The following is a 71299-nucleotide window of genomic DNA, read 5'->3' as shown; positions in this document are numbered from 1 at the left end:
GCTGTTGAAAGAATGAATGAATAGGTGCAGGGAGTTGTGCGGCAGGATATAAGAATTCAGTATACAAAATAGAAGCTCATGATGTGCAAAAACCTTTATTTGATTTTTATATTTTGTAAACCAAATAAAGGAGATTAGAATATTCTAAACCAGGGTCTGAGGAAATTAACCCTGAAAATACAAAGACATCGATTTTGGGAGTTGTTTGGTACTTGAATGCTTCTCCACACCTTTTCAAGGGGTCTTACGTTTTTTCCTTCCTAGTTCATGGGCCAAGTCTTACGGAGGAACCAGAGACAATTAGCGCTGTGGTGCAACTCAGTTCTGTACCGAAGGTGCAACACTGTCACAGGAACTGAAAGAGAGCAATGATGGCCAAACAGCACAGTTGGCACACTGATGCCCTTATTTTACAGAAAGCTTAATGGAAGTTGTAAGGGAAACACTTTTGTTGACAAAAGAGCAAAATGTGTTCTATTAATGCTGCCTCCAAAATGATGTTAGCAGGTGTTCAAGAAGGCAGCAAAGCCATTCTTCTGGCGTAAAAGGCTGCTGCTAGCTGAATGTCCAGGCTCAGAGTCACTCCTGGTGGCAGTCTGCAAGGGATGGCTGTGAGTTCTCAGCCCAGGTTGCTGTGGATCCTGTAGGCTGGCTGGAGCATCAAGTCTGATCTGCTGCGTTGAAGGTCCCTGCTCAGTTGAGGCGAGTGGGGCAGCACACAGACACTTGCACCTCTGCAGGCCAGCAGTCCCTCGGGCTGTGTTTCTAGCACCTCCCACCAGCACGTCTTCATTTTTAGATGAATGAAGAGCCAGGTTGTAAATACTTGTCAGCAGGTAGAGCTGCAAAGGCCATTCTTGCTGTATGAGCTTCTGTTGGTTGTGTCCGCATCCTGAATCAGGATTTTTTTATGTTATGCCACGAGGGAAGCAGGTACAGCATGTTTCTTCTGTGTGATTCAGTTAAGTGGCTGGCACTGGGCGTGAGTATCCAGCTAGCCCTGCGAGGGGCAGTCCCCCTACAAAACTCCCACATACGCTCACAGTTTGACACGCTTACCTGCTACGGGGGTTTTTCCCAGTCTGTTCTTGGAGGGGAATTTGTGGGTTAACTTTACAGTCTGTCAATGCTCAAATGAGTTGCCCGCAGTGTACAACAGACCTGTTTTACCCTGTGATCCCCACCGAAAAAAGCAAGCTCGAGCTTAAAACACTTCCAGAATACTCACTGAAATGAGTCTGTGAAAGCTAAGGGTTGGTTCCAGCCTGCGAGGTGTATTGATGGTGCGGTAAAGACATGTCAAGCCCGTGTGTACATAAAAATTCCCGGGGTCTCCTCCCCCAGCCAAGTTGATGCCTGTAATGAAAGTGACTTCCTGCTGTCTCCCACGCCGCACACATCACCTGCGAGCTCTGTGCCACTCGTTTCTTCTAAACTTGAAAGGTATTTTTGTAGTCCTGGGGTTTAGTAATTTTGTAATGTTTGTGGGCGTTAGAGCTTCCGTGTCTGTCTAACGCTGCAGCCTCACAGAGGTTTGTGGAACGCTGCTCCATGGGTGATCTTGCGAGCTGCTGCCTTTTATTTTTTTTTTTTTCCCCTCTCAATAGCAGTTGTATGATGTAAACACCAGAGCTGTGGTTGATAAACTTCATACGAGGAGATTTGTGTTAGTGTGGTTTATGTTGACTGCTGGCTTGTTAAATACCGACTGGGTAATTTCAGATGTTACACCCTGCGTAAATCTGCCTTTATGTGCAGCTCTGTTTTCCTCAGGGTGTGTGAACTCAAAATATGTGCTGCCTCCTATTGCTGATGTTGTGCCTGTATTCGTTACGTGGCCCTCAGTAACACTGGGGGTTTATCTTCTGTGCTGGCAGGCTACTGCATGGACTAGTCCTGTGTGTGTATTGTCTCTGCCTTGGTCATCTCTCCTCTTAGCACCCAAGTGTTGGGTGCTCTTCTCCCCAAAGAAGCAAGCACACTTGATGGGAACCTATCTTTCTTAGACATTTATTACCTTCACACTAATTAATGCAAGGGGAAACCTTCAGGAGGGCAAAGCAGGCTGTAGCTTTCCTGCCCAGTAATGAATTGAGGCACAGGGGGGAGAGGAAGCTGAGGACTTGCCTTCGGCTGAAACCTGGAATTTTGTCTTGCGATTATTTTCCTCCAACCCTTTTTCTGCCCAGTGATGAAGAAGTCTGGGCATTGTAAGGTGGGTTCATTGCCCATAGGACTGTCAGTAAGGAAGTGATTAGTACCAGTGGATGCAGCTTTCCTGGTTGCTCCCCTGGGAAATGGCTCCACATCTCAAAATTACTGAGGGATTATGGAGCAATTGTCCACTACTAGGAGTTCTTGTTGCTTGTTGGGCTGGTCTGAACCCAGAGGCAGGGGTCAGTGTGGAATGGGTCCACATGTGTTTCGTTCGTAGTTCCCTGAAGAAGTCTGTCTTGCACAGGTTTTTACTTTCCACTTACAAAAATATTCCACAGAGCAGAAATACACATGAAAAGGGGAGTACACTTGATTTCTCTGGGAATTGTGGGGAATAGCTTTGTGTTTGGACCCATGGAAATCTATCGTTGGGCACATGCTTGATGCTCCGAGACCTGCATGGTGTGACGGGATGCATTCCTCTTCCTTGCTCTGAGAAGTCCAAAGCCATACTGTGCTCTGCAGTTTGAGAGCGTGTTTATCTGCAGACTGAAAGACGCAGCTGCGATGGCCCCACACAGACGGCAGTCACGGCCCATGCTGTACATCAGCCAGTGCTTGTCCCACTGCTGGGCTCTCCCCTTGGGTTGTGGCTGGTCACTCCTCACATTTTCTGAGCAAGATCCGAGGTTCCCATCAAGTGTGCTTGCTTCTTTGGGGAGAAGAGCACCCAACACTTGCCTCCCTGTGGGACAGGGAGAGCGGTTCCTTCTTCGGGGCAGCTGGGGCCCTGCCCGTCTCGGGAAACAACAGCTGAGCAAACTGTGTCTTGTTTTCATGTGTCCAGCTATGCCAGCAGCACTGCCAACGAGATGCTGCCCCTGCAACCCCTGCCTGTGCAATACCCTTTCCTGGAGTCACTACGATTGCTTGGCTTGTAGACAGCCTTTACAGCACATGATTTTGGGTGTCCTGCCCCAGCGAGTACATACCATGGGGCAGTTTTTAGGTCAGGCTTGTGTACAAGCAGGCCTAGAGGAAAATTGCCGCCTGAGATGAATGATGAGGAATTTGAGGTATTTGTAGTTTCCTCGAGTGTTCTGTGCATACCTCCCGTTCAGGGACTACATGAGGTTCACAGAGCAATATACTGAATCCTCACGTTTGGCCACCCAAACGGAGGAGCTGGCTGGCCAGTCTTGAGGTGTCTCTCTTAGATGGACCACATGTACGCGCCAGTTGTAGACCAAGAGCTTTGTGTGTTCTGCTTCTTAGCCCCTGGGGTGCCAAGCACCGTGCGCATCCTCTCCTGCTAATCTGTCTGGCATTCTTGGAGTTGGAAAGTAGCAGTGTACCTGCCTTGCACTTGAAACAAGTCCTTGAGGGCTGTGGGAGATGTGGCTGGAGGGGGAGGAAGATGTAGGTGGGGGAATGCAGAAGTGTTCTGGCAAGAAGATGCTTTGGTGTATATTGCGGTAGAAAGAGTGAGGACTGGGGGCGTCTTATGGTAGAACGTGGGTGGCTACAGCCTGGTGTTGATAAGCAGGGGTCTTTGATAGCCTGTGTACCTGCTTGAGGTTGGTTCAGTGAGTTTGCATCGCACTAAAACACAAACTTCTGTCTCACCCTTGCTTGCCCTAGCTCCGAGAGATATGCGAGTTGTGCAGTAAACTAATTTCTGTCAAGTGTGGGTTGATTAACTTGAACCTCAGGCTACCAGACCTCCAGGTCGGAACCCTACCCCAACATGGGATTTTTAACCATAATCTGTCCACCAGGATGAAAGTCTGAGATGATGCTGGGGCTTTTAAAAATTGACAGCTGCAGCGGGGAATCCTTTTTTTACAGACTGGTGCGGTGATAGACAGAGTGCATCTCAAACAACCCCAGTAGCGTAAACCCTGACAGAAAGGAGTGACGTTGCATTTTGCTGCTCACAAATGGCAAAATGACCCAGAGAAAAGGGAATTGTAATTACTGTTACTTGTGAGGTCAAGATAGGGCAAAGAGTGTTACAGCCTGGAGAACCCTGTTCCAATTTCCCGAGGCAAAAGGGAAGGTGAAAGTGGGGTGGTCCGAGAGTATTACTCTGTGCAGTGCTTGCTTGTCACGCTGGGTGAGATCCAAGTAGAGCATTCTGAATTTAGCAATGGGAGGGGGTGGTAAACGAAGTATTAGAGACAGTGCAAGTCCAGAGTTATTCTTCCTTTGGCATATCCACTCCAGGTTCTGTTGGAAAAATCCCTCTGCATTGTGAGATAATCAGTGAGTTTGGAAAGACAAGGTCTTGAGCAGCTTGAACTTGGCATTGTAGCGCTAATTGCTTCGATAGGTACTTCATATCTGATGGGATGTGGCATCAGGTAGAAATCCTCAGCAGAAGGAAGGAATTTGGCCTTTGTTGCAAGCAGAGTTGTGGTAGTTTGCTGCTTTTGTGGCCATTGGGAAAGGCTGAGGTAGCAGATATTCTAGAGACTTGCTGGTTTTATTGTTAATGAGCAGAAGACGAGGCAAGCTTGTTTTGCTTTATTCAGACTTGTAAACCTTGCCTCCTCCCTCTTTTACTTCCCTCCCTCTTAAGGCACATGGGTGGTTTTGTGGTCTCTGTATCCGGTTGCTGTGTGATACAGCCTGTGCGCTGAGGAAGCGGGACAGATAAAACATAGCTCGTATTTCTGGGAATCCTTACCTCACGGCTGATGGGGAAGTGTTGTGCTCCCAGGCACTGGCAGATAAGATGGTGGGCTTCTTGTCATCCTGAAGCATAGGGCTGGCTCGTGAGAAGCTGCCAGCAGGACCTCATGATTTGGGAGACCCAAATCTCCAGCAGCATGTTGCTCAGTTTCTAAGTTTGTACGCTGTCTGACAGCTGCAAAGGTGTATTTTAAGTTGTGAATGAGCAGGTTTTGTACTGGTTTCATGGGCTGAGGATGTGACACTTAGAATTGCTCAGGGCATGCAGGGCTGAATTTAGAACCAGTGAAGAGTCAGACTGGCAGGAGACTGAAGTCTTGGTTTCCACAGCAGCTACGAGCCATCCATGGCTATGTGAGCACCCTCCAGGCTGTACTACAGGCATGCTTCTCTGCTGACCTGCTGGGGAAAGCTCTGGTAAGTAAGAGGGAGTTTAGGTGAGCTGGTTTCTCTGCTGGGGTGGTTGAAGAGAGTTAGAGCCACTTAATCTGTCTCTTGCGAGGAGCTCACGCTAACAGTTCCAAGCTCTTCCTGCACATGGGGACACCATACTCTGCTGCCCATCATCTGTGGAGGAAACTGGAGTTTTATACTGCTGTAGTATTTTGCTTGTGGGCAAACGGATGGAACGTGAGGGTTTCTCTGGTGTTACGTGTCTTTAATGAAGAAAACATACGACAGGCTTCTGGTTCTGCCTTTTGTTTTAGCTGTACGTGCCTGTGCTTATCCTGTGTTTGAACACGACAGTTTGTACCTGACAGCATTCAGAGTCGTCTTCTCTCCTTTGCATTCGTTGGATGTACTGAGAATAAATTGTAGAGCCCTGCCAAGCAAAAGGATGCAAATGGAATTAACAAACCTATTTTGATTGCCTCAGCCTTAGACTTCATTTTTCCTGTACTTGTAGAGGTGGGATATACAGTGGAGTATTATTTGTTTGTGTGTATAAAAAAATGTGTGCATACTTGGAACCAGCAACACCTTTTTCTCCCTCTTGCAGACTGGAACTGAGCTTTGGAAAAACAAAGTGGAGCTTGGAGCATGTGGCCTGAGGATTGCCTTCCAAAGCCAGGGGTAGGGACTCATTGTTTCTGTTGGCTGCTTGGTCATAGATGAGCTATCGGGACAAGTACCTTCATTCCCAAGCAAAGATAATTCTGTAATTTCTTTGTCAAATGCAGATGTAGATGTTAATCCCAGTCCAGAAGAGATTAAAAAAGCGTAGCATTGAGGTAGAAGCAAATGCTATAGCAAGAACACCTCTGTGGCTTAAAGCCACTGGACTGGAAATTTGACTAAGGTGCATGTTTTCCTGAGCTATGAGGCTATGCTGACCTTCCTATCTTTGGGTTCTTTTGCACATTAACTACAGAACCCAGCATGGATCTGAGCAGATATTATGTAGTCAACAGCAACAGATGTTCTTCCCTTTCCTTGCAGGTGGTAGCTGAGAAGTGAGCAGGATGCCCCCAGGCATTTACTGCCCTATGGAATTCTGGTCCAAGGGGGAAAACCAAAACATCCAAGTGGACTTTCTGCTGCCTACAGGCATATACTTAAACCTCTCTGTGTCCTGCAATGCCAGCTTGGGCACCATCAAGCAGGTAACAGCTCCACAGTCTGATCTGCAATCTCCTGGAATGAGGAGTCTCTTCTTGGGGAGCACCTGGGGAAGCGTGTTGGGTCTTAACTCAGTGCAAGTTGGGTTTCTTCTGCATTGCTCTGAGGCAGTTCCTTGTGACTTGAGAGCCCTTCCTTTGTGACAGCCCCTGTGATCCACTAAACCCATGTCTAACCGCCGAGACTGCCAGCAACAGGGTGCTGGTGGTGGTGCTGGTGGTGTCAGGCTTAATTCTCTGGGTACTTGTCCCACCTTGGGATGAGAATTAGAGTGAGGGCAGATTTGATCTGGCCACCCAGTCCCCATGCTGGATTTTTCATTGTGAAAGCTCTCACGTATGCATATGCAAGTAAGAGAAGTCACCCCCAAACAGTCAAATACAAATGCCGGACTGACTCAAAGTATTCAGGATGCCAGCTCAACCTTCTCTTGCCTCACAGAAATTGAATACTGAAAATTGGGAGCAGTAATGATAGAGAGGATTTTTCTTAGTGCTTCATTTGAGGAATAAAATGCCGTGGTGAAACCACGTGTAAATGAAATGTAGCTGCTTCCTTGTTTCCCTGGGCAGGAAGCGGGTTAGGGGAGAGTGAAGGAAAACAGTGGAAAACGTTTTCTCTGCAGCAGTAACCTGGCCTAGATGAGTCACAGATCACAAGGGACAGAAGCACAGTGCCAGATTATTCCAAGTTTTCTCATGCTGCAATTTTCAGGTAAAAAAAACCCAAACCAACTGAAAAACCTGAAGTAGAGCTGATTGGTTCCAGCTGTTACGTTACAGATCTGTGTTTTACAGCCAGTAGCCACGCTGGGTCAGACCAGAGGCCCATCTACTCCTGAGTTTTGTCTCCTATAGCAGGTGCTTAGGATGAGGGTGAAGGAATGGGTATGAACCATCATGGGGAAGTGCCATCCATTGGGAGTGAAGGATCTTTGGGAACCGCATAGTGTTGAGAAGCCTTGAGAAAAATTCTTGGCACTTGTCGCTGTTTTTATGTTACTGGGGGCAAGTTACTTAACTCAATTTTGTCCACAGTGGGAGTAATACCTCTGTTTCACCAGGCTAGCAGGCAGCAGGTACTTACTGTGAGGTGTTCAGGGAGGATTACTTAAGTACTCAGGTTGGGGGATTTACTTTGCCTGAAACAAATGGCAAGCACAAAAAAAGGGAGTCATTTAAAGGCACTTGCAAATAAATCTACGCAGCAGTTCAGCACGAGTTGGAGCCGCCAGACGTGGCTGAAAAGCAGCCTGTGATTGCAGGTCCAGGAATGCTCATGAGAAGGTTTGGCTGCGCATTGCCTTCGCTGAATGGTGGATCTCGGGAGAGTGGGCTTGTGGGGTGACAGTAAGAGGAAGAGGAGGTTCTGGCAGTTCGCTTCACCCTGCTGTCGGTCTGGCCCAGGTGGTGTGGAAGCATGCTCAGTATGAGCCGCTGTACCATATGCTCAGCGATCCCGAGGCCTATGTCTTCACGTGCATCAACCAGACAGCAGAACAGCAGGAGCTGGAGGACGAGCAACGGCGGCTTTGTGACATCCAGCCCTTCCTACCAGTGCTGCGGCTCGTGGCTCGAGAAGGAGACAGGGTCAAGAAGGTTATTAACTCCCAGATCAGCCTGCTCATTGGAAAAGGTCAGTTCCCCCATCGATGGTCTCGCCAGGAGTGTGGCGGGGGTGTTGGCTGTAGGTGAAACGTACTTCTGTCCCAGAGAGCCTTGCTATGTGTGAATTGGTGATGGAGCCCTGCTTATGCAGGTGATGAAGTCAGCAAGTTTGGTCTCTGGTGGATCTGGTAAGGGAACAGTGTGTGTGTGCAGAGCCAAGAAGGGTCACCCTTCCTGCTGCCAGAGGGCTATAGTCGTTGAGTCAGTGCAATTGTACGTCGTAAATAAGCAATTGCTGGTGGCTTGGCTGACTCTTCTCCTTTTGGCCAAATATTAAGCATGTCTTTAGGAAGACTGTTTCACAGTCACTTGATTATCAAGGGCTCGTTTCCCCCATTGAGTGCAGATGCTAATTTTGCCTTCCTCACTCTCTGCTTAGGTTTGCATGAGTTCGACTCTGTACAGGATCCAGAGGTGAACGATTTCCGCACCAAAATGTGCCAGTTCTGCGAGGAGAGAGCAGCAAAGCGGCAGCAGCTCAGCTGGGCGGCTTGGATGGAGTACAACTTTCCCTTGCAGCTGGAGCCCATGGCCAAAGGCCTTGGGACTGGCCTTCTCCATACACCCACCAAGAACATTTTTGTCAACGTCAAGTTTCAGTCTGGCGGGGTAAAGCACAGACTTTTCTGTGACAGTGTTTAACTGGTTTGTGCTTTCCCTTTGGGCGTTTGGAGACAGAATAATATGTGCATGGACAGTGTTCCCATGTGTTCAGTGTTCATCTTCATTCTCCGGATTCCTTTGCCTGTGGAGATGGTTGGGAGGGAGACTCTGAGCCTCCAACCAAGGGAGCTGTTCACCTTCCTGAACATGCCTTGGGTGTACTGGTTAGCTGCATGTACATGTGGTGGAAAGCTTTTTGGTTTTGGGTAGTAGAGAAGCACAGAATCCAACAGATGGCTTTCCTTTTGAAGCCCAAGGGTCCACCCAGCTCTTGCCCAGCATACACTGCTTGCAGGCATTGGTCTGTGTTGCCCATGGTCCCCTGTTCCTGCCTGCTACCCTTGGTTAGTGTTATTTTTTGCATGTTGTGCCTGGGCGTGAAGCAGGAGCCACCACCATGGGAGAAGGGACTTTCAGAGCAGTGTGTCTGAGCGTGGTGACCCTAGCCACCCTCTGCCTTGCTGGTGGAATGGCAGTGGGAAGGTTTTTAATGACTAGCAGCTACATGAACTGGTGATTCTGCTTAAACTGGACTTGAAGTTCCTGATTTCCAGCCTTGTGCTTGTGCTGCTGAAACATGCTCGTGCCCAGTTTGGCAAATATCCCTACTTATTTCCTAACGTGGGGGTGGTGGTGGTAATTTTGCCTTCCTATCCTTCTCTTTATTGTCAGCAACAGGAATGTTGTTAACCTATCTGCTGAGCTACTGCTGCTCCTTGTGCTGATTTCAGCCCTTTCCTCGTATTTGACAGTGTCTGCTATGTTGTTGGGATTGCAGGAGAGCTTCACTTTCCAGATCTCCCCAAAGGAGTTCCCCATCACATTAATGAGCTATGCTATCAAGAAGCAAGCTACTGTCTTCCGCCATGAGACAGTGGAGAACCCAGAGGACTACACCCTGCAGGTGAATGGGAAATATGAATATCTCTATGGGAACTACCCCCTGTACCAGTTCCAGGTGAGCCAGTGTCTTGCTTTATCAATGAGCCAGTTCCCATAAGGCCTCTTCTTGCTGGGAGGGTGGATTGAGACGTGTTATCTTCTATCAAGGAGGCAATGCTGTTTACAGGAGTGCAACACATCAGTGGCAGGACTGGGGTGCTACTTAGGGCAAGGGATACTTCTAGTAACCTAACAGATCCTTATGTTTTTGGGGGCTAGTGATCTAAGCCCGTCCCTGGGTACCAAGTGTGGTGTAAATCCATTTATAGACTGTGGTTCTGGCGATGTCTGTTTGCTTGTGTGGTGGGCTGGGGGTTCTTTTACTGAAAGTTGGGCAAGTAATCTTGTATCCTGTGTTCCCCTGGCAGGTCAAACTGCTGTTGGCAGTGCTGAATCCTTCTCAGTGTCTTCCTTTAATGCAGCCATTTGAGTCAGTTGGTGAAATGCCAGCTATAAAAGGCACTTCATATTCTCAGTTCTGGCAATGTGAGTCCAGTGAGTTGCAGGTTAATAAAGCAAGAGGAAATAAATTGAAGCTGAATTTTGATTGTTGCTGTGTCCTTTCCTTACTCCTTCCAGCTGTTTCTGCTTCAGCCAGGTCTGATTTGCTTGACCGCTCTTGCCTGCCTGGCTCGGTTTCGTCCACGTTGACTCTGCCCTCTCTTTGCAGTACATTCGCAGCTGCCTGCACCGAGGCCTAACGCCCCACCTGACCATGGTACACTCCTCCACGATCATTGCTATGAGAGATGAGCAAACCAACTGTATTGCCAGCCCGCCAAAGATGACTGCCAAGCCTCCCCCGCTCCCTAAGAAAAAGGTAAAAGGGGACAGTGACCCAGCGGGGTCACCCTCAACTCATCCGTTGATGGAGATGCTGATCTTGTCTGGGAACAGCGGCTGATTCTCCATGCCTCTCTCAGGACAGGTTCCTAGATAGAGCTGGGAATTTCCAGTCAGCTTCCAGCTCCCTCCACAACTTCCCTGGTTGTCACAGGCTTCGTGCTCCCACCTCAACGCAATGCTCTGATCTGTTGGAGCAAACAGCGTGTGATGGGAGGTGAGGTCTGGTGCTGGCTTGAGAAGTCTTTGCTGCATCTATTTCTCATCAGGACCCTTTTCTCTTTCTAGCCAAACTATGGTTCTCTCTGGTCCTTAGAGCAGTCTTTCTACATTGAGCTGGTGCAAGGCAGCAAGGTCAATGCAGATGAGAGAATGAAGGTAGGTACTGACTCACTTTGGGGTTTTGGTTTTGTGTTTTGGCTTTCCCAGTTGCATCTGTCTTGTTTGTGTGGTGAGGAAAGCAGGGGCCAACAGCTTGATCTCACGTGATCCTCCAGTACGCTTCATTCAGCCTTTGGGCAGTTTCTAAACTGCAGCACAACAGGAAGGGGAAGGGAACTTGCTAGCCAGCAGCCCAGCAACGCATGCTTAGAAACACGCCCCAGCAAAAGTTTCGGAGCAGCAAACAGCTGCTGCCCTGTGGTAACAGTGCTTGACGGCGGTGTGGAGGGGCAGGGAAGTCTGCGAAAAGCAGAGGAGGGGAAATTCGGCTCTGGGAAGAGAGAATGATGGGAGAGGTGGTGATGAGTGAAGCTAAGACAGAAAGCATGATGCATCAGAGCCCTGGGATTGGCAAGGTATTTGCCATGATGGGGGAGCAGGGGAATGGCTGCCTTTTGGGAAAGGAAGGAAACAGGGCAAGAATATGTCACATGCACGGGTGTTCTGCAGGGCAAGGCTGTATAAAGAAACAACAATGAAATAGTGACTTCTTCTGCCTAGTCTCCTGTCATTTGCAGGGAGCTTCTCCTGGGGAGGACTCCTGTGACTCAGACTAGCCAGCAGTACTGTAACAAGAGGTACAGTCGGGGATGAGGTTGGCCTGTCGGCTGCTCAGCGATCCGGCAGACCGCAAGAGCAGTGGGGATTTGCAGGCAGATGTGCATGTGGACACAGGTCGCCGTTGGCACTGCACTGCAGGCCTGCTCTGGGGCTCAGCTCTTCTCCTGTGGTGTCCATTTGTCTCCTCTTTGGCATAAGCACTTGCCCAGCTCTCGCTGTCTGCCCTGCTTTTTCAGTGTTACAGGCTCCTGAGGTTTTGCAGCATCTCGGGAGCAAGGTCTGGTGAAGAGTTGTTTTGCCTGGCTTTACAGGATGAAACCTTTAATACTCTTACCAAAACATTTTGCAATAATTAAGCAGCTCTTGCAAGTATGCATGGGGTAAAAAGATAACTTACTGAAGTTGAGTAAAGAAGATTAAGGAACTTAATGTCTCAATGAATTGGGAAAGAGGCAGGAGTAGGGCATCCTGCTCAGGGGGGTGAATGCCCTGTCCCATTCCTCTTCTAATCGTGTGTATTCAGCAAACAAGTCAAGTCCCTGCGGACTCACGGTGTTCTCTTCTTTCTCCTTCCCTCAGCTGGTGGTGCAAGCAGGTCTCTTTCATGGCAACGAGATGCTGTGCAAGACAGTGTCAAGCTCCGAAGTGAATGTGTGCTCAGAGCCAGTGTGGAAGCAGAGGCTGGATTTTGACATTAACATCTGTGATCTCCCCCGTATGGCGCGGCTCTGCTTTGCCCTCTACGCTGTCATCGAGAAGGCAAAGAAGGCACGTTCCACCAAGAAGAAGTCCAAGAAAGCTGTAAGTAGAGCCAGTGGGGGGCTGAGCCACAGGCTTGCGAGTGCTGGAGGGTGCTGAACCCAATGCCCTTTGCTTTCAGAAGAAGCCTTTATTAATAAAAGAGCTTACAGAATGATGGCCAGTAACTGCTTCAACAGGAAACAGGAGTGGCTGCCTGTAGGAAAGCTTGTTTAAATGTAATTTCTTGTCCAGAAAGACCATTAAGAAACATACCCAGCATCCGAATGCACATAAAAGAGGAATCATTTGTGTTAGAGTCTGTTTTGCTGTTCCGCAACTTCCTTGGTTTGTAGTTGAGGTTAAACCACCTTCTGTGTTGCATCTTCTTTCTAGTAAGGCTCATGAAAATCCCCCATGGAGCAAATTAACAGCTAAAAAGGAGGAAGAAAATGAAGGATGTGAACACTGGTTACAGAAAAGCTTTAGGTGAGGTAAAATGAAAGTGCAGAATCTTCAGGGTTACCTTTCAGATGCTGTAAACTGAGGATAAAAAGTGTTAAATCACTTTGGAAGCTCTTGTTTTGAGCTTCTCAATCAGAGATGTAGTGATATTTCTCACTTTCCTCACCTCTGTTCCGAAACTTATAGTCCATTAATAATTCAGTAACTAAAAGTAGATCTAAATGCAGCCTGTAAATGAATTGCTGGTTTCCCAGTGTGGTAACTTAAGCATGATGCCTCTTGCTCTTTGCATGTAAAGAGTTTTCTTTATGAGCAACAAATGCATTTGTTCTTCTGCAAATTTTTTTTTCTGCAGCCACAAAAACACTGTTACTTTGCTTTAAAGAGAGGATTAGTCATGGCATCTTTACTAGAATGCAGAGAAATGAGGGACTGTTGAATGGGATCACGCATTATTTTAGTCTCAGTTCTGCTAGATCCTTTCCACGGCTGGGAGGTTCGCTGAGCTTTGTTGACATCAGTAGGGTTCTCAGGGTTACGGTGCGTTAATGTCTGGGGGGCAACAGGCAACCCACGAGTCCTGCTTGTGTGGACAAATTCCTGGCTTGGAGACTTCAGACTGGAAACATTTTGAGGCCAGGACCAGGATCAACCTTTTTATTGTTGTGTTTTTGCTCAAGAATAACAGAATTCCAACTCCTGTTGGAGGCTTTTGTTGAACAGAATATCTGATTCATCCTCAGGCTGCATTTTTGTGGTCACACTGGAATAATTTTCAGTTTTGCAGCAGTCAGAAGGAGATCTTGCTGTCCTCATTGACAAAACAAAACGAGCCCGATTAGCTGAGCTGTTAAGAGGATCTTGCTCATGTGTGTTCTGGTACTGGGGAAAGGTGGATGCACTCTGGTGAGCTCTTAATGTAAAATCACAATATTTGCTGAAGCTGAGCTCTGCAGAAATGGATTTTTCCACATGGTCAGCTGCAGCTCTGAGTGAGGTGCCCAGATCTCATTTAAAATGATTGGTAAGAGGAGGTGACAGTCAGAGCGCACCCTGGGTTTTGGTTTTCATTGATAATCTTTTTGCTGGCTTTGCTTACAGTACTCAGAGGTTAATGACACGCATGTTGTTTGTCTGTGCAGACTGTCCAGAGCAGATAGGTGGGACTAAATCATTCACTTCCACAAAAACAGACATGCTTGCAGACTGACTGGGATGAGTCAGAGGGTTAATGTCACCCAGAAGGTTGGCTTTCAGTGTTTCTGTAAGTCAGGCAGGAGATATTTCTGTCCTTACAGTGCTGAATCGTTGCTTTGCTGGACCTTATCCACCAAAAAACTTGCCTTGCGTTTTGGCAGGCTCTGTGCTGTGGTTTGATGTCATTTACTCTGTCGGAAAAGGTTATTGCTAGTGGTGGTGTTTTGTTTGGCTTTTCCATACGATCTAGACGCTGATGTCTCAAATGGGATTTTACTGAAGACACTTAAGTCTAATCAAATCAGCTCAAAGGTTTGAGAGAGGCCACTTGGAAGCGATTAATTTTTTCGCATTAGAGGAAAATGCTGACTTTGCTATTTCCACCAAGTCCTTTGGTGTACCTTTGGGTAAGCCTGATATGTTCTCTAGAATGGCTCAGTGGAACAAGATGTCTCGCTGTGGTTCCCTTCAAATATTACAAATATATTTGTGGGGGCGTCTCGCTAGAATTTTGCCTCACAACCCCTTTGCAAGTCAGTTTCTGCGCTAGCGTGTGCTTGAGCCTTGGTGTCTTCTGAGCAGCTGAGTGAAATGCTGGTGTTGCTGAAGCTGTTGCATGAAGTAAACTGTTCCATTGGGGAAATCTTAGGTCACTTGTGGAGTACGTCTGTCCGCTCTGGTGGCGCGGAACTGGGTTGGAGCTGGGAGATGAGTTCTCTTTCTTGGCCACGTCCCAGTTACTTTACTTGCTGGAGTCTCCCACCTCCGAAATGAGACTGGCTGATGTGACTGGGTTGGACTCGTGGGTTTTATTTTGGGGTGCGTGGTGGGGGATTGGCAGCATAAATTTTGGTTTCTGTAGATGGTGTTTGCTATTGTACAAAGGACCCGAGCCTTTTCCTCCCCTTACCAGATTATCTCACATTCTTTGCCTGGTTTTCTGAAGTCATGCTAACTCTGTGTTCCCGGTTTCAAAATAAAGGTTCTCCTCCCTCCCCTCAAACTGGTAAATACAGGAAGTCTGTATGTCATGGCTCCTTCAAGTAGCACCGAGTGTAGGGTTGCCAGGCCTTACTGGAAACCTGGAGATTCTTCAGCTATGCAAAATGTCGAGTGATGAGGTTTTAGACGTATTTGTGGGGAGTGTTTGGTGCCGTTCAGCACTACATAAAAGACCCCAGGTTTTGGCAAGTATCTGAATGTGATGCCATCTTGTACTCTTGAGTTCAGGAGAACTTAAAAGGTAAGCAGACAGGCATGGCTACCTGGGGTGGTATATTCTTTACAGCAACTCTTTGGTGAGGGGGTGCCGACGTACTCCTGAACGGGAAGTTACCTGCGTACCCGTAGCATTCTGCATAGCGATTTGCAGACTTAGAGAAGATCAAGATTATGTAACTGCCTGGTGCTGGCTATTGCGAGGGCTTTGCTTTGCGTGGGGATAGCTCACGTTCTTGCGAGTTCTTCTCTTCCCTTCATCGAGATTTTGCAGTTACAGCACCCGAATGAGCCTCTTTCTTCGCCTTGCAGGACTGCCCCATCGCCTGGGTGAACGTCATGCTCTTTGACTATAAGGACCAGCTGAAAACTGGGGAGTGCTGCTTGCACATGTGGTCCTCCTTTCCAGGTACGTCAGGAGACAGAGCTACGGGTGTTGTTTTTGTCTCTTCAGCCTCCCCCACAAAGACAGGCGATGCCCTGCATTCTGCATCGCTGTCCTGTAGTTGTAGGAGGGGCCGTAATAGTTCAGACCAGCAGGCCCAGTGTGATTATATTCGATGGCATCTAGAGCCCTGCCAAGATGAAGGCCTTGTTTTGCTTGGCGTTGCACGTATGACATAAGAGCTTGCTGTTGTCACGTATACTGCGCTTGTGAGAGGTCAGGACAATGACTCGAGCTGCTCAGGGCCAGGCAATGTCCAGTGACAGCGCTGGAACCAGTCTGCGCTCTGCTTTCTGGACCGAAGCTTCAGAAGATTTGGGTTCATGGGTTTGTGTGCTTTGCTTTTCAGATGAGAAAGGGGAGCTTCTGAACCCCATGGGCACGGTACAATGCAACCCCAACACAGAAAGTGCGGCAGCCTTGGTCATCTGCTTCCCCAGCGTTGTGTCACATCCTGTGTATTACCCGTCATTTGAGCAGGTAGGGGACATGGACACCTTTTGGGGGGGGGGCACAGAAATTCCCTAGCTCTGCTGGTGCAGGAGCATACGGTGTCAGTGTCTCTTGGGCAGCTGTCAACAGGGACTGGGTACAAGTAAAATGGATGAATAGATATTGGTAATGGAAAATTTGAGTTTTTCTCTTAACTAATGGACCTTTGAGTGAATACTTTTTTCCAAGCTGTGAATTACTGAGGTAAAACTGCTCTCACAGATGAGCATTTTTTAAAAAAAAAATTAACTGAGCCACCTTTAAACTGCAGGCAGCATTAGGCTTATAGGAAGGAAGAGGAATAAAAGGGGAAATGAGTGAAAGTAGACAGCTCGCTGCCTTTCAGCACAGAGTGATAACGTGCTGTGTGGTATGGGGGTTTTCCATCTGTCACTGCAACTGCCCAGACACTTAAAGTAGAAGAAGAAATGTGCCCGTTACAGGAAGGAAAGATCTGCTCTGCCGGGAACATGTGCGCACGCCCCCCCGTGATGTGTGTTCTGGCTCAGAAGCGTCAAGGGGTTGTGCCCCTGTGCCGGGCGGCTTGGGCAGCGCTGGCTGCTCGGCAAACCCCGCCAGTTCCAAGAACCTGGGACGGCTCACGTTAGCCTGGAACTCGGTGACCCTCCTCACGACCTATATGGGTGTGCAGGTGTGCCCTTCTGGGGGAAAGGACCCATCCCTTCCGTCTTGTGCTACCAGGGAAGGGGCTCTGTGGGCAGTTGCGTTACACCTCTGAGCAGAGGCGTCGTGCTGAGAGGGTGTGATTCCCTTCTCCAGAGGTGGCAAGTGACTGGTCTCTAATGCAGCATAAATGCCTGAAGTGATGGCGAGCTAGAGGAAATGAGGAGCCTTTCTCAGACTCTTTGTTTGTGTCCCAGCTGCTGGAGTTGGGGAGGAACGGAGAACAACCCCGCGCTGCACCAGAAGATCCTGAGGAGGTGAGTCTTGTGGGATCAGTTTTTCAGCTCTGTGCAGGTTATGTGCAAGCCTGGTTTCACAGATCAAGTTATGTGTTACCGCCTTACCCCCAACCAGCTTTTTTCACCAAACTGGGTCGTGCCCCAGTCCTACAGAGTCTCTCTGGGTTGAGACTGAGCCCTGTGTATGCTCTTTCCTGTGATTCCCATGAGCAGAAGCTGCAGCTGAAGGAGATACTGGAGCGGAGGAGCCACACTGAACTGTATGAGCATGAGAAAGACCTGGTGTGGAAGATGAGATACGATATCCGTGACCAGTACCCGCAAGCTTTGGCAAAGCTGCTCATCATCACCAAATGGAACAAGCACGAAGACGTCGCCCAGGTGAGGGTGCTGGGGTTGGCAGCCAGGGCTTCCTTTCAGCGTCTGCATTCCTGCGTTGTGTCTGGGAGGTCAGCTTAGCAGGGGACGTTTCACAGTGCCCCTGTGCAGGCGGCTCTGGCATCGCTGAGGCTGAGGAAGATTTTCTGTTCTCAGCCAGTCAGTGAGAATGTATGCTGAGTCGTACCCAGCTGAGTTGAGGTTTGGCTCTTCTGAGCTCCGTGTGCTGTCCCAGACTCGTTACTGACCAACAAGGTCTTGCTTATTCCCTCTAGAAACTGGAGGCAAGGAAAAAAAATCTGTTTAATTCACGGCAGAAATAGGATCTGGATTGGATATTCTTAACCGATAATGAGAGACCAGCACAAGTTACCTCAGGGGGTCAGTGAAGCTCTTCCACTGAGAACATCAGACATCAGGGATGGTGTCTGTGCTGCTTGTCCCTCCTTACTTCAAGAGCTTTGACAGGCCCTTCTAAAGGTCCCTTTCTGGTCAACATTATTCTGCTGCAGAAAAGTGCTTTTTCCCAAAGAGCTTATTCTGCTGATTGTGTACAGCAGCAGTAACCCTGCCGTGCACTCGGACGGCTCCTCCTGTCAGCCGTGCTAGAAAACTTGTACTGATGGGTTTGACCTGGTGGCTGCAGACGTGCTCTTAGGCATCTATAAATAGTGACGCCTCACACAGGAGCCGCTCTTCCATCAGTAGAATTTTAGATTTATATCCATTGTCATAAAAACCTTGTTCCTTTCGTTGCTATTTTTTTCTTTGCCCTTACAGATGATTTCCCTGCTTCAGACCTGGCCAGAGCTGCCTGTCCTGAATGCCTTGGAGCTGCTGGATTTTAGCTTTCCTGACCGTTATGTTGGTTCCTTTGCTATCAACTCATTAAAGAAGCTGACGTAAGTGTTATCCACAAGGGATAGGCAGAGCCCCTTTCTATTTATGCTTAGGGCTGCCGAAGGGGACTGTGAACAAGACTGACAGTCTTGTCTTTACAGATTTTGCAAGTACACTTGTTGCAGTAAAAATAAGGTTGCCTTTTATTTTTCCTTTCTGTCCACAGAGATCATGAATTGTTCCAATACCTGCTACAGCTTGTCCAGGTGCTTAAGTATGAATCCTACTTAGACTGTGAATTAACCAAGTTCCTGCTGGACAGGGCGTTATCCAACCGCAAGATCGGCCACTTCCTCTTCTGGCATCTGAGGTAAAGAGCAAATGTTTTAGGCTTTTTCTCAGTAATCAAGTGAAACCACCATTTACTGGTTTCCTCATTGCTCTGTGAAGTGAGACAGCAAGCATGTCTGTATGTATAGATGCCAGGGTATTTATTTAAAGGCTGCTGGCTGTCCTCTAGCTAGTGTCTTTGGTCAACACAGTGGTGGGATTTCCTTGCTGTGATTACCAAAACCCAGGAACTGCTGCTTTTTCCTTTGGGGGACTGACTAAGGATTATTCCAGGAGGACACATCTTTTTTGTTTGTTATTTTTTTTTTCTATGGTGGTGGCGTTTGGATTAGGTTCTGTTTTCAGTATTTATTTGTGTGTGTATATATACACACACACACACATGCCTGAGAGTTGAAATTTCCTTTGGACATCCATGGGCACTGCCAGCTCTGAGCCGTAGGCTCTGAACTGTCCTCGCTCCTTCAGTAATGCTCTCAAAGGATTGGTTAGCAATGCAGTCACCCAGAAAGATGTCTCATCATTTCAAGCAATGATTTTTCTCCATCACCTTCTGGGGTGGGTGCATTTTTTTTTTTCCCTCCCCAGTATATAGAAAGAGTCTAAACAGCAGCTAATGGTCTGCACCTTCCTCCCTCCACCCCCTTGTGCTGGCATGAATGGGAGAATTAGTCACTCACTGCAGTGAGTCAGAATTTATTTAACCTCCCTTTTCCCCTAGGTCAGAAATGCACGTTCCTGCCGTTGCCTTGAGGTTTGGCCTGATCCTGGAAGCATACTGCAGAGGCAGCACCCACCATATGAAAGTTTTGATGAAACAGGTAAAAATTGCTTTTAACCATGAGGCTGACTTTCCTCTTGCTTGGAGCTGCGTCTCAGCTGTTAGCTTTTCCAACTTAATGTTAGCAGTAATACAAAAAAAGCTTTTCAACTGCTATATTGGTCTTGGCACATGCTACTAAGAGCCTGGAGTTCCCCATCACATGTGACTTTGCTCATCTCTTACTCACCCGCACATGTCCCAGACTACACTGTGTGTCTAGAATGGTTTGAAATGTTGAAAGACAATGGCTGTTACTAGAGGAGTTGAATGAGTTACCGTTTAGTAGGAGCTGGTGACAATTGGCTTGTCTCCTTCAGAGCAGTGCACGCTTTCCTTCAGTGGCTGCGTGGAGGAAATCCTGCTCTAGCACTTCTACCAAGGATCACTGTACCTGATTCACAAGTGAGGGACTCGTCTATACGTGAAGTCATATACAAGATGTGCCCACAAACGAGTGCTGCTTCTGTTTCCGAGACCGAGTGGCACTTTTGCATCACCAGAACTCCCCAAAAGCATTGAAAGGCTGGGGCTGTAGGTCTCATCCTCACTTTTCTAGCCAGTGCATGTCGCTTCTTCCTTTGGTGCTTGATAAGGTGCTTTATTGCTGGTGCAGCCGTTACCTTGCGCTGCATTTGCGCCCAGCAGACTATCCATAATTGATTATGGATCTCCCTCAAGCAGCTACTACTAAATTTATTTTGTTGCAATGTGTGAAATTGCCGCAAGCTGAAGAGAAGGTAAGAGATATAACCAAGGTTTACATTTCACAGTAGATTTTAATAATTTTTAAACTTTCTCCAGGGCTTCCCTATTTGTTAACCCTGTTCCATCCCTCCCTTTTTTCAGGGAGAAGCGCTCAACAAGATGAAAGCTCTGAATGACTTTGTTAAAGTGAGTTCTCAGAAGGCCACCAAGCCTCAAACCAAGGAGATGATGCATGTGTGCATGAAGCAGGAAACTTACCTTGAAGCACTTTCCCACCTCCAGTCCCCCCTGAACCCCAACGTTATCCTCGCTGAAGTTTGGTAAGGAAGGTAGCTGCACCTCTCAATTTGAGCTGTGGGCTTGGTTCAGCAGTAGAGCCAGGCTTCTGGTTACCCCAAGGTCATCTTTTCTCACGGCAATCACCAGTCCCCATTAGCATGTGTAGATGCTGTTCAATTTGCAGCGGAGGGGGCCGCTTCTTTTTAATAGATGGAAACTCTGACAGTAGTATTTTTGTTTCCTCCAGTGTGGATCAGTGCACCTTTATGGACTCCAAAATGAAACCTCTATGGATTGTGTTTAATAATGAAGAGACAGGTGGAGGTGGAGTGGGTATTATTTTTAAAAATGGAGATGGTAAGTCTTTAAAGGAGATGTTTTCACATGTGTAATAGTCTCAAATATTTATCGTGGTGAACGGGCGTAAATACGGACCTTTAAGATGTTGTGTAGATGAGGACCATCAACGTGTTTGAGGTTTTTTGACAGTAATCTGGAGATAAAACAACCTCTCCTCTCCATTTCACTTGCTGCCCTTTTAAGATTTTCGCACCGTAGTAGCTGGACACCCTCGCACTGTTAAAAAGAAACCTGGTGTGAGGTCTGGAAGAGTTACAGCGGTCCAAGCTTTGTAGGGCTGGAGCAGCTGCTGCTCCCTGTCGTGTCCAGACGTTTTCTGAAGTGCTACGTTGACTGCTGTGGGAAGGGCTTTGGCAAAGTGAAGCAGCATCTACCTTCGTTAGTATAATCACGGCAGATTTCGGTATCTAGTCGGGTGGCTTTACGCTATTACTGCACTAGTAAACAGGGCTCTGTGCTCGTGTTCTTTGCTAGCTGGACCGAGCAAGTGACAAACATGGCAAAGGCCCCTCCAGCAGCCCGCTTCAGGGCCAGAACAAGCGCCACAGTAGCAAGAGCACAAGAGGAGGGGAGAATGGGAGGGACTTATGACCCTTTTTTCCTCTGTAATGCTGCACAGATCTTCGTCAGGACATGCTGACTCTGCAGATGATCCAGTTGATGGACATCCTGTGGAAGCAGGAGGGCCTAGACCTGAGGTGAGTAATGTGCACACGTAGCTGTCCTGCAATGATAAATCCTGTGGGGTGAGGCCGTTTTGCCTGCAAGCTTATTTTGTGCCCAGCTGGTACTCTCTGGTATGACTGTGAGCAGCTAGTCAGGTTTTGAGGTACTGAGGAGCAGAAATGCAGAGTAGATATGGCAGATGAAGGAAAGCTTAAAAGTCAACGCCACCCTATTCTGGGCAAGATTTCAGTGGAAGGGTTTCTTTCATCTCTGCAGGATGACCCCTTATGGCTGCCTCTCCACAGGAGACAAGACTGGCCTGATAGAAGTAGTCATGCATTCAGACACCATTGCCAACATCCAGCTGAACAAGAGCAACATGGTGGCCACCGCGGCCTTCAACAAGGATGCGCTGCTGAACTGGCTAAAATCCAAGAATCCAGGGTAAGTTGGCTTACCTTTTCTCAGGGCTGCTAAACTGCTTCCTTCCAGCTCGAGACATTTCTTCTGCTTTGCTCCTTTTTTTCCCTTCAGTATTTCCAAGCTGTCCCACAAAATCTGTGGCTGCTTCACTGCCTGGCACAGCAGAAGGCGTCACGTGGATCTGTATGACTCTTGAGCAGCCGTGGAGGCATCTGGGTTACTGTTTGCAAGACTTTGTGATCTTTGATAGCTTAAGGTAGCACTGTCCACAGGCTGGATCCAAACCTTGATCACCCCATTGGTCCCTTGACTTTCTCCAGAGATAGTCAGCATGGCAGCAGCTGGAAAAGGGGCAGAAGGAGTAATGCCAAAACTGGGAGGTGAAAAAAGAAGGCAGCACAAAAGCTACGTGGCATGGGGTTTTACTAGATACAGAAACAGCCAGCAGCTGTATATCAGTGCTACTCTGATGGAGCAGGAATCACTCTAGGAGACCACTTCATCTTTTGGATCTGTGGAGATGTAAAAATGAGTTAATTTAGTTGAGACTAAACCATTTTCCTTGAGATTGTGGACACAACCTTATCCAGACCTCTTCAGTTACAGGCAGTTGTTATTGCAGCTCGTTTTTGTAAAGCCTGGATGGGAGTACTGCCTCTGGAGAGCCCTACGGAAATTCAGCCGCGATTCCCTTACCTTCTCCTGCAGGTTTGCATGGGGGAAGCTGTAAAACAACTTTCCTAGGGGTGAAGTACTGGTGTTCGAAGTAAAATTCTCTTTCCATCTTTTTCTTGCCCTCTTCAGTGACGCGTTAGAACAAGCCATAGAGGAGTTCACTCTCTCCTGTGCTGGGTACTGCGTGGCAACCTATGTGCTGGGGATAGGTGACCGACACAGTGATAACATCATGATCCGGGAAACTGGACAGGTATGGGGATTCACTGCTGCTGTTGGAGTACTGGAAGAGGGGCATGAATGCTACTTAGCAATGGACAGATACATCCCAGTGCAATCCTACTGCTGAGGAATGTACCTCACCTTCCAGCCAAGAGGCAGACTGGACAAATATTCTCTAGCTTCGATGATTAAGAGGGTAAATACAGTTTTATAACTTGAATTACAGTTCTGTAAGCATCACTGCCATCAGCTGCCACTGTTAATACCTGCTTAGAATTTACAGTGGAGCAATTAATACCTCTCAGACCTAAAATTGCCTGCAGATACAAACTCAAGCACTGTACTTATCAGTCTGAAGACTGACTTGGCTTCAGCTGAGTCACAGATCGCTTGTAGTTGCTAGGTAAGATCCTCAATTACTTACCCAGGCTGATGGATTTATAGTCTTCCTCTTAGAAAAAATGTTTTTGTTTTTGTTTTTAAAAAAATTAATGGAAGTCATCAGCATGGTTTTCGTTTCACACTGATACCCGTACCGATTCCTTTACTTCTCTATTCCACAAGAATCTACCAGAATTTGTATCTTCTTGTACCCTGTTTGAAAAACAAATGGCAAAACTAGGACAAAGAAAATGCCTTTGTTAACAGGACATGTATTAAACTACATCAGTAGTGTTTTGGTAAAGGGGGGAGTAGTCTAAGCTATCTTTCTTTATCTGTGAATTTTACAAAGCCTAAAACAAACCCTGTGCTAGACAGTGCAAGGTAAGTCTGCAGGTCCAGTGAAGCCAGCCTAGTTCGTCGATATTTTGAAGTAAGAAATTGGCTGCTGCTGTTTTGAGACTCCTGTCCCTCAGGTGCGGGCAGCTGCCTGCCTGCACGCTTTCCGTGTGGCATCCCCCCCCCTCTACATCTTATTCCCATAAATCAAGCCATCATGGTCAAAGAAACCGGGCAGTGCCTTTGTCGTGGGGTCCCAGCAAGGACAGCGACAGGGTGGCGCTTGCTGAGAAGACCCTCACGCAGCCCTTGCCTAGGGCCGCCTCTGCTGCCGGTAAAAAGCTGCTGGGCAGCGAGTCACAAACCTCCTTCTGCGGAGCAGAGGCCGCTCCGTGACTCGTCCGCTTGGGAGAGGTGATGCCCTGCGCTACCTCCAGCCTTGGGCCTGCTGGCGAGGGTCAGCAGCGGCTCTGCAGAACCGCCCCGGGGCGCGGGGGTCTGCCCGGGATCCTCCTGCCCATCGCTGCTCTGGGGGGCGACGCCGGCACCGTGCGTGGTAGTTAAAAAATAAAAAATAGAGGGGTGGGGGTGTCGAGCCTTACCTGGGCAAGCAGCATTTTGTAGCGACTGCAAACCAGGACGTCTTCTTTCTGCGCTGGTAGGGCCCGTTTTAGTTCTCTTCCTGCTCCTACTAGTGACACACTAAGGCTTTACAAAACCCAGAAATTTCTGCAGCTGTACCAAGTATTGAAGAGGTAAGTTACCTTTTCTGTCCTATCCAACATCTAATTACACGAGAGAAGATCCTGGCAAGTAAATATCGCCTCGTTTCCCAAAGGAGTGACATGGGAGAGGTCATTTTTCTCCCTCCCAAAATCCTATGGTCAGTATCTTTTGAATACTGTGAGTAACTGTGAAAAGAACTCAACACTGATCCGCTAAAATAAATACTAATCTGAAAACAATTTTTTTTTCTTCCCTATTTTCAGCTGTTCCATATTGACTTTGGTCACTTTTTGGGGAACTTCAAGACTAAATTTGGTTTTAATAGAGAACGTGTTCCTTTCATTTTAACCTATGACTTTGTGCATGTCATCCAGCAAGGAAAAACTAACAACAATGAGAAGTTTGAAAGGTAAGTGTTAGCAGTTAAACTTGACTTTTAAGCTCTGAATTTTCAGAATTTATTTCCACCAATGATATGTAGCCTATAGCTGTCTATACGGACAAGAGAATACCTACCTGTTAGAGAAGGTGAAAGAGCTTGGTCGTCATCGATGAGACAGCAGGGTTCAGACTAATATGTAGTCTTGCTTTAGGAAATGGTACAGCTTGCAGTCTTCATTCCTTTGCCTCACCTTCCTTTCTGAACAGATTCAGGGGTTACTGTGAAAAAGCCTACATGATTCTGAGGCGCCACGGTCTTCTCTTCCTGCACTTGTTTGCACTGATGAAAGCTGCTGGCCTGCCAGAACTCAGCTGCTCGAAAGACATTCAGTATCTAAAGGTAAGAGAAGCAGAGCCTAGATGCAATTAAAACAATACCTGATCTTGTAGCTCAACTCCTGGTCAGCGCAGAAGGGGATATTCTTAGATGCAAATGAGCTCCAAAAATCACGAGTAGACACATCCAGCGTTCAGGTGTGGGACATCAGAAATGCCAGATACTGGCGCTCAGGAAATAACATCAGATTCTTCAGCACACAGGCAGTAGGTACCTTCTAGAACCAGCTTGCAGGGAAGGAGACAGAGCTCTTTGGTTGGGTACGATCTCCTGTTCCCAGCTTGCTGCTTAAATTATACCAACCTAGTCCTGGCCAGCTGAAAACAGGACCTTTGTACAAAACCCCTACTGTTTCCCTACGCCCAGCATAAGAGTAGGATGCATGTATTTACCAGAATGAAAAAACCTCGTGCAACTACATTACTCTATTAAAAACCATTGAATGGCTACTTGTTTCCTACTCCATGCTCCTTTCGATGGAATAATTTCTTTCTGAGTAAACATCTTACTAGTTGAGCAGTTAATTGTTCAGTTCTCCTTTCAATGAGGCTACCCTGATGTCTGCCTCTTACCTTCAGGATTCCCTGGCTCTAGGGAAGACAGATGAGGAGGCACTGAAGCACTTCAGACTAAAGTTTAATGAAGCCCTGCGAGAGAGCTGGAAAACCAAAGTGAACTGGCTGGCACACAACGTATCCAAAGATAACAGACAGTAACGCAACGTCAGCCTGCACGCTTGCTCCGAGAGAATGTAATACCTGCACTGAGTCCAGCAACTGGGGACAGGTTTTAAAGACTGATGAATGTTGCCATGTTGAGGATCCCCCACCTGCGTTCCCAGAGATCAGCTGTTTCTGCATGACTGAAAAATTGCTGGACTGTCATCAGCCGCATAATCGTGTCTGCTGTAGATCTTTGGGGGCCAAGGGAGGGACATGAGGCAAAAAAGTTACAGCATACAGTGAAAGGTAGGTAGATGTACTGTACCCTTAAGAACTTGTTAAGCTTCAAATACATCTTCTAATGGAAGAGTTCAGGCAGTTGTAACATCCTTCCAGTGTGTTAATGTGTATATTTCTATTTTCTTGAAAATTTAGCTGAACACTGAGAACCTCCTATCCCTGTAGCTCTTGTACTGTAGCCCATCGTCTAGGTCCCCACCATAACGCTCAGAGGCATTAACTTCACTGCTCCTCTGCCCTGTTTCAGTGTGTGCCAAGGTAGGTCAGCTTAAATCACCACTGAAGCGGACTTGGGCAAACTGGTTTACTCCGCGTTGTGACAGGGTAAAAATGTCCATGCTGTAACGTTACCGTCTCTCTGGTACAGAGGCCAAAGCGTTCTGAAACGGAACTGGAACCCATCTGTTGCTGTCACCAAACTGGTGCCATGAGAACAGGCTTGGATTGGCCACTGCGTTGGGTATTTTTGTTTGTTTTCCTAAGTCAGACTTCAGTTGAGCCTCAAGCAGTTTCCAGGTTTCTGCGTTTATTCTGCTTTTAAAGCCTGAAAACAGGAAGATGGCATTTTCAAAATTGGCATAGAAAGTTGGTTGCTACATGTACCTCCTGCTGGGGTACATTAGAGCTGGTTTGCCACCTGGTTTCCCAGCACTACGTGTGTGCAGGGCACTGGCCTACACCTACGTAATCACTGGGATACAACACTGTCGCTCCACTGTCAGCTGGGACAGATGGTGCCATTCTGTGCCTAAGTTATTTGGCCAGTCTGCCTTCCTGTGCGAGGGTAGAGGAGTGCCAGATGAGTGGGTTTGACACTGAAACACTTACAGCAAGTTGCATCTCAGCTCTCATCTTCTCACAGATTTATTCCCTGTTCCTTTCTGCGCTCTTCCTCCTTTCAACCACGGTACGCGGCTCCTCGGCCGTTACTAGAGCTGGTGCGCAAAGAGCGCGTGTCTGTACGGAGGCTCAGCCAGGGAGCGAGGTCTGTACCTAAATCAGGACTCCCCCTGTTCTCACTGCTGCCTGTCTCCTTCCCAAGCAGAATCTGTCCCATCCCCCACAAGGTGCTGTGACCGACCATGGATTTCTACTCGTGTGTCAGAGTTGTGTCTCCAGCTGGTGTCCTCACCTGGTGAGCAGCTCTGAGCGCTGGTGGTGCACAGGGACAGATGAACAGGAGCCGCTGCTCCCACCCAGTGCCTCGCTCCAGCCCGCGGGCTGCAGCCCCCAGGTCACGCTGGAGGACAGGTGGAGGAGCCTGGTTAGTACCTGCTTCCTTCCGCAGTTCCCTGGGTGCCGCCTGCCGTTTCCCCACGCTCTCCACACCACCGGGTTCCTATGGAGGTGCTATTGTTCCTGCCTTTAAGGAAAAGCATAGTCTAATTTTTAAGACGCCCCTGAAGCTGAAGCCTATATTTGATTTGTGCCCTTCAACAAGGGTGAGCAATTTTCTTTTACTCACAGAACCGTTTTTTAAACTCTCTTATATAGGTAAAAAAAAAACCAACAGGCCTTTCAGATCCTGTTTCCCAGGTGACAAGAGAGATACACGTATTGTCAAATGCTGGCCTGCTCTCTCATGTAAATGTAGCTTTCACGTCTGGTTTGACATTCCCACAAAACCAGCAACTTCAGGACAGAGACTGCACTGGCCCATTAATTCTTAATAGATCTTCCCTGTCATGGGATAAATTTGATTTGATGGTGTTTTTGCATCCAGCACATAGGTACAATCATTCCTGACTTTCGGCTCTTTTTAACACTTTAAAAGTCGGGTACTCCTGTACTTAAAATCAGAAGCATGCTGCCCTCTACCAGCTGTTTAAGTCCAGCTTTTTTTTTTTTTTTTTTTTTTAAAGAGGACAAGTTCAAATATATTTGTTCTGTGAAGTTAATGCTGCCTTAAAAAAGTAACTTCTACCCTAAGCAGAAATGACTAGAACTAGGTAATACTAGGTTTGGAATGGAGTATGAAACACCTTTCATAACCCCCCCTCATTCCCTTTCCAGACAGGTACGAGCAGATTACGATTTAGTGTTACACTGTTGCTAATTTAAATTCTGATTTAAAGTACTTGCTGTTTCTTTTCATAAAAGACGTTATGCTGTGATGTCTACTCTATACTGCTTTGTATACATTAACATAAACCAGGTCGCCTCTCATAGAGTACCTGTTCCTAGAAGAAGCAGTTACATAGAAGACAACTCATTTTAACTTTATACAACCCCTGGACATCCCCTTTTTCTACACCTCTCAAATGATACTGCACGTGCCTGAGAAGTGGCCAGAACATTTCAAGACAGAATGGCACGTACCCTTCCAAGTGATCCAAATTACTAACACATCCCTCTGTAACAGTTCTTCAGCATATTGTTTCATAATTAGCACTGAAGTACGTTTGCAGCAAGTGATTGGTTTTGCTGTACATGCTGTGTTACAGACCCTACTTACTTACTTACTAGCTAGGGAAAGCTGGCGTCGTGTCTTCCTCTCACTACGCCTTTGAGCAGAACGCCAGGAAAACAAGTGGCTAAAGGTACAAACTGACCTGCAGGAAACCCCCCACCATCTCGAGTGGAGCCAGTGCTCTAGAACTGCTGCTGCTTCTAGAGATCAGGCTAAAAAAAATTCCTGTAGTTTTTGAGTATTGTCCTCTGTGAGAGATGAGCTTTCTGCAATACACTAGACATTACTTTCACTGACGGGTTCTCCCGAGTGTAGAATATTACTCCTGGTTTTCTTGACCTGAACAGCAGATAGATAGTGGTCTGAGGTTTCAAATAAAATCTTAAACCAGTGAATCCATATTTGCAATGAGAAGTATAGTGTTGTGAAACTGAACTGGTCAACAAATTATGAGAGTAAACTATCAAAAAATATTTTTTTAGCTGTTTTTAAGTATTATAAGGATGCTTTTCCTTTCCTGTGCCAGATTATATAGCCTCGAGCTTCATGAGCTCGGAGAGTGCTGGCTGTCACAATTTACATTAGCAGTAGGAAAATGCTTTTCTCTTACACCCCATTATAAAAAAAAAAAAACAAACAAAACTCCATTGCCATAAGGACTTGGCCAAACGCAAAAGTTTCCGTAGGGCAGCAGATGACCGTGCGTCAGCTGCTCTACCCCAACCGACGGCGAGCCTGTGCTTTCACAGCACGATGCTGCTGTCCACCATCTGACCACCGCGCTCCTCACCTTATTCCACCCCCCCCCACCCCCCCACCCCCCCCGAAAAACAGGACACACGATGCTACTGCTGAGTTAACAGGCAGGACTAACGCACACACTGAATGTCTGAGAGCACCTTGTTTGTGCATCAAACCTTTGTGTCACCTGCCCTCGAGGATGATGCTTTTACAAGGTTCCACCATTGTCCTCTACCGCTTCGATGGCATCCTTTGTAATTCTTTGAGGTTTGTTTTTTAAGAGCCAGATTTGTGGAGACCAAGCATTCTGCACCCAAGCTGAATGGAATATATAGAAAATTTGCCACAATCGTGCAAAAAGTAATGAGGGGGATAAAATAAAATACTAATAAAGGCGGGGAACATCCTGAAATACTAAGTAGGAAATGCTAAAAGGAAAACAGAAGCCCAACACTTGAGCTCTAACAGTTGTTTTGATATTAGAAGAAAATACTGCAGGATTTAGAGCACTCTGCATGCCTGTCAGAGAGAGAACAGTACTGCTCCCTCAGCCGGGAGAGGCAGACATCTATGACCTCTCCGTGTTCCCTCCCTGGGGGCAGCATGCCCAGACTGTTCCCTTGCAGAGTTCCCCGTGGCCACACAACTTTGCTCCATTTTAGGGAGCAGATAAATATTGCTATTTATTTCCTGCCTTATTAAATTTACAGAATAAAAAGTATGCAAAAACACCAGGCCACATGCAAGCTGGGATGCACTGAAATCCCAACACCCTATCAGCAGTTTGGACGTTCTTGTGGAAGGCAAGAAACACACAATTCTGTGAATGTAAAAGCAATTCTCTTCCGTTGCCACAAACTGGTAATCCAGGATCCTGCCTGTCAGCCTTACCTAGTAAGCCTCCTCAGTCACTCTTAGGTACTTGCTTTGCAGACTCGCAGCAGTTCACACCTTCGGCTGCTGTTTTGGTGGTGCTGCCAGAAAACTCAGGCCCTAATGTAGTTTCACAGAAGTAGGAAGCAGCAGTGGCTCATGTCATCTCTCCTTCAATTTTACAAGTGCAATAGAACAAACCTGTATCAGTGTAAACTGCAAGAACCGAGCAATTCCAAAGGCGTTTCTCAATCCAGCACAGTTTTAGAGAGGTTACTGAGGCTAGAAAATTGACTCACCTACCAGAAGTAGAAATATCAGTGAGACATCAAGTGGACCTTCTTCCTCGTACACCTCTGGAATAGCATCCCGAGTGAACCTCTGATGGCTACACTGGGTCAGCAAAGAGCCTCCGACTCCAAATTAACAAAGCAGCAGCTCACCTGATAAGTTTTCAGCAAGTTGAATTGTACTGAAGACTGAAACTTAAATCACTTTCCAAAATATTACATTTCACTATAAATAAGCAGCTTCTGATTTTATAAATATGCTTAAAGTGATACCCTTTGTATTTCTATTTATTTAGAGATGTTTCTGTGATTATTTTTTTTAATTCTGTACAAACCGATTGTGCTTATTCTGTTGCCTTTGAAAAAAGAAGTATTTTTTTAAGCCAAACCATGGTTCTGCAAGAAGAGAATGTTTACATGTTTACTTTTCAGTTGCTTTAAGCACATGTTTTTAAAGTCAAAAAATAATTAAAAAAAAAAAGATGATCAATTGTACGCAAATGCTGCCAAAGTCCTTCTATGCTTCAGAGATCAACAAAACAAAGCTCTTCTACTGCCCCCAGCAGAGGTACAGTAACACCCCGTTAATATAATTTGATGCAACTTTGTTCCCTTCAGTGAGAAATGAACGCAAACAACCTTTAGAACCAGAAATTTATTGTAGCTTATAGACTTCCCAAACTGACCTGTTACCAATATACACATCTGAAAAGTTATACCCACAGTGGCTACAAACCGCATCGGGACATTTACAACCTTTCAGTTTTACCATTAAGTCATGATCAGTTTTGGTCTAAAATACAGCAGCTACAGCAACAGTATATGGAAGGATAAGTCTTCTACACATTAACACAGGACAACTGTCAGACATAAGTTAAAAGTTTCCCAGTTTACTTAAAACTAGCAGTTATATTACCACGTAAGTAGTCAAAACCATTTCCCCATTTTAGAAATCTAAAATTTTACATTAAAAAAAAACAACCCCAAAAAACAGTAAGCTAGTTGCGTGGGTTCTCTTCCCTGCTTCCAGGTCCATCTACTATTGTAAAAGGCACTCTGCAGTCAAGCGTTACCCCAGATAAAACCCACCATTAGGTCCCATTACACACATCACCAGGTGAGAATAGGTCTGCTCTGAAAATCAAAACTCCAGGAACATTTGGATCAAGCCTTTGCTTTTACCTCTTTGAATTAAGACCTCTGTGCCCCACCCTTTGGCTTGCCTGTTGCTCCTCCAGCACGCTGGCCCAGGGCACCACTTCCCTGCTGTGTACTGCCAGCGCTACCCGGCCTGCTCTGAGACGGGTGGGCCGTGCACCTAGAACAAAGGCAGACTACATCCAAGAGCAAACACTGGAACTTGGCTTACCGTGCCGAGGAGGGAACGGAGTCCTAGTCTCCTGTTACAAGCAAAACAAGTTACTCTTTTTAATCCGCCTCCAAACATAAAAAAAAAAAATCAAGTAAGCAGATATTCATGATTCAAGGCTCTGCAGAAGACCAAATAAAGTTAAATAAACAAGACCTGCCTTACGAAAAAACTAGCACTCTCCACCCTGGGGTCATAACTTACTTTTCGTACCTTTCAGCTATTTCTAAAGAAAAGTCCTTTGCAATTCCAAGTTGAGACTTTTGATCGGAAACAACCAAAAATCATCTGGACTTGGAACAGTATTAACATGATTCCCAAGGTTTTCTGGTTGGATAATTTACGCTATAGTTTTTCACCAGCAGGAAAACACAATTACTAAGTGTAAACAAAGGCTTAATACACCAACAGTCCAAGTTACTGTACAAGGGGCTACAGGGAATGCGCAGGAGTGTGTGTAATAGAAATGGTATCGGCTACGCCCCAAACCCTCCCCACTACCAAATTAGAAAAACTGAACAGCCAAAAAAAAAACAACCACCCCAAAAAATCCCCCCCAAATACCTATCTACGTAGACTGGTAGCCAAGGTGCACAGGTACACAGGTCTCGGGCTCTCCAGCTTCAGTTACCAATGTAACAATCACTCAACTAAATGAATAATCCACCCTTGCCAGCAGTACAAACAGACCATCATTGTACTACAGGCAGCCTCACTGTAATTAACAGGAGCTGTGGCAACACCCCACAGGAACAGCACACTGATTTGCCCATCATGCAAGTAGTGTTTTTTCCCAATAACTTAAAAGCCCTTATGCCAAGTCTTAATTGGAAGGAAAAAAACAAAACAAAACAAAACAAACCACCAAACAACTGTATTGCACAGGGCAGCTGAACCTCTGCAGAGGTTTCTAAAGCCTTCACGACTTCTCACAAGCTTGTCTGTTCCCTCTGCAAAAATAAAGGAGATTAAAGAAAAGAAAAAATTAAAGAAAAAACAGAGCGGGGCATGAGCGAACATGGCAGTCAAGGCCAATGACACTGTATTACTGAAACACCTACACTAGATAACGGTGCCCGTGCTCCTGCTGCAGTAGTATGAGACTTGTAATATTTCATGCTGCATGATTTTTTTACTTTAGCATGTTTTAAACCCAAATCCCTGTTTTCACTACCACAAATGACGTAATTACATAATTCCAATATATTTACAAAATATTAAAAAGTCTGTTAATCTTCTACATATTAACCTCATTCTGCCACTTTACACATGCACTAATTTGGGGAAAAAATTATAAGAAATCAACAGGCTGAAATGAGCAGCTTTACCCTTTGTCAACAAGCAATCTTTGCATCTTTTAGAAAGAGAAAAAGGAACAAAGCCAAGTTTGTTTCACTGAGCAAAAAAAGACAGTTCAGAAATTCATGTGCAATGGCTACAGATCTGTCGAGTCACTTAGCTGAGATGACATGAAGAAAAAAGTGCAAGGTGATTCCTCACAGAGCGTAACAAAAGTCCAGTCACTGAGGCATGGCTGAAGGAAAAGAGGTGCTAACTACCATTCTAGAAACAGCATCGGGAACTAGCTGACATAACACAAACACTGGGATGTGTGTGGGTTGAATCTACTGGCCAGAATGAATTTTTTTTTTTCTTTAAAACACCATGAATCCTTGGTAACAATGGAGTGTATTACAGTGGAGTCTTCTAGAGCAGGAACACAGAGACAAAGGGAACAGCTAGAATCAATAACTGAGGGTGGAGTCATCCCATTCCAGCTGTTGCTGTCTGTTAACATTCTGTTGGTCCTCCTCCTGCTCTCCTTCTTCCTCCTCACTGCTTTCAGACTCTGCGCTAGTGATGTCATCTTCTTCTCCATCTTCACTTTCTTCTTCCTCTTCCTCCTCTTCCTCTTCACTGCTGTGTTGATCCTCGTAAGTCTGTTAAAAGACAGAAATCAGCTGTTGATACCATACTGGCCAAAATTCTTTTTGTTCTTTTGAATTCAGGCGTGAGGCACTACATTGAGAAAGAGCTATTACAGATTCCTTACGGGTTTTACAAGTTCAGCAGTAATTGGGCAACCAGAAAAGAAAAAGGAAGTAGTGCTCTTTAAAATAGCTTTGTCACATTGCTATCAATCCCGTCAGTCTAAACAAACTAATTCTGAAGTGGGATCCAGTATTTCAAATTCTGCTGGGAAAGGATCTTCCAGTAGGGTCACACAAAGAGCATTAAGGTTGCACATTTATCTTGTTCCTGATTTTCTAAAAATTCAGGTGTCAACCCCAGGAGAAGGAAACATCGTAAACACAGCTGTTGCGACAATAAATTCTTGCAACTTTGGAAAAAAAGCAGACTGTGGTTAAGGTGGCGTGCAGCGTGATAAACACGAGTGTTGGGCACTGAGCTGTAAAACCCAATGACGTATCACGAAGCTGTAACCCATGCAAGACCCCAAACATAACTGCTCTTAGCATCTGGCACACTAGTTAAAAACGCACAGTTAATGCCTCTACTCTGTGTTCAGCGGTTGGTTTTGCTCTACTACTCTGTCCGTGTACAATCATACCTGTTACAGCTGGAAAAGGGCATTTTTTTCTAAGTGCTGAGACACCAGCTTTACCTCCATGGGGTTCACAGTGATGGTCAAAGCAGAGTCATCCCAGTCCATCTCATTTTCCTTCCCAGTGTCCTGGTCACGCATCGTTCTCTGATGTGCAGCTCGGATTCGGAACACTCCCAGAATAATCATAAAAACCAGGAAACTCACACAAACTACAATCACAACAGTGGCTGTACTTGGAACAACTGCAACAAGAAAATAAAAGGAATTTCTTAGATGATACTGATAAGTAACTCTCACACAGTGCTAGCAACTAGTCCTCTGCTCCCACCACCTGCAAGAGGAATGTGGCATCACACAAGTATTACATGTAGCTACATAGAGGCAGTTTGTCTAAGGCCACTGGAAAAGTCAGTTGGAGAGTAAGAACTAAAACTTAGTTCCTTAAGTATAGTTACATCAACCTGAAGGACTGAGAACACACAGAAAGCAGATTCCACCACACACAGACTCCTCTCCACAACGCCAATTTTTCTTCCTCCCACATCCTACACCCATGCCAAATTAAGATAATTAAAGCAGAAAGGACAGATACCACAACTCATCAAGGGAATAATGCTGCAGTTCTTTCCTCATGCTATTCAGAAGAAATACTGCCCCAGTTCCTCATAGTCCTTTATCTAGGTCTGACAGTCCCCTCAAGACTAGTACACCTCCCATTTTCCAATGTACACACACCAACAGAAAGTTCTCCTGCTGGCAAGAAAAGATCCTCCCTGCTTGGGCAACAGCAGAACAGGACCAAGTAGCTGCATCAGTCCAACACAAGGCTTTACACTCTGGGAAAAAAACCTCTCTGCAGCAAGAAGCCGCTGTGACATTTTAACACCAGAAAAGAAACCAGCTGAACTTCAGTGACTGAGAATTCTTACCTGAAAATGGATGAGGGTTAGCTAAATTGTGACCAGAGAGATCAACAAACGTATGATGCACTGGATGAACAAACTGTGGTTGCGCAGCTATGTGATTAGCATGTTCAACTGGGTTAGCTGTGTGGATAACATTCACCTAGGGACAAAAAGAAAGTGTTACACTCCAGAAATGCAAACTGTGAAGAGAAAGAAAGAAAGAAAAAGAAAAAAACCCACCCCAATCTATTTCCCAGAGCAGGCATGCAATTCTCCTTCAAAAGGGGACAATCAGCCCAATCAGTAGCTCCTCATATGTTACAATGCCTTGTCACAAAACCCAAATTTGTTTTAGTCAGTCTGGGCAATTTGTGTACAGACACCAGTATTTCAGAATAAAACAGATAAAGCCAGTTTACTATCAAATTTGGCAGCCAGCCATTTTAATCCTGAAATAACAGTATATACAAAGAGACAGAACACATTAATTACATTTTCTTCATTACTATCTTTTCTTATTCTGCTGTGTATCTTCAGCTAACAGCAAAGAAAAATATCCACGTTACAGTCAAAGGGCTATGACAAAAACCTATTCTTTAAAGTTTAACCCACACTTAGCATAGCTGGCTTTTCTGTACAACTGCAAGCTCGACATTTGCACAGCGTATTTCACCTTTCCTTGCCAAACAAGCAGAGCTAAATATACCCCTCCTGTGGTGGAACACTGTGATACAGGGTACCGGACCAGCTGCACAACAGGAAGAGAGCGTGTTTACTACAGAACAAGGAAAGCATGTGCAGTTCAACAGTTTGGTAAGATCCCAACTCAAGCTCACAGAATTTCCTCAGGAAACAAACCCACATTACTTAACACAGTAATTTCTATTCTGCGACACAGGGGGCTCCCCAGCCCACTATAACCACCCAGCTAGGGGTGAACACAGTTAACTTTACTGTCATCCCTTTGGTCAGCTTTAAAATGTAGAAATTCAAGCTCACAGCTGAAAGATGCGGAGATATGTGACAGTTCCTCTCAATCTAAGTAACTTCACATTCCGGCACCTGAAATTTTAGTGCCTTTTATGTTTCCTTCTGCTGTACTTCCATTATTTGATATAAGCGTACTAAGTCGTCATTAACCTGTACTCTACTGCAGAGGAAATGCAATTTTAGCCTGTCTGTGCTCTTACATCAGCCCTTAGTAACAGCAATTTAATGCCACACAAGCAAAACAGTAAAGGGCCCAGCAAGTTCATTTACAGAATCCTAGAAGTTACACATGAAAACTGCTCCAGTCTCTGGTAGCACTACTCTTACTCTATTTGCTAGCTTTTTCCTGAATTAATATGCTTTCTTCCCAATTCAACCTTTTCACCTTCATGCTTCCATTAGCCGTACTACTTCTACCATACACAGTTTCACCTCTGCTTAGGCAGCCTTATTTACAGCTGAAATGTAGGGTTAAGAACACTTTAACACAGGCTGAAATGCAACAACTTCCATCCTCCTAGCCATCCATGCTCTAAAACTTCTCAGAATGATCAGATCAGCTTACATACCTCCACTTTAAACTCATTGCTGACATAGCGTCCATTAAGCTCAGAACAGACTAATTTGAACTTTCTGTCAAAGAGAGAAACAGTGTGCCAGTTTCTGTAGCGTATCAAATGCAAAACTTCTTCATAACTAGCCATAGTGTCAACCCCTGGGGAGAGAAATAAACCAATCAAACAATTACTTAGCAAAAGACTAGTACAACATCATCTACTCGACAAATATTACTCCCTTTCTTCAGCCAAGTTTTCCTGGCTGACAGATTTTCAGTTAGTAGGAAAAAGGTAACACCAGAGACACACACATATGTGGCTCCACTGAAATTCTGGGGATTGATTTTGTGATAAAACCCTAGACCCAGCTAGTCTTTAAAAGGATTTTTAGAGGCCTTTCTTTCAAATACAGTAACATATTGTGAATATAAAACAGAAAGGAATGATTCATGCTCCTGTGCGCTGCGTTATCTGTGCAAGGAACAAGCCCTTTCTGGGGCAAAGTGTACTTCATTTCCCCAGTCCAGAGGCATCCTGCAACTTGAGACGTAAGAGAAGAACAGAAAGGAGGTTCTAGAATAACGTATTTTCTACAACCATAGCTTTCCACAAAATAGTTATAGCACCTCAGAGCTTGAAATTCTAGTTAAAAATGAAGTATGTGGCGTACGGTGTTACAAACCGCCCCTCTAGCACACCGCTCCCGTTGCCGCTGCCTTTAGACCCTTCCTACAAAGAGACCACCAGCAGGAACCCCTACCTGTGATTATCATGCCCAGGTTGGAACTACTCATCTCAATGCCCTTCTGCTGCAATCGTGTCATGTCGATCTCCAGGCTTTCTTGTTCCTGATTTAGTTCCTCTCCTAGCACTGTCACCTCACACGTGTCCAGGTTATGCATGATCTCTTCAGATACCAAAGACTCTTGTACTAAAAAGCAGAGAAAAAGCGAAGAGGTAAGCAGGAACAAAGGGGAAGCAGACAAGAGCCCAGGAACTATAAAATATCACATGCAAACTCAACTCTTCTTCCAGAACAAACATTAAGATTTAGATCTGAAGTAAAGAAACCAAGCATTCATGAAATAACGAGATATATATATAGAAAAAAACCCAACACAACAACAAAAAACCCCATCAAAAAATGAAGTACAAAGAAGGGATATTTACATGAAGGGAATGGCCTGGGCTTACTACCATTTCCAGGTACTTTTTTGTTAGCCCAGAGCAGAGTATCTACACCTTCTCACAAGAGACAGAGGCCTTCCTTTCCCCTACTAGATTCTGTATTAAACGAGAAATCCGCCCCTCTTTGCAAGAGGAAGATCCTTCAACATGAACACTGAGCGAGGTGAGGGTAGGCAACTGTCCCAAGCAGAAGAGGACGTTACCTGTAGGGTCTTCATCTCCATCTCCCTCTGGCTCCACCTCCCGTGTAATGGTGCTTATTATGCGAAGCTCAGGAAAGAGGGAAACACCCTCAGAACTCTCAAACTCTGAAGCAGAGCGGGCAAAATGGTTGATGCCACTAAGGCTGATTTTTGGTTCCTCTGGTTGCAAAACCATTACATATCCCTCCACAGAAGGAATGGCAACGCAGGGCTCTTCATTGAAACATCTGTGAGATACAGAAGCAGTTTTGCAGAGTCAAGGAGGCTATCTGAGAGGGAGGCACAATTACACAGAGTAATTGCTTTATAAATTTTTTAAAAACTCTGTCTCAGACCCAAGAGTCTTAGATTAATTCATCAACTGCGCTGGAAAGTAAGAATTCCTGACCAAGGGAACAATCTTACAATTAATTGCTACTTACATTTAACATTTGGCCCCATTTTCTACGCTATGACTAACAGCCACAGAGAACACCTTTAATGAAGGCTGTGATACTGCAGACATACTCACAGCACACCCTTGCAACAAGCTCCTCCCTATCTTACACACCCCTTACTACATTCTCAGGAAGAAAACAGTGTGCTGGTGTAGAAAACATCTGTGGCACTCAAATGTGCGATGGTTACATACAGCAAGACCCCTTTGTTTATCACAACTGAGATACACCAACATCACTCCAGGCCTCACTGCACAGCGATGCATTATTTCAGCACTAGGACGTACTTGACAACAGTGGTGATTTTAAGCCTCCGAATCCCAGGTGTCGGGAACTGGCGGGAATTCAGATAGGAAATGTGTTGCATGGCCTTATCAACTCTGTCAATATCATCCCCTTCTAAGGTCAGTGTTGACTGACTTGGGTTCATGTGGATCTGAAACAACAGAAAAAAAAAAACAAAACAACTGTAAGAGAATACCCAAACAGTAACATGGTCTGGTAATTGAAACTGGAAGTTCAGCACTGCTCAGCCTGGTAAATGCTAGGATAATTACATCTCTATTCAAAGCAGTAAGGCCATTATTTACTGGCCTTGTAGTGCACAGTCTAACTTCCCTACTCACTTCCTTATTCCAGTGGAATATATTTAGTGTTTTGTTCTTCAGGAAAAAATCTAAGCCCTTACTGTAGTTCTGCTGTGAAGATTCTAGTAATATGGAAGAGAGACAGCTAACATAAAGGAGAAATTTAGCGCTGTTCACACAACTTTGCTACTAAAAAAAAAGGCATGCAAGTTAGTCTCATTCTACTAAGCTGCTTGTTAAGAATCTCTATGTTTTATCAGACAAGCTGGTATAGCTGGTAAAACAGAGAGGCTTACAAATACTGAACTTCTCTTCAGAACTTAGAGAACACAGTAACTTTCAGTCTTAAACTCCACTAAGACCATGTCTATACAAGAAAGATTTCCTACTTTTCACATAATTTTAATGCAAAATGTCACAATAGATCAGCTTGTTTTATTTGAGACACCCCTCCTAACTCTGCCAGCAAGACCTGTAACTATTATCAGCAAAGCAATACGCGTGCTCCCCTTTATTCAGACGCAACTTTACCTTCACGCCTTTGCCAACACCGTCAGCCATTTGCAAATCCAGTCCCTCTTTGCAAGTATACAGGCAATCTATCACTTTCTTGTTTTCCAGTTTACCAGAACGAATCATCAAACCTGCCAGATTGCCTCGGAAAAACTGAGCCATGTGGAGTTCTCCACCTTCATAAAGGGAGGAAGGAAAAACCTTTATTTGTTTTGATTCTTTTCACTTACTGTTTTTCTTTTGTAAAACAAGAAATAGGCCTTCTGGTACCACAAAGTATTATGGACATGCAGGTTAGTTTTTATCCATTCTGGGTGTTAACCTTGTGATTATGTTCAAGCATAAAGAAAGAATTAAACAGTTCACCATGCATATGGCCTTCAAAACAGGTGTGGCCATCTTGAACTGTGAAACTAAGGCTGGTATTTCCGTAACAAACATTTCAAAAGAAATCGCCCATACAGTGAGGTGGTGTTCTTCAGAAAGGAAAGACAGAACCAATGAGATAACCTCAACAGGAAGATGCGAGTTTCATAGTTCAACAACTCCTACTAGTCGGTTCTCTACAAAACGGGCAATGCCCATCAGGATAGAAGACAACAGCATCCTTCCTCTAGATGTTCGTTACCTACAGCTAAATCCATCGTTACCGCTCTCTTTACACTCAAAGGATAGAAAGAATCTTCACAAAGTGATTCAGTTTGTTCTGAAAAAGGTGTCTAAGAGTTAACTCCCCTCTACAGGTGCTGCCTTCTCTGTACGACTCAAACGAGCAGTTTAAACTCAGGTAACTCATTTTTAGGTAGCTGAGTTAAACTTGATGAACTGCAGCCCAATAAGCCTCTTACTGCTTAGGTTTTTTGAAGATGACATCACAATGATCACCTAGTCCCACCTTGTTAAATAATGGGGGCCACAGAACACCACCCAGCAATTTTTATTTCCAGGTCATTACTTACTAAGCTACCAGATTTTTAGAAAGATGCTTCAGCTTGTTTTAAAGATTCTAAGTGATACAAAATCCCTGGCATAACTCAGTAAAATTTTCAATAGCAAACTCTCCTGTTACCAATTATAACGTTTCCAGTTCAGATTTGTACAGCTCCAGCTTCTAGCCCCTGGATTCTGTGATCTCCTTGACAAATTAACATGTGATGCACAGCTTGAACACTCTTCTCGATTGTATCTAGACCATTCTAGGAATTCTTAACTTTACAGAAAGAGTACCTATCTTGAACACACTTTTAGAAATGTTTTAAAAAAATTTAGAAAAAAAACCCATAAAACCCACCAAACTATCACTAAAAATTTCTAAGAAAATAAACCCCCTGTAGCCAACCTGAAACACCTGGTAGCCAAAGCTGTTATACCCATTCACTGTAATTAGAACTTTGTATCAGCTTTTGATCAAGTGAGTATCCACTGTAAATTACAGGTCTGTCTTTGAGGTATATACAAGCAACCTGCTCTAAATATGAAATCTGAGTGGGGACAGAGCTCCCTGACTTCCAGAGGTCCTTCCCAACCTACTGAATAATGCTGTGATACACACCCCCCCCATACATATATATACACATATATTTATATAGGATGAGGTGCATTTATGTTTTAACAAAACCAGATGAAAGAAATTACAGCTGATATTTTACATCAGCAACTTATTTTACACCACTTCACTGCAATCACAATGGTTGCAGATTTGTACATGGATGTGCACTTGGGTGCAACCAAAAAACCCAACCAAAAATAACCAAAAAGAAAGCAAAAAAATCAGCTGATGAAGCTCTGGAAATGGAAGCACGATGAAGAAACAAGCCTAAGAGAGGATTATGGGAAGGTCAATGGCCCGAATGCAATGCCTGCATTTCATGCTGTGTGCGAGATGAAGCAATGTCTTGGCTTAAAAATGAAATAAAACAGTAGGGAAAAAACTCCAGCAACCTGCAGAGGTCTCAGGCACAGTTTCATTGTCATTTTCATTTCCTGTATATTCTGTAGAAAAGCAAGACAAAGAATAGGACAATAGGGAAAGGACCAAGTAGTTATAATTTGAAAAACTCTTATCACAGAAAATACACAGCAGCACTTCCCAAAAAAGTCTGCTCATACTCGACTCAGCTTTCAAGGATTATGAGTTCTTTGAAACACTCATAGCTGCAAAGCAGGGAAGAAGCATTACTATGTTGTTACAAGAACGTAACATTCATGACAAGACAACCTTAAGAGCCCCATACACAAGCTGCAGTAAAAAGTCACACCGGAGAACACTTTAACCACAGATACCCAACCTCACACAAACCACAATCAGTAATGAGACACACGTCTATCAACTGGCTCCAGTTATTTTCTCCTCTCCCAACCACTAAAGGAGAAACGAAGGCGAGATCCAGCCTACACCAGATCACATCACCAAAAGGTATTAAATGCTGACCAAAAGGAGTCATTATTGACACAGATTTTACTATAATAATAGCATCATACGTATTAAGTAGTCAATTTATTAGATGGAAGCATCTGGGGAAGGGGGGAGGGGCACCAAAAATGAAAACCAGCTTTTAGTCTTTTAAATGAAATGTTAAAAGAACTTTTTTCAAAAGCATAAACTCTCTCCCGCCTTAGAGGGAAGCTGTACATCTAACTTAGAGCAGCCTGATTTATTTTAAAATAATCTTGGTAGGACAAAGAGGATGGCCTTAAGCACTAACTTCACTCCTTTGGCATACTTTTTCCCCGTGTTTTAATCCCCCCAAAATTAGGCTTTTGGTCGAATTTTAATGCTTCTATTTCAGTCTTTTGTCATTAAAAAGAAAATCCATGTGAGAAGAAATTAAAGAATCATATAATGGTGCCAATATGAAAGCACAGAGGTTTTTAAACTAAACATATATGCTTTTGTTAGGATGCAGAACATATATGGAAGCCGTTAGACAATCCATACACTTAGCTGGAACAGAGTTTCCAAGTTTCAGTTTCTTGAAAACCGGCCACTATAGCTCCCCTTTGAGCTAGAAGAGAGAGTTGGAAAGTCACAAACAGAATGAGACGAATTATGGAGAAAATTAAGTGACTTGAAGGGACAACAGAATGAATTTAGCACTGAAATAACATTCATACTGAAAGATAGTGAACCTGCCACAGAGTAGCAAACTTAATGGAGAGGATATTTTGGTAATTTAAGCTTCATTCACACTTCAATGCCTTAAAACTCAAAGAGAAAAGAGACATTATAAACCCAAAGACTGTTAATTGGATTAACGTGTCTCAGAGCTTTCCATTTGTCACTCACTCGCAAGACACTTCTATGCATTATTGCAGACTGCAACTACAGTCTGTATGCTGAGCTACAACAAAGCATGAATGTCTTTGCTGGTTTCTCTCTGACCAAAAAGATTAGTTTTATCTAGCTAGGCTGTAATTTAATCAGCAAGCAAACATTTCAGTTCAGGGCTGTGAAGCGAGAGTTTGTTACGAAGACCTCTGGTAATCAGCCTCCATGTTCATATCCATTCTTCTCCTTTTTCTCAAGCTTTGAAGAGTAGGTTTCATAAGTATTAAAAAGCACACCAATCAGCATTTTACAGGTCGCAGAATATCGTGTTTTAAACCATAGCCTGCCCACAATAAAGCAGATGCTTTCTATGTTTATTTTTATAAGCAGAAATGGTAAAATATCCAAGAGACAGCATCACTGAGATGCTTAGCTGCAATGTCTGCTGGTCATGCTTCCATTTATGAGAACACTTCTTCTACAATATGCTTTTTGACCTACTTGAAATTAAGTGTTCTGCTTAGTAATCTGAAGTATATGATGTACTCTTACAACTGTTATTAAAAATAAGCCATCTATATTCCCATGGTTACCACAAAAAACACTTTAATGGAATGCTGCTTGGTGAGTAGCTTTGTATTTCATATGCACCTGTGGCCAACAAGCAAAAAAACACTCATGGAAAAAATAACTAAAAGAGGAAATGTGTGATACTAGTTAGGAGCAAAAATAATTTGCAAAAGACAAAACAAGTTAACCTTTCACGCACTAAAAAGATCTGCTATGTACTTCTAGGCTAACCACAAAGATTTAATTTTAAAAGAAAATGTAAAAGTATTAACAACTGTAACTAGTTACCTTGCCAACATGCTCCAACTACTAGCTGCGTTTCTATTTTTGAAGGATGAAGCGGGTAATCTTCAGTCACTGGGAAAGGATCATATGAAACGCCGTCTACGTAAAGAGTTACCGCAGGAAATTCAACACTGAGGACATAATGATGCCACTCTTTGTCACACACCTGAGTAAAGGAAGTTTTAAAATTCTAATTCAATTTTTTTTTTTAATTACAGTTGAATAACTGATCCGATGCACATTTTGCATATACATACACGCAGACATACCGACAACCTATAAGCCTGTACAGACATACTTTATGTTTCACACACATGGTATGCATTTGGAAAGAGCAAAACAACTATCAAACATTTATAAATAGTTTCTTTTCTTCTATTGCCAATACAGGAAGCAGCACGTATTTCCGTTTCTTTCATTTTTATAGTATCTAGTAACAGAGTATTTCAGTTTAAAAATACATATCTACATGCAAGCACATCCCGAAATACTGTTATAATACAACGTTATTGACAAAGGACCTGTATTTGTTGAGAGGGACTGTTTAGAGAAAAACGTGAGCATTTTGATTAGAAAAAAGCCTTCCAAACCAGAATTATTTATAGTGAAAGCTTTTTTAGTTTTTGGAAAGTAACAATCTTCCCATAAGGACACATATGGGCATTTTGCCATCAACACACACCTGTAATAGTAACCTAAAGCAACTAAAAGAACCTTTATAAATTTACAGATATACAGGGTTATTTTATCACTCACGATCCAGAGGGCTGGAAAAGCACACAAAGTATTTAGTCCCTTCTGTCTCACTCTTCATTATCATAAACATAATGAATTCATAGAAATAAGTTCTGCAGATCTTAGTATGACCAAAGTCAAGATCAGTTACTACAGCCTTCACTTTCAAATCTAAAGTAATCAATAATACATGACTGAAAGAATACAAGCAGACAAATCCTCTCCCTAAACAGGAAGCAGAAAGCACCTGCATCCCTCAGAGGCCTATTAACTCTATTTTTGTGGAGTAAAATCTAATTAAGAAAACTGGTTTGTAGCTACTGCTCACAATGTGTAAAATGTCACAATTTTATTTCAGTGTGAAAAGGGATTAAGGTAAGTTCCTCTGTTATCCTGTTAACACTCTGATCTGCAAAAACGTTGCATGCTCAGAAGTACTTTAATGCGATAAACCAACTGGAATACTCCTGTTTCCTCATGCACACTGCTTTATAGTGTATTCAGTGAAGATAACTGACATCACAGCTAAAAGAGTGACATTATATTTTCACATGTAAACCCACATTTTCCCACCTTTCAGGACAACGAATTGTTTTATATTCAAGTATAAAAGTATACCTGAATCTACCTCTGACACTTGACCACAAATAAAATAAGTATTGTTGGGTTCTACAAAACATGACATCAAGAGTCTGGAGTTGCAAAAATTATTTATTAATAATTATCCTACCACGGAGTTTAGCCTCCGATGGTTTTTGCTGCATTCTAACATCCTGTCACCTGCCCTTCCAAACTTACTTGATTTAGTTTCCAGTGAAATTCAGCAGGTTTGTAGGTTTTTCCCTCTGAAGGATCTTGGCGGAAGAGGAAAACAAGTCGGCAGTTGTGTACATAGAGCGTGTAGTGGTGCCGGTTCATATCTGTGTAAGAGTTTTAATGAACATTATTATTTCCTGCGAACTTTAAGAACTCCAAAAATTCACCTGTTATGCAATTCACACGTAAATCCCCAAGTAACTGGTAGGAAGAAACAAATGTACAAGTAAATCAGGCATGTCAAGAGGAGCGTGAAACGCTTGTAGTAGCAGTTAGGGCAAACATTCTTTAAGAACCCACGAGTAATACACTGTGCAATACACAGACCCATCTATCTCCAAATTCCATCTAAACCAAAGCATAGGACTGAAGACCCACAGAGATAAACCTGTCAGCAGGAGAAAAAGAAAAAGAGCTCTATTTGCAAATAGAAGAGCTTTTTTGTTACAAATGAGTAGCTTCTGCTGCATCAAATTACTGTTTTGGAACACGTACACGTGACGGCAGGTGGACATGCCTCCCTAAGAGAAAACTACAGTCGTAGCTCTAAAGGATTTATCATTTAAAATAAATACAAAGGTGAGATGCTACAGAAACAGATCAGAATAAGGAAAGAAACATTTTAGCTACATCATCCATTCCATGGCATGGATGAGTCAAGAAAGGAGGGAATGAAAAAATATCAAAATCATGGAGTCTTTCAGCCTGACAGCACTAAGTCTGACTGTATTGTTCCAGGGCAACATATTCAAAATTGCCTCCCTCCAACAAACCTAGTTCCAATCTTTCAATATTGCATAATACAACACTGAAATTAAGGCAAATTATATTTATACTATCAGAAACTATCTCTAGCAAAAATTATATGGTTAGCTCAAACCAAGACAAAAAAAAGGAAAACCTGTTTTTAAGGTCTGTTTCCCATGTACTTTAAAACAGGAAATCTGTATTTAAATTTGCCTTTTTTCTTCAGTTCACTTACGACCATGAATCCAAAGTTTTGGATTTTGGTCAACAGGAAATGGGTGAAGATAGGGAAAAAAAGAGGAGACTATTTGTACCTGGTTCTGAATGACAATCACTTTTCTCCTTTTCAAATAAATGCTTTTAGGATGTCACAAATCCTGTTAAATCTTCCTTATTTTTGATAAAATTTAAAATATATTCAGTGTAGGCTCCAGCTAACAAAGACAAGAATTCTTTTACCCCCATTAGACAGCAATTATGTAAACAGGGTTATCAGACTTCCTTCTCATTAATAGCATCTTTAAAACTATTGTGTCTGTAGCATTCACAGAGACTGAAATTATGCACAGGGTAAAAAATACTTCATCACTGGAGAAAGAGAAATTACCTTCTCCTAGGAAAAAAAAGATAATAGTAGCAAATGCTGTCTCTAAACCTGATATATGTATCTTAATGATTTTAGGCAGCATCAAGCATAAGGCGATCTTTGGAGATGCAAAATTGAGACTGCATTGCCAGAATAAGTCATCTACCACAGCAAAAAAGAAACACATAACGTAAATTGAAATAGAATGAGAAAAACCAGTCTGCCTAACCTGAAGTGAGATAATCTAAGGCCATGCCCCTAGGTATGCACAATAAAGAGCGACTTTTATAGTCCACTTCATTTCACTCCCAACAAAAACCTAACCTAGAGAAAACAACTTTAACAATTCTCACATACGCTGCCACAGCATATAAAACCAAACAAAACCCAACGAGACTGCTTATACTTGAAGTACTGACAAACCTGTCTTGTCTGAATTGCACAGAATTGTCTCTTTTTCTTTGGTTCCAGGCCCATGCCTCATCCAGACTGAAATCATGAAGGGCTCTTTTAGATTGACTGTGACAACGCCATCTGGAATCTTCACAGCTTGTGTGCCATTAAATTCGAAGACTTGGTCACTGTCATGACCATTATCAGTAGGAAGTCCTATTGTCCAGTTAGCAGCACTACTTGGAGGGGGAAGTAGCTCGGCTGTGCCAGAAGAAGCACCTACAATAAAAATGCTCAAATGAAAAAAGGCAGAAACTAAAAAGATTACCACTTGTTTCAAACCAAACTCGTTTGTTAATTTTTCAGCACCAACTATCAGGATTATTCACTGCCATCACACATCAAGCAATTCTCCTTTTAAACAATGTGGCACTAATACCACTTGTCCCTTAGGCCCACGAACATGATGCCTTTCTCTTGACGCTACACTAGTTGTAAGACTAATATCCATCCAGTTGAAGGTAACTCAATTCTTCCATATCGGCTACAAAGGATTCATAAACTTTTCATAAGACCTTCAACTGCAGCGTATGTGGATGCCAAGGTGCCTTTTATTCCTAGGGAAAGTACAGTATAAATTTAACTGATGCAAGTAAACTGGTTTTTCCAAACCACACTTTTCTTTGTTTTTTCATCTACTTTTTCACAATGTGTTTCTTACGTTGCATCCTTCACATCCATCACACCTCAGAAAAAAGAGAGGTTTTAATGGCTATATCCTTCCACATATATAACATTCTTTCAGCTCCTGAATATGAGTCTCATGTGACGGAAATTATTAGTCTATACAAGCTAGTGGAGAGGCAGAAGAAAGAGATTCTTAACTGCATTTGAGAATTATTTTAAAAGTCACCTTCAGCCAATTTCATGGTTTTTATTGCCTGCTGGGAAAAAAGTTGGAGGAAACTACATGCAAATGAAGATGATATCTACTTACTGATTTTTGGTCTAACATAATATTCAAAGAAAAACTAATAAGCAAGGGAAGCCACTTCATTTTCACAAAAGCATTCTTACCACAGAGTCTGTGAATGGATTTCTCAGAATAGGTGTCTCTATCACAGCCTTTACCAATATGGTTGGTTTCTAGTTCAACTGTTGCTTGAATTGAGGTTATTGGCTCATCACATGTCTCCAAACGCATACCAGGGAAGAGAGCCAACGAACCAGTACCAGGCTCATATTCTATTCTTTTGCTCCAACCTGTACATTTATTCAAAGAAACAATATTAAAAATCTCTTGTGTTTAACTGAAGGTACTGGCAAATGCTAAAAGCAGATAGGAAGGAGATCAAACTAACCTTGCCAGCCAGGCTTGCACGTAGGCTTAATGCTAATTTTAACCAACACATCCTCAGCAGCTCTCTTCTTCCCACAGTCATACGCTGTTACTGTCAGTTTATACTGATGTTCTTTACCATAGTTTAACTTTTCTGTGTTTTTTATATAACCTGACACAAAAAAAAAAGCAATAATCAGACGTCAGTATCTACTTGTTTCTCAGGGTCACTGTCGCATTAAATGCATCCAGGTACCACCTATGTATGTCATACAGGTACCAAGACTTTAACAGACACACCTGCAAGTGAATTGGCCCTTCGCTATTTGACTTTTCAGTGCAAGACATCGGGCCCCGATCATTAAAAATTACGTAAATCCAGAGATGAGCACACATACACAGAACAGCAGGTATATACTTATTGGGCTCTTAATAGTATACTATAATGAAAATAATCCATTGGCAATGTGGATCCCCCAAAAACTCAAACTAAAGCCCACTAAAAACCGTTTCGCTTTGCTTACTCAGCTTGCTTGAGCCCCTAGAAGTAGTCTATAGATTCTGAAAGATCCACAGATCACCGGCTGGAAGAAAATGACCTAAACAAATCACTACACTTCGAAATTAATAACCATGATACTGTAATCTCCGGAGACACAGATGAGCATCCCAAATATGAAAAGCACTCACACGGAATCCAATTAGCAAAAGCTATCCTAACAGAGAATAGAAAACTGCAGGCAAAAACCCCCAAAACCCTACTAAGAGGCCATTTAAAACCTAATACAGCTACCATACTTCCTTTATTTTTAAAAGCATTTTACAAGAAACAACACACATGCAACAGACCATCTGCTCCTTACATCAGCAGATAGCACGTGGTACTGGCACTGAAAGACATCTCGCTTCTCCTTATCAATTCAAACTGCTGAAGTGAACATGTCCGTTTAATGACGTTGAAGGAAAGGGCTAAAACAGGGTTGCTGTAGTTTTCTGCTGACCAGTTTGACGTCCTATTCTTAGGGTGGCAAATTACAGAAATTCCTGCTCCATCCCACACGCTATTCTTACCATCTTTGTCAACAGCAAAAGGTACGTCCGGGGTTACGATTTCGTAACTGCAAATCTGGCTGAACTGAGGTGAACAATCTGCGTCCACTGCTTCCACTTTGAGGATGCTGTCATACCTCTTCCCTTCAATAACTGTTGCCTTGTATGACTTCTCTTTGAACACAGGAGCATACTCATTAACATCGTTCACCTGAATATGTACTGTTGCTCTGGAAATAAAACAGAAAGGTCAGGTTCCTATATATTGCCAAACTCCATGCAAAGGATCTGGTAGAACAGCTCCCTCTGTTACACATGAAGCTATCCTTCAGAATTTAAGCTCCTGAAGTGACCAATAACTTACAACCAATAAAATTAACAATCTCAACTACCCCAACTAGGAAAGCAGAGAATATTTTTCCAGTGTGCTGCTATATAATTCAGTGTAGTTCTAGGTTACAGCTTACAATTGCTGTTTATTTGCAAATAAAACTCAGACCCTTGTATTGCAACTATTAAACTGCTGCCATTTTACAGAAATACCACAAAATACCGCTGTGACAAAATAAGCTTTTACTTCTATTAAAGCAGTACAATCCTTCTACTTCTTTTGTGCTGTCAGAGCATTTGACAGAAACACCCAATTTTTATTTCATGTGAACAAGAATGACAGTTGAGACTGGTCTTAGACTAAGAGCTCAGTCAAGTGCATTTGATTAGCTTTCTTTTGCTAATAAAGGACTGAGCTGTATAAGTTAGTGAAAACTGGCTTATTTCTTGGATATATGAATGAGTGATCAGACCATTTAAATGGAAGAATCACAGAAGCGGAAGATACACTTTAACACATCATGTTGCTAGCTAGATAATCCTAAACAGATTGGATCTTGAATTCCGCCCTTTCGTGCTTGTCGCTGATTGCTGGTATATACAGAATAGGAAAATAATGCAGTTTCTGTCAATGATCAAGGAGAAAAAGTGAATAACAAAAAGTATCTGGAATGTAAACTAAAAAAGAATTCAATCACTACAGTCCTTCCATAAAAGCAGAAGTTTTCTAATGCTTATGCTAAAAAAAGTCTTTAAGATTTTCATTTATCCTATGTGTTAAATAAGTGCCACAAAAGATGGCCTTCTGTACCAAATACACTTTATATTTCTGACTTTAAGAGCTAAACAATATGGTTAAAAGCCACAAGAAAACGTAACAGAGACAACGATAGGCCAGGGAAATTTCAACAGTGGTTCGTAGGTGTAGGTCTTGGAGACTCGTTATTCTGCTGTGGGAAAACAAGCGAAGCATGCTGCTAGATCTGTACTGGGATCATCATAATTTTTACTAGGCCCAGCAGAAGAGAGTTTGTATCTCAACTAACCATCACAGGTAGAAAAATACAGGAAAGTTCTACAGCGCGGAGAGCAAACTGCACACTATCAAACTGAACAAAGAATGTAACTCCAGCCAACCCAACAAAACACTTGTTGCCATCTTTCTCTTTGAAATCTTTCTCCAAAAGTCAAATTTCATGCAGAGTTTAAGGGCATACCCATTTTCCATAAGCGTAATCCTTAAGGAGGTAACTTTCCGCTGCCTATTTGAAGCAGACAGCTATAGAGTAACAAGGCTGTATTTGTCACCAAGACGACTGCTGCTACTCCTCATCTTATTTATGCCCTTTGCTTCACACAAATGATAATTTTCCACATGCTCTGCAGATGTTTACACCAGGGCATTAAGCAGTTATTCTCAAGTGGATTTTCTAAGGAACATTTTACATTGTGGTTTCTTCTCTCGCTAAAGATTAGCTAAAGACTGCTTTGTTCCCACTCTTTAATCTAGGCAAAGAGGAACCTCATGCTATTGATCTTGCTTCTTCTGGTGAGGCTGTCTGGGAAGGACAACAACATGTATTCTTTTCCATTTTGTCAAGTTTAACATACACTGACTTCTTGAAACAGTTTTTCTGTTTTAGAAACTGAATTCTGAAACAATGTCCAGGCTTGGTATCCCATGCAAACCCTTTATATCAACTCAAGCCGGATTTTAACTACATCAACAGTTTTCCTGCTTCTACGCCCACACTATTTGCTAATGTAAATTCAGAGACATGAAGGGATAAAGCAGTTTCATGCAGAATACAGCTAAAGAGATGTCAAAACAGTTCATTCCCATTTCGCTGCTAGCTATATTACCATTATATGAAAGACTTCCAATATTAACACTTGGTTTACATTTACTCTAAATACACAGACCATAAATAACCATGAGCAGGAGACCACTTGAACCCAAGCTTCCCCTCAGCCCACCACAGATTTACTTACTTGTGGGATTTTTTTGCATTTGCTCCATCTGGTCCCTTTCCACAGTCATAGGCCTGTATGGTGAACGTGTAGTCCTTCTGCAGTTCACAGTCAAGCTTTTCTTTAGAGCGTATTATTCCCTCACCAGTGGATTTATCCACTACCACTGCTTCAAAGGGAACATTTTGCCCGTGAATTTTAAATCCACAAATCTCACCTACAGATTCAAAGTAAGAGAGGTTAGAACTGGTCAAAATTACGACACATTTTTAAAATAAATGACCAAATACTTTGCAGCCAAGGGTTTGTGAGGGTCTGTGGACAAAGCAAGAGCACTGTGCTTTAAAATGGGTGATTTCTGGGAACTTTAGTAAAAAGAAGCATACGTCTGCCTTCCAAGCAACTTGTTTACTTTGCATCCATTCATGCAGGAATACGAAAGAGAAAAAGAGAAATGTAGACAGGCATTTCACAGGAGTACTTGAGATAGCTCTAGGGTAAGAGTAGATCTTATGAGAGCATACAGCCAAGGCCACTGGTAATGTCTTCTACGCCAAGCTACTGGGAATAGCTGGGCAGCTTGTTTATTTTGACCAGAGCAAAAGGTTAAAATGCACAGTTACAAGTCAAGGGATGAAAAAGCTTCAAGTACAGGTTCAGCACCATAATTACAGAAATTCTGTCAACAGATCAAAGAACAAAGTCTTCCTGTGCAATGTACCTGGCTAAAATTAGGGAATCAAAATAAACTACTGAATGAGAAAGGTAGAAATACCAACTTCTCAGGCATCCATTTCAACAGCTATCTACTAACACAGACCAAATATGTTAGTCAAGGAAGCTCTCGCATGGAACCATTTAGTAGGCTTTCCTTTCTATTCAAACTCTTCATCCTAACAAACTTGCAAGAGAAGTCCCTAGTACGTTGTTTTAAACCACTTCTAAGCCTTGGATTACACTACAAGACCTCTTGCTGGCCCAGCGAGGTCAATCTGTCAGCACGGTATGCGGAGTGAGCCTAGCACACCTAGCTCTGCTAACAAAGCCACTCCATCCACAGTTTGATCCCCATCACTGTGTTTTTACCTGTACGACTTGTCAAGTTTTGAAGGTGATTTTCTTACACCAACATAAAACACTATTTCGCTATTATAGTTGCAGCGGTATTGCAGTACCAAGAATGCATTCCTACTGTAAACATGTCTAGAGGTATTTAAAAAAAAAGGTATTTGATTCCGATTTTAAACTACTGAAGTACATACTGAAGGAACTGTACTGCAGGGAAGGTGTTACAATGCTTCGGCAGTTAAATATTACTTTACAAAGCACGTGAAAAAACCTAGGATGTCCCAAGGAAGTAAGCTATCAGTGAAAATATCAGAAAACACCAATTTCCCCAAAAACAACTCCTTCGGTGTCCATACAATGTACAATAATGCAAAATGGTTCAAATGGATGTCTGATTTACAGATATTTCTAACCAAGGGTTTGGTTACATAACAGGTTTTATCAATATATTTTAAAATAGAAAAAAACTGGGAGAATAAATGGGACAAAAGAGCATGACAGGATCTTCTGTTTAAGTGCTGATTCCCCATTTCATAACCAAAGTTAGTAGGTTAATATTCGTAAAAGGGATAGAAAGAACCCTTTATCACCTTCTTTGGTGACTGTCACCTCAAAACTCTCTAAAGGGAGAAAAGATAAACCCAAGTCAGTAACAGGAAAGGTTGAAAGGGAGCAAATAAGGAAAAGGCAAAGATGCACACATTACACAGAAAAGCTTTGGAAAAATTGTATTTTAAAATTCCAGTGGTGATTTGCTGTAACTGTTACAATTTTAGAGTTTTAGTTATGTTAAACATTATTTAATCTTTTAACTCCAGGTTGTCATTTCTTAGAATTTTGAAGTATTTAATAAGTTTATCAAAAGGCGCTTTTTTTCTTTTTTTTTAATACCAACTGCTAAACAAAAGATATTTTCAAAATTCCATGTTGATGAAGAGCTACCCATAAAGTAGAATTTATCAGAAATAATTTCTATATTCTATTTAAAGAAGAGATGTTAAATAATTTAAACAAGCTTTTATCTATTGTACTGAAACCACCATGTTTCTACAATTCAAAAACTTCATACCTCCCTTTTGAGTTACATTTTTTTTTTTAAGTAGTATTGGTCTAGGCTGTGTAACACCTAGCATTTGCAAAATTTAAATTCTACAGTATTGATGTAATCCATGATTAAAAAAATACACACATTAAATTGTGATCCTAACGAACACAAAAGGTTTAATGTAAGAAATAGGGGTTGGGGGAGCTTTATATTTTCCTAGCAGCATATTGCTTTTCCAGTTTAAACAAGCAACCAACAGCTTCTATCGTTTTATTCTACTGCTGAAAGACTGTAATGCTGGATGGGAGAGATCCAGGTACTCAAACCTATTCAGCTACTAGTGCTGAGGATGCCCTAGAGCTGCCTGCCTTGCTCCCTCCAGCCACTGCAGAAAAGCACAGGCTTCACAGTACCCTGGATCTTCCACGGGTACGAGCAGATCTCGGATAAAACTGAATTTCACAATGGTATCAGATGACTGTGATAAGCACCTGGAACAGCTTCACAGTTTTAATGAAAAGACAGTTAACCCTGTTCTTCACTCCCCTCGAAATCATAGCTAAACCTCCAAACTATCCCCTTTTCGTATCATCCAGCATAGCAATCATTTTTTCCATCATCTCTGACCTGAATTCCAGTACAACAAAGCAGACCTGTACCCTTAAAATCACTTCTGGCAGATCTGTTAATTCTCACACATTTCAAACAACTCGCAGTAACACAGTTATTCAACTCTCTATTCTAGAGTGGCCTTAAAAAGAGATAAGGCACTATAGTTACAGAGAAATATTTTTCATAAAAAGGCAAATTTACAGTTTAATATTGAAGCAGAAATATAATTAAGGAAAAATACCTTATAAGTTATTATGATTTCTAGTCCTTCATTTTAAAAGGAGACAGTTTCTGAAATAGCTCTCATTAGGTTCTCCCTGAAACTCACTTCAGGTAACCCCTAGATTTATAAGCAGCTCTTTATTTTAATGCACCAAGTATGCTGCCTCTTGTGGCACCTGCATAATTTGAGTCTATTCTTACACAGGATATAAATATAATCCCAGATTTTAATGTGTTTTGGCAATAGGATCATTCAAGAAAATTTTACACTGCTTAAATGAGATATTCCACATCTCTTACTCCTGTACACCCTGCTCCCTTCCCCAGTAACTCTAACCTTGAGAGTCAAGCAGTGTGTGTGAAAAGACTACAGGGAAAAAAAAATATGGAAGGGAACATAAAAGCAGGAAGCCTGATAATGGAGGGAAGAGGGAGAATTGTATTAATGTGGCAATTACCTATTTGGGAGAATGAGAGCCTGTTTAAAAACCAATCAGCTCTTTATCATCTGAAGAGACCTTTAGCTCTGGCACCAATTTGGCTGCTAGGAAGTTCAGGCATTATATTTTTGGCTCCTGAGCATAAGACATAAATAAGCTCTCCAGTAACTATTTGTGTGTCTCCCAACGCTTTTTAAGGTGTAAAGCTTCTGTTCAGGTGTACTATAGCTCAATTCCTGCCAGATGTTTCTCAGAACAGTAACTGACCTGATACAATCCTATTTTCCACTTCACACTAGTAAGATTAACAAAAAGCCCTTTTATTACTACACAGGCAAGGTTCTTGCGACTGAAAAAGCTGTAATGCATAAAAACTATGGTGTTAACTTATCACACAAGTGCTCTAAATAAGCAAATGCACAGCTCCCAACCTAACAGGCTTTTTAAACTCCCTGCTTCAAGGTGTCCCTGCAATGAAAACAGGCAAAAAAAAAAAAAAAAAGAGTAATTCTCTAAAGTACAAAGTATTTCAAAAATTAAAGCTCCCCCTCCTTTCTCAAAAACATCTTACAGATTGATACAGAGCTGCTTCAAGACAAAACAATTTACAGATTAATATTCCCATACATGGATATTCATTTTCATCCCAGTTATGACATGCATGTATTTATATAGTATAGGTAAGGCTCTTCTGTGATTACAGATTTCTTGCCAGTGAATTATTTTCATTGCCACTAAGTACGCTTAGTACCACACCATGCTGCCTAAGGTTTCATGGTATGTCATTTGTGCTTAACGCTTTTTCTCATACATTACTGAACTAAATTCCTACCTCTCCTATCTTAGAACAAAATGATGATCAACCTGTAAATCAGTTTCTATTTGATATACTGGGAATTGTTCGGCTAAATAAAACTGTAACTAGGATAGAACTTCACTGTGTTTCACTCAGCTGCAATCTCAGTTGGAAGAACACTTCATTTTACAGATAACACAGGTCTGTGGAACTTAGGTTAGCCAGAAAACATAGAGTAATCCTGTATCCTAAAGGCTTTCTATATGTCTCCTTTCTAGTGTAGCACAATCAAATGACAGCGAGGATCTGGTTTGTTGATTTTTACTGTTTTGCCTCTTTCTGTACGATATAATGATGTAAAATACTTCATTATATTATACAGTTACAAAAAAGGTTCATGAGATATTTAAACTGGACATACAGCATTTGACTAGACACTCTCCAAACTCTGGAGTCCGCTATCCCTCCACATTTCCATTCCACAGGAGAGGCGGTATATCCTCCCAGCCCTAACCAAGCAGCAGTCTACACGAGCATCACGGAAAGCCCTCAGGAAAGGCTCCCATTTCACTGTGTTTAGAATCTCTCCTCAATGAGTATTTCTTAGTACCACACAAAACTGTTAAAAAGCGAACCAATTTTAAATTTCACAATTAGTGGTAACTCCATTTCAGTTTGTGTGCATGGCAGGTACAAAACACCACTTCATGCAGGCCTTAAATTTGATGGAGAACTGGCTGAAACACGACAGGCGCACAACTTCCTCTCTGGTTTGCCGATCGGCGGCGCGACCTATTTGTTGTACGCTCACCGAATCACTCATTGGATGTGACAAGATCAAAATCTTTATCTGTTTGATTACACAGTGTCATTCATCTTCTCTACATACCCTTCCTTCACAAGCAGCATCCAGCTGAGCGCTGCATTACACCCGGGCCCGCCGCAGACAGGACGTCAGCACAGCTCCCTGCCCTAAACAAACCCGGGCTGGCGGCACAGCGTGGAAATGGCATCAGCGCTCGCCCACTGCAACATGTGAATCCCACACACCTCCGCGGAGAGGCTGACAGAAAGGCTCGGTGCATTTTTGGGTTTGTTTTGGGTTTTTTTGGGGGGGTTTTAAAGAATGAATAGAGACTCTGCAAGATCATTTTAAAGCTCTATGCATATTCATGCTCTTAAGTCAAAAAATTCCTAACCCCCACAAAAATACTTCTTGCATCCCAGATTAGTAAGGGGAAAATAAAGTATTGTGGCTGAAAAGTGGTTTTCTCTAGGGGTGGGGTGGGGGAAGAGGGATTAAAACCCTCTTACAGACACATCAATAAAACAAGGTAACATTTCCTTCCACAGGGGAAACATTTCAAACATTTTGCCAGCAAGATCTTGTGTTATGCTCTTATAACAAAACACATTCAGCTACGTGAAGGCATCCAGAGACAACATTGGTTTTTTTTCAAATGCAACAAAAATTCAGTTCCCTTTTGCATAGTAAAGGAGATCCATACTGAGAGGTTCAGATGTTAAACTGATTTTGGACGTGAATTACTCTAATGTACAGTAGAAAATGTAACTGTCCTTTATTTTTTCAGCAAAACCATTTTGGACCAAATGCCAGCATGACTAAATTTGTAACACAGAAAAGTTTCATTGAGGAAGGAGAATGGTCGTTGTCTCCTCAATCAGACCTGTGACAACCATGGTACAAAAGACTGATTCCATACGGTCTCTACATGGCAGGCAGTATGATGAGGCAACCTGGCGTGACTATTCAAACTCTGTTTTCAAAAGTGTGTTGTTTCAGATGTAAAACCATACAAATCACCCTAGAAGCAAATGCCTATATAGCCCTACTTACTTCTGCACACCTGGGTTTTAGGATCCTACCCACAGCACAGAGTGAGCAAAGCAATAAAATATTACTTTTACTGGCTCCACAGTTGTTCATGCACTACAAAGCATTTAAATGAACTAGTTTCAAAACGTTTCAACACGCTCTAAATTGAAATAAAGCAAAAAGCTCTATTTAAAAGATTTTTAACCTGCAGACAGTTCTGAAGTTTCACAGCTCAGCTAGGGGGCACAGTTAATTAAAATATCCAACCTTTTGAAGCATGAATAAATTTGATTTATAAGTAGGAATATACCAGTTAGGGCTGAAACATTCATTTAATCCTGAAAACGCTTTGTTTTGCTGTGAAAACATGTCACTGATCTAATGGGCTTCTCACACTTAAACACCCACATAGATGCTGCTGGACAACAATACTATGCTCTGTCCTAGGACACGACTACAGCACCACCAACTAGAACAGATAATGCTGACTCAACGTGTCTCCCACATTTGGCCTCCTCAAAGACAGACTCAAGTACTGTTCCATTTAATGGTAGACAAACACTTGTATAGATTCCCACAGCACAGTCATCCAAGATTTACGCAACAGAGTCATATCGAGGAAAATTTCTTTACAACATTAGTGGGCTATACTCAGTATTTAAGACAATTATTTTAAATCTATTGTTCTCCTGCTGCTTAAGAACTGATAGTTTTTGAAAGCCGAAGTGTATAATGTTCATACAAAAGTTTAATAAAACCAACTTCCAGTTGGTAAATGTGTTCATTACATGAAAACAGGTTTATGTAATTTAGATCAACACAACCAAAAAGCAGTCTCATTTAAAGAGATGCTTTGACACTGGATTTTCCTCTGCAAATTTGACAATACATTTGAAGATATTCTGCAAGCACTTTCTTAAAGCTTCATTACATCCAGCACTCAAGAGAACTTTACTATCCACCAAGAGGTATAAAACTGACATTTTCAAAACCTGTTCAATGCTGTCAAACTACCAGTGCCTACAGTTAAAGCACTTAAGAACTGTGAGAGATAACTGATGTTCCTCTAATCACCAAGTACGCAAGTCAGCCTTCCGATACCTCTTTTACCGAGCAGATTTTGTATATCCCAACACAAGCTTCTTCATTTGGAAATGAAAAGGTTTTTTGTTCATAGACAGCAGTTTTATTTCCAGTTAAGATCACTTAAGAGCCTCTGCCATGCGTATCCAATGCAGAAGAAAGTTTGAATCTCCGAGGTTTACCATTACCTTTGAACTCCCCGAATTTACAAGGCAGCCTTAGAGATAATTACAGCCTTACGATAGATAATGCAACAGAGCTGTTACTTTAAGTACCACGCTAAGAAATTGACTGAGTTGCTGTAATACTGCAGCACACAACGCAGTCAGCATGCTGAACATTTCAAATGGCTGTTAATTTAATTGCTGTCTTTTTCTATCACTTCCTCCTTGAAGCCAGGCTAAGCAATGTTCCCAAAAATGGCTAATGTCACATCCTCTAGGTATTTTACTAGGATTCTTCAATCTAAAATTTTACTTAACCAAGTAAGTTTCTGCAAGTACCTAATTTAAGCTTGTATTATCCACTAAAACTGATTTTAAAACCTGCAGATGCCCATTGCTATACTTCAAACAGTTTTCTAATATTTTCTCATCCCAAAAATTTACTTCTCATAATATCACATCCAACTAACGAACACAGTATTCTTAAACTCTCGTTTCCAGAAAAAAATACTACTGCAGAAGTTTGCAAGAAAACTGTCATCTGTCAGTCCTACGTTAAAAGCGAAGAGTTACTCTACGTTTTGCAAATGGCTTGTGCATCATTCTCTATATTTTTTGTTAGAGGACAAAAAGCCTCTTCTTCAGATAGAAGAGGACACCCATTTTTTTTTTAAATTCCCCAAACTGCCAAGCAAGCTTATCAGAGACAGTCTAGATTTCTACAGGAATTCTCAGTCCAAGTAATGCACAGAAGAAATGCAATCTTAATTCTACTAATTACTGGTTTTGATCTATTAAGACACAAATCAAAAACACTAAGAAAAATCAAAAACCCTCTTCAGAAGGATAAGAGAAAAATTGTTTCAGAACGCCCAGACTGAATGCTGTGAAATGTGGAATCCAGAGGACTGAGGAAAAGTTTAGACACTATGTAAAAAAACAAAACCAGGAAAATTAACATACACACGTGAAACTGAAAGAAGCATGGAATATCTTCAATATGGAGTACTCTCTCGTCTGGGTATTTGGATACAGCTGCACATTTATGGCTGTAAATATGAAATAAAACTCTGGTCCACGCGCAAACGTTTCCTAGGGTCTAAACACTGTGAAACATTATGCTACTGTTAGGGAAAACACATAGCATTTGTGATCAAGAAAGCATTTCCACTTCTTCAGAAAGAAATGCAGATGAATTCTTTACCTGCAAAACGCAGAGGTGCATCTTTGTCCAGGGCTATTAAAGGGGGGTCCAAGAGCACCGTGTTGTCATTTTCTGTCACTATACCATGATAGGTTGTTTCAATCCATGGCTTATGCTTGTTAACTGCAAGGAAAACAAAGTACAAGGTCAAAACGTTTGAGACTGACAACTTCTTTTTAAAAACGCTTTGTAATACTGATTTAAACATTTTCCTCTTTCATTTTTCTAAATCCAAACCAACATTTTACTAAATTAAAAAATTTGAGACAAAATCCTGCCTAAGTATGTTCAGAAGAGTTCAGTGTCCCTGGAGGCTTCCTAAAAGTAACTCAGAGAATCTAAATTAGTTTCTTAACTATGCTGGGATTTAAGATGCCCCTGAAGTGCAATTCAAAAACCTTCTAACAGAAACGGGGAGCCACTGCCAACAGTGCCAAATGTGACACTAGAAAAACCTATATTCAGCACCAGACGAAACAACATTATGGTCAATATGAAATACAAGGCTTTCTTTACACTCTACTTCTCCAACCTGAATCCAGTTCGTGGACCATTCTTCAGAATGTGAAGGCTTTTTCTAGTTCCAGCATTTTGTCTTGCATGGGATTTTTAATACGAGAACAGCTGGAAAAGGGATCAAACTTACCTGATTTCTACACAAGGCCTAAGGACACTTGCTGAGGAAACAAACAGGGAGTGACAGACATTTCTGTCCCAGCATAAGCTCTATACCTAGACCCTCTGGTATCAGTTTTACCAAGTCATTTATACGGCTACTCAGGTAAAGGAGGACTCCAGGAGTTCTGCTGAAGCTGGGGAACAATGCAAAATGCAAGACCAGGAGAGAGAGCAGAGGCCATCGAAAAGGGCAAGACTCCAGCTTCGCAGGCCCACACCTCGGCTGCAGAGACACAACACAAGCGTTCCAGGCCCTGCTGGGTTTGGAGGACCCGTACTTTGTATTCTTTAATCCAACATATACCTAATGCAGATTTCAAACGCTGCTGGAAGAAGGGACCATAATCTTAGGCCTCTTCTGTCATCTAATAGAATGCCTTGAAATCCAAGTAAAATACTGACTACTTTTTATATCATATATCACTTATTTAGTAATTGCTTTCAGAAACTGGGAAAATCCACTAAAAGGTCACCCATAAAAGCATTCTTCAACCCTGCACAGAAGAATCTGTAAACTGCTCACTTGAGCATGTTTAAGATGACTGGTCTTCCTCTGCTGCAAGGAAATGCAGTATCTTTCCTTGTCAGCTTGTGAAAACAGGGGTTTTTTTAGTACATCACAAAAGACGCAAGACAAAATCACACGTTATCTACTAGGTTATCATCTACTATGTGACAATCCAATATGAGAGCGCCTTGATTATTAAATATTTATCTTTATGTTACACTCTCCAAAGGTAAATACAGCTCGTAGTTTACAGAACCACTCTAAGTGGTGTAACAACTAATTCTTCTTGACGGTTGAATAGATCATTTCTCTTGGTCCAGCTCTCTTCATGCTGAGGTTCTACATGCATCACTTTCACCTAAATTGTTTTGGGCAATATGTATCTGCAACTCCAAAAAATCTCTTTGGCTACGACATATTCTTAATACCGTTTTGCCAGATCTAATTCCGGAAGCTGCACGCACCTAGCTGCTTAGAACCTGTGGAAAACATTCATTCAGAGCGCCTGAAAACTGCTCCTTACCAGACAAAACCAAGTCATCTTCAGCAAATGGTGTACAGTCAAACATAAGAAACGCTTTGCTAGCGGTTATGACAAACATACCAAACAGCATTCAATAGGTGTCATCACACATATTTTGGTCTTCGTGAGATCAACTTCTGAAAGAAACGCCTGTGCAAACACAGCAAAGTACATGCTACAGCTAGAACACTATTACACGGTTGAGTCCTGCTGTTTCGCCTCTCTGAAAAATTATATAAGCAGACCGTCAAAGGAGGCAGAGATGTAAAGCTAACCTAGACTTTCAAATCCTGCCTCTCCAACAAACTAAAATGGATTCATGATGTCTACCATATGCTTATCCAGGCCAATTAAAAAAACGGTGCTAAAAGCACACTTAAACAAACGATTAAACCTAGAGGTAGAACACTCATACAGGAAACCGTAATACTTTCCAAATATGTTTTCAACTGCAATCTTTTACTGGTTAGTAGCAACAAACTGCTAGACAGGATACAGTATCTTCATATATAACAATGCAGCAAGAGAGAACTCCAACAAACTATTTTAATGCAAATAGTGTTTAATTACTGCCACATGGTTTTTACTCAATATGGCAACGCTATCTTTATTGCCTCAATACACTCACATGGGCATGCTTTCAATATTCAGCATACCAAACAGCCAGCTAAATGTCAGCCACATTGTTCTCTCTGCCCAGAGAAGTACACTGCTGCAGCACCCTCCAAGGAAGTTGGCGTTTTAAAACCAACTTGGTCAGGCTCAAAGGGGCTAACACACCAGTCCTCCCCCAGAGGGAAGGCGCCCAGTAATTGCTGAAGTGTGAGCCTCCAACTGGAACATGGCTCTCCATTCAAACCTGGTCTAAAGAAAAGTGTTTCACTAATACAGCCACGGCTGTTCGGAGCATGAGGGGGACGCAGTTGTGTATTTTTCTGACAGTGCATCTGAGGCAGTTACACCTCAACCAAACATATCAGAGTCCTTTCATCCCTTCACCTTAGTCTTTGCAAGGACCTAGTATAAAATACCAGAACAGATCCTCTGCCAGAAAAACAAAAAATCTCAATTCTAGTGATTCTGAATGTAGACTACAATTTATTTTTTTTTATGCATTGAGAAACCTTCTCCTAATTTAGCAACCTACAGTAAATCCCACTACTGTAGGGTAGGGAGTTCTATAAAAGCTTGAAGTACTGTAACCACATATGAACAGAATTAAGAGTATGCTAAGCATCTGCAGAGTCTAGTGAACCTTCAAACAACAGGCCTAGTTAAAAGCAAAGTCATGTCCTTTTATTGTGCTGTAGACAATAAAATCATAAAGCTTAAACCCCTTTGTGTTTAGGAAGGCTAGAACATCACCAGATTTTAAAACATAAAGCTTAAATCCCTTTGTGTTTATGAAGGCTAAACATCACTGGATTTTGAAACATCAAACTTACTGCTGAATATCCAGGAAAGGCCCGTTATCCATATTTGTGATCTCCTGACTCTAACAGAACCACATACTGTAAGAAATTCTCAAGCTAGCATTTGAAATAGGCAGCACAGCTTATGAGCGATGCATTACTGCTTCCCTTGAACCACGTACAAAACCAAACTAAGTATTAATCTGATCTCAGTTGGCTTAAAGATTATTAAATGTTGGACTGAAAACTATCCTTTCACTTTTTTTCCTCTTTAATTGTCACAAAACTCCTGAAATCTACACAGAAAGTTGTTCAAAGCCAGACAGTTAATTTCAAGCCAAAACAGTTGGCCTGTTCCAAGCTTGACACTAACAAAGTGCCCTGAGCTGTTAATCTCTTGCCATTTAACTGGGATAAACTACACTGGTTTCCTTGAAATACAATATTCACACTATTTGTAAGCGCCTCAACTGGAATCTGTTGTAAATCCCAACTAACATTTAATCTAGTCAAGTGGGGGAAGCTGCCCTGGCACAACACAGCAAGCTGACTTCCACTTAACTTTGTAGTGGACAAAAAAATTCAAGAGGCAGCTAAGGATACCTCTCTTCCAAGCAGCAAATTGAACTGTAAAGCTCATGCTGGAGCCTTTACTGCTGCCAAGCAATGCCTGAACATGCATGTGCAAGGTGAGCACAGGCCACCTGTCTAACTTCATTTATCTGAAGATAATTGCTGCTAAGCTATAGGAGGAAAGGGAATTGGTGCCTGACATGATGTGTGCCTCGAACACAGGTTTTTAAAATATCATTTGCTCTAGGTAAATGTGCTCGGTTTCTCATGAACTGAACAGATCAGCTTTTACTAATACTGACGGGAACGTCACGAAGAGCAGTGGTTGATCCTGCAGACTGCAATCCATCAGATCAACTCGCAGCAACTTTTTCCTGCTGTTTAAAAGAATTAATGAATGTAAATGAATATGTAGGCAGAGCAACGGGGTTCAGGGCTAGTATGGAAACTTTAATCAAAAGCTGTAATTTTAAGGCAATCAGAATTAATTCAGTTCTAGCATTCAAATGCAAACATATTAAAATTAAATGTACTTATCAAAGTCCTTTCTAAGGACTTCAGTTATCTTCTTACAACTGGTCAGAAGTTCATTTGACTTAAAAGGGATCCGACACTACGTAACTGAAGATTTAGACACACCTCAACCAGAAAGGACTGTAGCTGAGAATATTTTTTCTTCTGGATAACTACTTCTAATATTTAGTCTTGTTTAGCGATGCTACATATCTTTAGAACCAGATCAAGATGATTTATGTCAAAACTAATTCTTAACAATTAATTGGTAAAACACATTGAATGAACTCAATAACAAGTATTAGAGTTTGAAAGCTAGATGTTCAATCTAGTGACAGTAGATAAACATAAAATATTAATTTTTAAAATCTACCTTTGAGACTTCATGAAAAATCCAGAGATTGCATAGAGAATTATATTCTCTGTCAAGTCAAATGAACTGCACTCAATGAGCTGAGTAAACAGTCCCTTACTCCTGTCCTGAATGTCTAACAAAAATTTTTATTATTGTACATCTTTTAATTGTCTTCCTCTTGATTTAAGAGAATACAAGCATGCCTTTCAGCAAGATCCTGAAAACTCTAAAGTATGTCTTAGCTTGAATATCCATAATTAGGTACGGTTCAGATGAAATTTCAAGCAGTATCACCAAAAGTTAAAAAGTTTGTGCCGTACATAACCACAAAAAAACCATAGCTTAGCCAAGAAGTAAAGATCTACAGCCTCCTCCACCCTGAAAGTAAAGTCTAATAAGCAAGGGTGTAACACAGCCTGATTATAATGTGTGTTTTGCTCCTGCCCTAGACTCACCAGCCTGCAATTCAGAGCTGTGCCTCTATTTTCTGTTAGAAAAGGGTGAGGATTATCTCCAGATATACACAACTTGAAATATTATCAATAGTAATGAAAAGACTTATTTTGTTTATTTACCTGGGTCTTCGGATACATAGAATTTTATCAAAAATCATCTTATAAACAGGTAGAAACAATGGGATAAAACTGAACCCAAGCTTTGCTCCAATGCTGTTTCTCGACAGCATGGAACTATTCCTATCTACAGTGTGAGCTTTCAAGACAAACAACAATCTCCATTACTGGGAAATAAAAACTGTAGGTGGTTACAAAATATAGGGGGATGAATCTGCACTAGGAGAGGGATTAGGTAAGGGCATGGGCATCCACCACCATTAACCTCTACAGTTCCTAGTTGAACCAAAACTGGGTGGTTGAAATTCATCCCACAATTTCAGATCTCTATCTTGGATTCTTTGCCACAGTTAAGGAACACTTGTAATTTGTGCTCTGGAAGCTCAGCTGTCATGCACTGCGAGCACAAGATAATGTTTATAAATTGTCAGGTGCCTACAGTTTGAGCCTGTACAATTAACACTAATTCTCCAAACACCATATTCAAACTAATAGCTGTAGGAATGCAATAGGTTTTATTAAATTATATTTTGCCTAGGGAAAAATCTCTGGTTTATCACCACTTACAGAGAGTTTCCTGTTCTACACTGAACCAGTTGCCTAAATCTGATTTTATTTGTACAAAGATACATGGAAGTTTTGCTAAAACTAAGGCACTGCATGTAAGTAAATGACTGATTAGAAACTAGATGTGATTTTTATTATCCACAACTGCAGCAGAAGAAATGTTCAGAGCACCAACCACCTTGGACAGAGGATCCACTGACCAAATTTCAATTTGGCTAAAAGCCTGGCAGGGAAAACAGCAAAACAACAATATCCCACCACAAAAGTCCAAACAGGATTAAGGCAACAAAGCCTTAATTTTTGAAGTGAAACTGAAAATGTTTTAAACTAAACAGAACACTGAAATAGGAAACAAAAGTCTCTAACTGTAAACATTCACTTAATAAATATTCTCTTAAATGTTGGTAATTATAGCGCAAGACTGGAAATCACTTACTTTCTAATTGTTGTCATATTTATAAACGTCACTCCTTGAAAGGTAATCTTATTTACAAATACAGCAAACCATCTCCCTATAGCCAGCACTTCTGGCTCTACTTGTTGACTCCATTTAAAAACAGGGAAACCAACTGGGATCAGTAGCAGCAACTTGTTTTCAATCTGAATACAAAGCAAGTGAGATGAGACCTAATACTATCAACAAAGGACAGACAGTTCTTCAAAGGCACTGAGGTTTCTAATAATCCTTTCTAAAGGCTCCTAAGGAGGTTTAGTCCCTGCTGAAGTCGATGCGAGTCAATCAGTACGAGTCACACAAATTAGATTTATTTAAGACCAAGGCTTCTGACTTACCAAACTCTCACGTTTTGAGATATCGCTTCTGTCTTTGACAACAATGACAAGGCCACAAGAGGTACGCCCCTTAATATCATAAACAACATTTCAGAGAGAATTCTCTGAATACAACTAAACAGCATGAGAGATAAGGCTCAGAAAAATGGCAAAAGTGCTTCGGTTCAGAAAACATCAATGACTACAGAAGTTTCTTCTCCTCTGCAAAACAGTTTCATAGCCATGAGCCACTAAGCTATCAGATACTTAGATTTTCATGGCAGGAAATGCCACTTTACCCAGAACACCAGAATTGTGATTTAATCTGTTTGAGATGAGAAGTTCACATCATGCTACCCTGTGGCCCCGATCTGGGTTTAACTTCAAGCCTTCTAACTTCCACGAGAAATGAAGTCAGTGAGCCTAGCTTCTCCTTAAAAAAACCCAAAACAATTCTGCAACAGTCTGAAACTGGTGATCTCAAGTCTGAAGGACATTAAGACTTCAAACCAAAGATACATTTACAAGTCTAGAAAAGTTTCTGTTGATAAATCTTCCTGGTAACTTGGCATAGACAGCACAACCTGCAGTCTAATAATATGGGAGAAGACAACTGGCACGATAGTATTCCAAACCACAAAAGTAAGCTATGCTTGCCCAAACCATCTCTCCTCCATTTCAATTTCCACAGCAATGTGGAAATTTCCAACATTCCCAAGCATTAATCATTATAGAAAGGTCTAGCACTGGTTAATTCTGTCTACTCTCAGTGGTCTCTTACTTTCATAAATCCTTAGAGGAAAAAAACAGCCCCCATAAATAGCCAAATTTTCTCTTCATAATGCTTTAGGGTACCCTTAAACTTCTTCACCTCTTAAAAAGGAGATAGAAACCTAACCACCACCAGCCCTCTGCTATAAAGGCTGTTACTGTGTCAAAGAAACATCTGCAGTAAGACTGTGGTATTGAGAAAGTGGTTTGTGGTTTGGATTTAAGACATTCATAGCACCACATCCTGAAATAATCACAGATCAGCAAAGCTTCCTCAAGATAGTATTATTTTGATCAATACCCTTCCTAAATGACAATACGTTGGAAGGGGCCCAAGGCAACAGAGGCCTATCCCTCTACCTGGTCAGTGACAATGGAAGCAGCAGCCATTAGATGCACTGCCTTCTCGTCTGAAAAGTCACTCCATTCCGCTCCCCATTCAGCTCTGTTGATAAATATCCAATTGCTTCATTTGACAAACACTATTTGAATGCACTGCTAGCTATTGCTTTTCCACCGCAACGCTAGTCCAGCAAGCTTAGAAAGATTTGGGTCAACTTGACCAATTACAAGCTAAACTCAGTCAATTTAAGAGTCCTGGATCAGCCGGACAGGAAGATGCCTCTCTAGAACCTGAAATCACTCTTTGCACCCCTTAAAATAACTACAGGGAAGGTGGTAGGTCAGCTAGCTCTCACCTAACTTTTGTGTAAGATCACATCCCCCAAAAGCTATTTCCATTTCTTTCCATCATCAAATAAGAAACCACATTTCACTCCTCTGTTCCAATCACGGGGATAGGCAGGACTAGAGAGTGGAACTTGCCTCTCTGGTGTAGCCTTTCCAGTCCATTTCTGCACACTACTGAACCAACCACAATTCAGTTTTCACCACTTACAGTAAACCTTAGCGACCTCTGTAACAAGGACTTTTAATGTCACAGATGAAAAAAAACGAAGCTGTACTTGAAAAAAAATGGAACTGACAATACAGCACAAAACTTAAAGTTTACCATAAGTGCTTCCAAACAAATGCTTCTCCTAACAACAGGAAAATGAAAGTGAGTCACCCTAGCAGCTTTCCAGGTGTTCTCCAGAGCTCACCCATCGTTAAACACATCTTCATGTACCACTATCAACAGGCCTACCCAGAGTAGCCAAAATGTCATGAGGACTAAGGCAGCTGCACATCCTAAGCCAAACCAGACCTCACACTGTAACTCAGTTACGTGTGATGAAGTTTAACAGATCAGGGCCTGCAGTCCAGCAGCTCTGTAGATTAGACTGAAAACAAGTACGGCCTCTACCAAACCGCAGAAGAGCCAACAGAGCTGTCCTGTGTAATGCTACCTAAATCTGCCATTCGTTTCCATGTACATATTAGCTTTCTTTGAAAACGGTCTTTGATCTCAGTTTTATTCATCATTCAAAATGATGGAAAAGCATAGCAATTCAATAAAACTGTGCTTCTGTTCTGGTGTGGTAAGCATTAATTTTAATGGTCCCAAGAAAATGAGTGAACAGGCTGGATTTAGAGATCTTGTGCAGGTAAATTATGGCCACTACCTAAACAGCTGGCAGATGACTTACTACAGCAGCAGCTTCTTGATCCTATGTAGGGAAATTGCAGCAAGATGTGCCCTTAATGAGTTGGTTTTGTTTAAGACCAAGAACTTCCCTTCGATGTGTCTGCAAGCCATTTTAAAGCCACACTTCTAATCTACATGTAAACGAAATGTCAGATCTCAAATCTCATCCTAGGATCCGCTAAACCTTGCAGAAATGGCATTCTCAATTCAAGGGGTAACCTTCAGGTAAGGAAGCGTTTGCAAGCCTCTTACTGAAATCTGCTCAGGAGGAGACCTGCAATGCGTATACTTTTACTCCACAAGATCAATCAATAGCCACAAGGCCAGTGTTTAAAAATGCCGTTATCGCTTCAGGTTTAGCAAAGCTTTCTGTTCTCGCCAACAATCAGACGACTATTCTTTACGTAAGCCTGAAGGCCAGGCTCCCCGGGGGCCCTTCGAAGTGTTTTTATTTCCCCTTCGCAACCCGCTGGCCACCCAGGCTCTCCCAGGAGCCCGAACCCCATCGCGGCTCTCCCGCCGCGGACAGACGCCTCTCCAAGCCCTGACGAGCGCGGCGGCTCCAGCGGGCAGGACCACTCCGGACAGGGCGGGCAGGCGGCGGGTCTCGCTGCATTTCACCAGCGGAGCCCCCCCCATCGGCAACAAGTGACGACCTCTGCCCGCCTCGGGCACCGCGGGCCGGCGGCCGCAGCCCGGCCCGGCGCCTGCGGGAGCGGTTATGTAACGGGCGGGCCGCCGACACCGAGCGCCGCCGCCGCAGCTGGGCCGGGCCCCCGCGGCCGCACAGCTGAGGCCCGCCGGCGCGGCGACTGACCTTCGGGGTAGGAAGGTCTCGGGGCGGGGGCGGAGGGAGCAGCCCCGGTGCAGGTAAGCACGGAGGGAGAGAAGCGGCCGCCGCGTCCGTGTGTCCCCCCCCCACCTTCTTTCCCCGCGGCGCCGCAGGTGCAACGGCCGCGGCGGGGTCACCTCGGCCCCCAGCGAGCCCCGGGGACGGGCGGCCAGCGCCCTCCTCCCCTCCCTCCCCGCCGAGATGTCCTCCTCTGTGCTCCCCCCCCCCCGCCACGAAGGACGAAGTGAGCCAAGGACACCATTCCCCCCCCCCCCCCCCAGCAGGTCCGTCCGTCCAGGGTACGGCCCCACAGGGCGCCCGGGGAGCGGGCGCGCAACCCGCGGGAGGGGGGCCCGGACCTGCCGCCCTCCCCTTTCCCCCGGTGCCGGGTAGCCTCCCCCGCCCGCCCCGGCTCTGTTTACCTCGAGCGGCCCCTGCTCCTCCGCAGAGCAGCGCGGCGACCAGCAGGCAGGAGGCGGGGGCCGGCAGCGAGCACGGCATGCCCGGGCGGCGCGGCGGCATGGTAGCGCGGAGCGGTGCAGGGCAGCGCGCAGCCCCGGCTGGCGGGGCGGCTGTGGCGCCCCCGCTGGTCCGGGCTCCGATCTGCGCCGGGCGGAGGGCTCGGCTCGGCCCCGAGGAGGAGGAGGAGGAAGAGGAGGAGGAGGAGGGAGGAGAAGCGCTGCGCTGCCCCGCTCCGCTCGCCTTTTCTCTCCTCCTCCCCTCCCTCCCCCGCCTGGCAGCGCGGCGCCCCGCCAGCGGCACCTAAAATGGCGGCGGCGAGCGCGGCCGGTCCCTCCGCGCCGGTTACCAGGCGGGGGAGGGAGCGAACCAACGGCGCGGGGGATGCGGGAGAGCCCATCGGCGGGGCGGGGCGGGGCGAGGCACCGCGGAGGGAAGCGCCTCCCCGCAACCCGCCGGCCCCCAACCCGCCCCCGCTCCGCCCCGGGAGCCCGCGGGGGCGCCGGGCGGGCGGGCGGGCGGCTGCCGGGCACTGCGGCACCGCGGCCCCTGCGCGTCCGCCTCGGGGCCGTGCGGCGGGATGGGCTGCGCCGTGCCGGGGTTTGGGATTTTCTGGGGGGGGGGGGGGGTGTTGGGGTTTTTTTGGCGTTTTTTTTGTTTTCTTTGCATGACCTGAACGTACCTGCGTGGCTGCAGCTGCGGTCAGTGGGTAATCGGGGCTCAGCTGATGCCCCCATCACAGCTGATTTAAGCAAATGGTGATTAAACCCCCAACATAAAAGCTCTATAAAGCTATGTAAATGCTTTCTCCTTACCGTTCACAGATCTTTTCAGCAAAAAGGGGGGGGGGAAGAAAGCGCTGTTTTTTCCCTAACCGAACACTGATGACAAAGACAGCAAGGGCACCAGCAGCAAGCCCAGCCCAGTAAGGCCCTGGGAGCAGGATGCACAAACCCTGGTCAGCTGCTGGACTCCAAACCACCCCAGGAAGGAACAAACTGCCACCACGT

At 43.4% G+C, this 71299-nt stretch overlaps 2 protein-coding genes across 2 annotated transcripts; one reads left to right on the top strand and one right to left on the bottom strand.

Moving 5' to 3' along the window:
• Window positions 1–6314: 6314 nt before the first annotated feature.
• On the top strand, window positions 6315–26043 carry PIK3CD (phosphatidylinositol-4,5-bisphosphate 3-kinase catalytic subunit delta). Its single transcript, XM_009948197.2, has 22 exons — window positions 6315–6455; window positions 7878–8106; window positions 8518–8747; window positions 9580–9759; window positions 10414–10563; window positions 10875–10964; window positions 12168–12389; window positions 15519–15615; window positions 16001–16131; window positions 17025–17084; window positions 17280–17447; window positions 18225–18346; window positions 18511–18654; window positions 19357–19456; window positions 20305–20483; window positions 20690–20799; window positions 21422–21500; window positions 21745–21912; window positions 22696–22819; window positions 24498–24643; window positions 24883–25015; window positions 25591–26043. The coding sequence occupies exons 1-22, from the start codon at window positions 6315–6317 to the stop codon at window positions 25726–25728; spliced, it is 3141 nt and encodes a 1046-aa protein (XP_009946499.1). The 3' UTR covers window positions 25729–26043.
• A 6887-nt stretch (window positions 26044–32930) lies between these two features.
• On the bottom strand, window positions 32931–70352 carry CLSTN1 (calsyntenin 1). The gene is made up of 19 exons (XM_086476037.1): window positions 70253–70352; window positions 60168–60290; window positions 53355–53384; window positions 51718–51913; window positions 49417–49625; window positions 48368–48517; window positions 48084–48269; window positions 47037–47285; window positions 45263–45384; window positions 43733–43895; window positions 41548–41598; window positions 39625–39782; window positions 38794–38942; window positions 38070–38296; window positions 37439–37609; window positions 36691–36836; window positions 35156–35291; window positions 34284–34468; window positions 32931–33597 (listed from the first exon to the last, which is right to left on the bottom strand). Exons 1-19 carry the CDS (start codon window positions 70350–70352, stop codon window positions 33403–33405), a joined length of 2946 nt encoding a protein of 981 aa, XP_086332163.1. The 3' UTR covers window positions 32931–33402.
• Window positions 70353–71299: the final 947 nt, after the last annotated feature.

Source organism: Leptosomus discolor, chromosome 20 (assembly GCF_034619465.1).
Source record: "Leptosomus discolor isolate bLepDis1 chromosome 20, bLepDis1.hap2, whole genome shotgun sequence".
Classification (NCBI taxonomy): domain Eukaryota; kingdom Metazoa; phylum Chordata; class Aves; order Leptosomiformes; family Leptosomidae; genus Leptosomus; species Leptosomus discolor.
Note: the sequence above shows the minus strand (reverse complement) of the source record. Positions and strands in the feature narration are given on the sequence as shown.

What these genes read in the sequence shown, in the direction of transcription:
- PIK3CD (XM_009948197.2), top strand. Translation starts at nt 6,315, where the DNA reads ATGCCCCCAGGCATTTACTGCCCTATGGAATTCTGGTCCAAGGGGGAA. An exon ending in TGAAAGTTTTGATGAAACAG is followed by an intron (nt 19,457 to 20,304) that starts GTAAAAATTGCT and finishes CCCTTTTTTCAG; the next exon opens with GGAGAAGCGCTCAACAAGAT. An exon ending in CTAAAATCCAAGAATCCAGG is followed by an intron (nt 21,913 to 22,695) that starts GTAAGTTGGCTT and finishes TGCCCTCTTCAG; the next exon opens with TGACGCGTTAGAACAAGCCA.
- CLSTN1 (XM_086476037.1), bottom strand. Translation starts at nt 70,352, where the DNA reads ATGCCGCCGCGCCGCCCGGGCATGCCGTGCTCGCTGCCGGCCCCCGCC. An exon ending in ATCCATTCACAGACTCTGTG is followed by an intron (nt 47,286 to 48,083) that starts GTAAGAATGCTT and finishes TTTTTATTGTAG; the next exon opens with GTGCTTCTTCTGGCACAGCC. An exon ending in TGTGCCTGAGACCTCTGCAG is followed by an intron (nt 39,783 to 41,547) that starts GTTGCTGGAGTT and finishes CCCTTTATGAAG; the next exon opens with GTGGAGAACTCCACATGGCT.